The sequence below is a fragment of the Fringilla coelebs genome, assembly GCF_963513975.1.
Source record: "Fringilla coelebs genome assembly, chromosome: 5".
Taxonomy (NCBI): domain Eukaryota; kingdom Metazoa; phylum Chordata; class Aves; order Passeriformes; family Fringillidae; genus Fringilla; species Fringilla coelebs.
Genome location: NC_140033.1, coordinates 50,528,098 through 50,598,549, shown reverse-complemented (window position 1 = coordinate 50,598,549; position 70,452 = coordinate 50,528,098). Strand labels below are relative to the sequence as shown.

Sequence of the window (70,452 nt, the reverse complement as noted above, 5' to 3'; positions counted from 1 at the left end):
GAGGATGGTGGCCAGAGAGAGGCAGAAAGCAGAGGGCTGAGGGGTTGAGCCTTTCTCAAGAAGCAGATCTCCTTCCTGAGTCTCCCGAAGTGCATTTTGTCCTGTGATCCTGGATGTGTCTCCTGGTGTCCCTCAGAGATACCACTGTGCAATACCACTACAAAAACCTCGTTAAATTGAGGTGGAGCCCTTTTCTTCTGCCTCTCTCCTTTCAGTATGTCCAAGATGATTCCCAAACACATACCTATTTCCTTGGCCAGAGCAAGACCCTGAGGATACGTTATGGGGGATAGCTTCTTCTCCTTCAGCTTCTCAATGGTGTCCTTGTCATCACGGAGATCCAGCTTTGTGCCCACGAGGATGATAGGAGTGCTTGGGCAGTGGTGCCTCACCTCAGGGAACCACTGGCAAGGGAGCAAAATGCCAAAGGTGTGAGAAGAGGTCACACACATGGGCATGCACATGGGAAAACAAAGAGGCACTCCTGAAAAAAATGTCAGCGAGGCAGCTAACAGCCTGTCCTTTCTCACATCCATTGTTGGGCACTATAGCCTGGCCAAGGCCAACTCCTCTTGCTGGGTCCTCAGGCAAAATTCCTGACAGGGAACTCAAATTTTGTTGTGCAAAAGCACCAGCTGTTCTCAGCCCTTGACCCTTCCACCCAGGGAAGAACATTAACATGGTAGGAACACACTCTCGTTCTCTGTTCACGAATCTCTCCCTTCTTTCCTCACTCCCCATCTAAAACCTGTGTGTACCTGCTTCTATACCCTATGGGCCAGTCCTGTGTGTCTGTGCTTTGACAGCCTTGGCTGAAAGATGGCACCAGAATATAAGTCTGTGATCTGACAGCACAATAGCCCAGCAAGATGAATACTATCCCATTAGTAGAGTTGGCTGCCTTCTTTAACTGAACCAGAAAACGCATCTGAAGGAGGTTTCTGACTAACAGAAGAGAGGTATGACCTCTTGAACCTAGATGTCTTACTGGTACTCTCCACCCATAATCACTGTTCTTGCAAGACCACCACCAACCTCACCTCCCTCAGCCCCTGGTGGACCAGGAGAGGGTCTCACCTTAGCACGGACGTTTTCATAAGATGCCGGGCTGACAAGGGAGAAGCAGATCAGGAAGACATCCTGCAGGCAGACAACCATGGTGCAGAGTTAGGATGGGAGCATGGGATGGCATGATGAAGCAGGAAGGAGGGGGGAGGGGAGGGAAGGTCTGCGTGGGCAGCACCCTCCCTCTGCAGCAGAGGGTTGTGCTTGGGAAAGCTCTCTCTATAATATAAAAGTCCTGACTGCTGTTTCTTGCCTCCAGTAGAGAGAAAGATCTCTGCTCCCCTGAGTCATGGTAACCATAGCCACCATTATCAGAAGAGCCAAATGGTCAACTCTGAGGACGGGGTTTTTGTGGTTGGCACACTCATCCTCATGGGAAACGGCCTGACAGCTTCCTGCTCATTTCTCACGGAACACCAGAGGGCTTTCAGGCCAAAGTAATTTTGCCTACAGTTGAGACAGACCTAGTTTCAGCCTAAAAAGTATACACACAGGACTCAGAGGAGGCAGTTTTAGCTCTCCAGGTAAGCGATTCTCCTGGGCATGGTAAAACCAGAGCAAACCAAACAAAACCAAAACCATACCAGCTCATCAAGGTTATATCTACTTCATCCAGCTTCACCTAGCTGGAGCAGTGGTGCCAGACCCAGCCTATCCACTTCCATAGCTCTACAGCCATCAGAGACAAAAACCTTGGAGAAACATTCCTCCACCTACCCTTGAGATACGTGCCAGGGTGAATGCAAGCATGCTGCTGAGAAACAGACCTGCTTGCACTGACTGCAGGCAAAACCATCTTATACCAGGTGTCTGATTTTTAGGTGGCTGAACCTTGCTCAAACAAATAATTTCTAATCAATTCCTAACCTTTCTGACTGCAGTGGCAACCTTCAGACTAACGTCTGATGCAGCAAGGTCTTTTTGAGCCTGCCAAAACACTGCTTGAAACAACATTCTCCAGGGAAGGTGATCCTCAAACCTTGAAATCACTCTGTCAGTGTGGTGAAAGACTGGTGAACACAGTATCTGAGGCACCCATTTGTTCTGCTAGAGGCGCCAGCAGATCAAACACATGCCCACAAACGATATCTCTTTTAGAAGGCAGAAGTCAGGAGAGTGGGGTTCACAGAAATGTGACAAGCTCCTGCCTCAGCTCTTAAATTCCATGAACCACCTTAACTTTACAAAGGGAAGATTTTTTCCAGAGCTGTGTAAGGCACCTGCCTCACACAAAGTCAGTGTCAGCTGGGCTCAAGAGTGTCTTTGAATGTCTTGTTTTCTTGCTCAGTTACAGGAGTTTAGATAAAGGCTCCAAAATATCATTAAGGTATCTTTCAACTTTTGGTTTCAAGGCAGTTGTATATCAACAGAGATATTCTCATAAAAGGCCAGGGAGAGGCAGTAACAACCCTGTCACTGTTCTGTGGCACAGGCTGAGTTTTGCAGGGAGGGGTGGAGATGTAGCTGAGGGAGGAAGGGAGGAGGGGCATGGAGTGTGACCCACCGTCTGCGGGTAAGAGAGCGGCCTCAGCCTGTCATAATCCTCTTGTCCAGCCGTATCCCACAGTCCCAGATTTACAGGCTTGCTGTCAACCATCACGTTGGCAGAATAGTTATCAAATCTGAAATTCAGAGACGTAGGCCATGCCTCAGACAAGAGAAGAGGGAGCCCTTCCAGTAGTGTAGGTGGGGTTCACTATGTGCACCCAGGTGAGGTTCACTATGTGCACCCAGGAGCAAAGGCTGGTGATTCCTCTTCTCAGCTCACCTGGGTGACACTGATTTCCTGTTAACCTCCACTTTATGGAATTCCCACTCATCAACCTCCTCCCCATCATTCAGCTGTCCTGGACAGGTGCCTGGCTGCAGCTACACCTTTGATACCTTGCATGCAAGTCCACACATCGTTTTCTCATTTTTTTCCCCAATATCCTTCCCACAACCATGCCTGCTCTAGAGCCAAGCCCCCGTCTTTCTTCTGTGTTCTAAAACCTAGTTTTATTCTTAGAAGTGAAGAAGAATCCATGTCTCTGCAGTTTGCTGCACTCCTCAACAGCCCTGCTGGAACTGAGAACAATGCATCCCATCACTCTTTGACAACTGAGCTTGAAATATTTTAGAACAACTGTCAGGATTGCATGCTTAGAAGTAAAGTCTTGGTAGGGAAAAAAAAAGGATAATAAAGCAACAGAGAAGTTCCTGCCCTCATCCTAGAAAATTTTACTTCCTGGTCCTTTTGGTACTGTTTTTTCCCAGATTAAGGGAAACCAGTGATAGGGAGGAACCAACACAAAGGTCTTTAGAATGTGTTCATGGCATTTGCACTTTAGGAGTGACATGATTTAGTAGAGGGCTTGGCAGGGCTTGGCTAGAGGTTGGACCTAATATCTCAGAGGTCTTTTCCAACCACTCCTGTGATTCTGCTCCCTGCAGAATCTATGACTGCTCCAATGACAGCAAGTACTTTGGACAGAGAAGGAAGTGGGGTGTCATGTCCATCCACCTGCCTTCTCTTGGGTCTGGCCCAGTTGTTGTAGCCTAGTGCCTGTTTGTTTTGGCCAGCAGGATCCCATCTGCTACTTTTAAACTTAGCAAGCAGATGGACCTTGAGTTGGCTGGAGTCTCCCAAATATCCCATTTATACCAGGATTTTATAAGGTTGCTTCTCATGAAAGGCAACAGATCCAAAGTTGGTGAGACCTTCACTGGATTTTCTCTATTTGGCATGGAGATTGTGGCCCATGGAGTGCACAACAAGGGGTCACTGAGCCCCTTCACATCCTGCTTTTCATGCCTCCCACCCACTCCAGGACCTGTTTATGAATTACTCACACAGTGGGGATGTATTCTCCTGGGAAGGCATTGGTGGTATAGCTGATAAGGAGACAGGTTTTTCCCACAGCCCTGGAAGAGAAAGAAAACAATGGCAGGAATTCATGGCAGTGCAGGCAGTCTTGCTAGGGTGAGATGGAGACGGGGCAATCCTTCCACACCTCTGACCTAGCCCTGTCCAGAGACCCCTGGAAGCAGAAACACATTCACAGGGCCAGACAGTGCACAACCACAGGTTACAAACCTGGCAGGAAGAAAGACAGGGTGTCGCCCAGAACGGTTTGTTGTCTTTGAGCATGAAGGCTTGTTTCTACGGTCTAGTACAGAGATGGCTCAGGTGAAACACATCCACTCTGGGATGGGGGTGGGAGCCCATTTTGCAGAGCATGCTCACAGCCAGGACAGGTGCATTGGCTTGGTGTGCCATGACAAAGCTGCCACGCCAGCTTCAGCACTCGACTACAGGCACTCCTGCTTTGCAGCTGCCGTGGCCAGGGACTAGTAGCAACTTTTACTGACTTACCCAGTCTTTCCCATCTGCAGTAAGCTGCAGCAAGACCTGCACAGAGAGCTGTAAGGAGCCAGAAAGGTGCCTGCTCTCACGGCTGATGGAGGCTGCTGGTGGTGTCTCTGAGCTAGAAGCTTCCCCTCCCCTCAGCCTCCCCCACAGCCTGCTGCAGCAGGGTGCAGTGCAAGGTAGCAGCACGGTCCAGACTGGGTGAGAGCATTGGTGGGATAAGGAGCAGTGAGGCTATCACGGGGGGGAAGGTGTTGTGGGCAAGCTGAAGCCTGTGGTGAGGGAAAGAGCTGGAAGAAAATAAAGCAGCCAATACAGGTGTTGGAAAGAGAATCCTCTTCTGGATGCTGTTTGTGTGGCCTAGGAAAGCTTGGCCTTGTTTCAGTAGTGAACACAGGAAATGGAGGTGGGGACAGCAGCCTGCCCCAGGTAGCACAGCCCACAAGGAGGGAGAGGTCTTTCCCGGGCACAGGAACTGCTGCTGGGGACTCTCAGACCACCCCACTGTACCTGCCAAGTCCCAGCCACAGGGCTGCAGCTCTGCCTTTTTGTGTGTCCTTGATGGCACCCTGGTCACAAGGCACCTGCCTCTGTCGCTGGACGGTGGGGAGGCTGAGGAGGAAGCTGAGTTTTCAGCATGCTCTGACATTTGTTTCTTCCTCCTGCCACCCCCCTTCCTTAGATCCTCCTCTCTAAGTCCCTGCTCTGTCCCCAGGTGCCTTGCTTCCTTTTTACCATGGAGTTATCCAGGGAGGTGAAGCTCTGTGGGAAATGCTCAGGAGATCAGTGGGCCTGCCAGTGGATCAGTCATGGACGAGGGGGAGGTTCTGAACTGGCGGGGTTGAACAGAGAGCTGCCCAAAGGGTCAGGGAAGGGGGGAAGGTCACAACACAGAGCGGAGGTCAGTGGCATCTGCGGCCTCCTGTGATGAAGCCAGGGCATGTTGAGAGGTCAGATGGAGGGGACATGGGGGGAAAACAGCTATGGGACAACACGTGGGTTGAGTGATAGGAGAAGGCCCTGTGGTTGTTAGGGTTGAGCCAAGAGTGTGACATTGCTGGCACGCCGGGAGGGAGGGGAGGGGTGGAGAACCAAGAGCTCAGAGCAATGGGGGCTGAGGTGTACAGAGGTGCAGTGTACAGAGAAGCAAAATGATGAGACAGAAGGCATTTAAGAGGAATTGAGGTCCGAGGGGTTGAGAGCAGAACTGTTACTGATAACAACAGTCTGCTATTGGTAACACAGGACTGTGGTGGGGTTAACCATGATGTGAGGGGATGCTGCCTCCAGGGAAGGCTACAGAGTTGGTGCTGTGTGTGAGGGGCTGGGGAGCTGGGTAACAGATAAATGCCCAGTGGAGTTGTTTATCCAGCTCCAATTTAAAGTCTTCAGGGGACCTTTCTTAGAGGTAACAGTTTTTATTTCGGGCTCTGCTTTCCTCATCCCCTCTCCCCGCCCCCTTGCCCCAGCCCCTGAGAACATGTCTGACATGTATGTGTGCAGACATCTTCTTTCCCAGGCGAGGTCTAAAGGAGGAAGTGACTGTGGGGAGCAGCACTGCTGTAAATGTCTCTTCATCTGCCACCTTACAGCTGCCCCAGAGAAGTCTAGCCAGCTTCTAGGTGAAATTAAGCTGTTCCATTCCAAGCACAGACTCTCCTCCTTCCCTCCCTTGCATTTACTCATCCCACAGGGCAAGAAGACTGCTCTGCCCCGGGCAGGGATGACTGCTTAGCTCATTGTTGGTGTGGATCAGGCCATTTCCAGGCATCAGGGGACACAGGCAGAGAAGCCATCATGTTGTGAAGGCAAGGTTTTGTTGGCTCCCACTCCCAAAGCTCCCTATACTTGTGCCTATCTCACTGGAATGAGCTCCTTCTCCTTGTGACCACAGAGGGCCCTTGCCAGCACACCCCAGTACAGGGCTAATCTGCTGGGAAAAGCTGAATATAGACATCTTGCCAGGACCAGAGTGCCACGCCCTCTCCCAGTCATTCCCAGCGAGCACACGGCTTTCAAGGAGCCACTCACCTGCAGGAGAGCACCTGCACCTAATGGGTTTTAAATCCAGCTCCTGCCTACAAGCTGAATCCGGCAGGAGCACCATCACCATCACCTCCCGTGCATGGGACAGACCTGCTGTACTTCCCATGGAGGCAGATGGAAACGCAGATGCACGATCAGCATCTCCGTGCAGATGCCCTGCGAAATGCCCTCTTCCACGCTCTCCCAGAGGAATGTCCCTTGCCCCGGCGAGGGAGGAAGAGCATGTCTGCAGCAGAAGCAAGCTGCAGGAGGTCAGAAGCCAAGCGGGGCAGTTTCAGCAAGCATCTGGCACTCTCCGTGCCCCCGGTGACAGGCTGTCCCGCCCCGCAGCCCCGCAAACCCGCAGGTACGTACCCGTCTCCCACCACCACACACTTGATGGCTTGCATGGCTCCGGACCCGTGGCGAGGACGGTGCCCGAGGCAAAGGGAAGTCAGGCCAAGGCAAACAGCAGGGAGGGATGGGCAAATGTGGGTATCAACAGCAGGTTGCAAGGAGGGAGGAAGTGGAAGAAGGAACTTCTCTCGGTGATCACCCTCGGGTCCCTCCCCTCCACCGCAGCCGCAGCGCTGTGGCAGAGGCCGCGGGCTGAAGGCGGAGCCGCTGTGACTCCTTGGTCGGGGTGACGGCTGCTGTAATATTTCTCGTTCTCCCTGCCTGTCTCACCCACTCCCTTCCCACCTCATCCCAGTGAACAGTGGGGAGCACCAAACTGCTTTTCCAGGGAAGCTGGACAAGGGTTAGAAGCGGGGCGAGAATGTGGAAGGGTGGGTTTTCTCCTCCCTCCGTTATCATCCAAGCTTTGGAGGAGGTGTTAGCAGGGAAGGGAATCTGAGGTAGGAGTACTAGGGTGATGAGGGGTAATGAAGGTTTTTCAGGTCTTCCCAATGCCCCTAAGTGTCAAGGGTGAAACATCGCAAGGAACAATGCTCTGCGAAGGCTGAACAAGGAAATCATGCAGCCTCTCGAAAGCAGCTGTGACCAAATGGCTGCTCTGTTCCTCCTCTGCTGTGGGGATAAGGTATTGCTGCACTCACTTACCTGCCCAGACTACTAGTACATCCTTCTCTTCCTCAAGCTGAACAACCCCAACTCTCTCAGGCAGTCCTCATTGCCCTCAGAAAATAAAAGATTTTTAGAGCTAAGCATCGAGAAGAAGACAGCAATCACCCTAAGAACAAAGAGAGAAGAGCAGAATGATCCCAGGAAGCTCTACCCCTGTCTTTATTGAAATGAGGGTTTGCCTCCTCTTCCTTCTTTCTCCTCCCATGCAACATTAAGCCTTGAAACGAGTGTACGTGTGCACATCTGTGTGCTCCAGCCTGACCTCATAAGTGGATGGGTTTTATAGAAGATGGGCTATGGTGGCACAGAATTAATTAAGAATTTGGAGGCCAATTAGATCAAGAAGAGTGGTTTTGCAGCCAGGATGTTCCTGAAGGAAGGAACTCTGAGTAAAGTGTTTCTCCAAAGGCAGATGACCTTAGTGCTGCTGCTGCAGCCACAGGAGGCTGTTGTGACTGACCTGCTCTGGAGGAGGGCGCTCCCGGCTGTCCCTCAGCGCTGGCTGCAGCCCAGACACCTCCAGCCATGGAATGGTTCCAAGCCTTGCTGCTATTTCAGAAGCTCGAAGCGACCAGCTGTACGAGGTGTTCCCTCTGTGGGTGGCAGGGAAAGGGGAGGAAGGAAGCCCACTGACACCTCTGCAAGTGAGAGCAGGAATGGGACACAGGAATCCAGGTCAGAGAAGGACAAAAGAGAGAGGGACAAAGGCTTTTACAGAGGGGAGCTGGAAAGGACAGGCAGGCACAGAATATATTAACTCAGTTAGGAGGCAGCTGTATCAGGCTCTAGAGAATGCTACTGGTGGAAAGACAAAAGCCATTCTAGGACCTGGTGGCAGGGATGAACAAGGACCACTGACCTGCTGAACACCTGAACACCACTGTTTGCTTCTGTCCTGGCAGTGTGGCATATGGGCTTGTGGGACTGGCACTGTGGAAGGGACCAGTGAAGATCAGTTTAATTGGTCAGGGAAGAGGGATTGTTGTGGAGAACCCACATACAGGTGGGCCTCATGTCAAACACCATAAATCTGCATGTCCAGCAGTGAGCTATGAAGTCCTGTCAAGAGCCCATTTCTGGGAAAATTACTTTTGCAAGATAATTCTCTGCAACTGCAATGGACAGTTAGTTCTTGTCCAGTCAGAAGTCTGTGCTGTGAATCTATAAACATCCTTCCTCCACCAGTGTCTCTGCAGAGGGACAGCAGGGATCTACCTAAAAGCTTTCAGGGTGCTTCTTTCCATCACATTTAAAAATGGGATTATTTAATAATAGGATATTACACTCAAATAACACATACAGTAATCACTCTAAGAACAACTGGCACCTGCTGCATTGATACTTTTCAACTGTACATGCTGCAGGAAAAGGAAGGAACCTGCAGGAAACAGGCTCATAACCCCAGACTGAGCATATATAGATGTGTTGCAGCTGCTCTGATCTCCTCTCACACCACCAAGAGGTGCTCTTGACATGAGTTTCCTTCTGCATGTGCGGCAGGGCACACATCTGGGGTTTCTTGTTCCCTTTGCTGAGTTTGAGGGAGATGCTAATGGGAATTAACTGCTCAGTGAGACACTTTTGTTCTGGGCGGCTTTCAGGGTCCTGAGCTGGCTCAGCTCAGAGCGACCCAGATGTGCTGGGTTTGCATGGCACCCATGTGAGACTGCAGGGCAGGCATAAAATGCATGATACTGCTTTTCCCCAACAGGGATCCAAAGCAATGAGGGGCACCCATCTCTCCCTTTCTGGGGTGTTCTGCCCCCTCAAGGATGACAGAAAAAAAGTGAGGGCTCTTTCAGAAATGATGCTTGCACATCACAGCCCTGTACAGGAGGGCAGGGGCTGAGCAGGAGGCTTGTCCTTCAGCACAGACAGAATAGCAGGGAGGATTCTTTCATGGAGGCAGCACAATGCCCATTTCTTTGCATATACATGGTCACAGCATGTCTTCTCATCACCCTGGATATTTTTTGATGTGACCTCTTTCTCAGGCAGTCCCGAGTGGCCATGAGAATTTTTCTCTGTGCATTGGGTGCTCACCAGGGTAAACATTAATTTGCTTCAGCCTGCCTGGGCTGCAAACTGTCCCGACTTCCTATATTCTCCTTTTGCACCTTCCCACTTCCCCTTTGACACATCATATCATCTGTCTCCTGCTTTTAGTTCTTGCTTTGCTGCTTCTCTTTTCCAAAATTCCCACTCCTCCCCATTGCTACTTCCCCTCCCCCTGTCACTGCTGTGGTTTCTCAGACTGCCACAGTTGCTTGAAAAGCCTGTCCTGACTTAAGAGCTCAGATCCTGACTGAAGTGGTCAATGACATTCTGCAGTCCCTCTTAGAGAGGCTGTGGAGTTGTTTCATACAGGGTCTCTTTTCTGATACGGCCCTCCTCTCCAGCCTAAATTTGTTCTATAAAACAAATGCTTAGAAAAAGAATGAAGTTTCCAGACCAGCCTCACTGAAGACAAGCCACCAACATTTACATGCATCATAAGCAACTCAAGTTGCAAAAGGTGCTTACTTAATCTTGTGCCTGTCCTACTCATGGGCTGTTCTGGAACCAGCCCTACTGCAATCAGGGACAGGTGGTGCCTTCCTGACCTTGTGTTGGGGAGGTTTCTCTGTTTCTGAGTGTGACTGCTCTCAGCCTTTCCACTTTGGCCAAACACAGCGTTTCTGCTGCCATCTTCCTACCTGGAGCACTGGAAGAGGTTCACCTCCTCCACCTCCTCCTCCTCCTCCTCCTCATCTTTTCCCTTATAGATCTGGGTAAGCAGAAGAGCTGGGTAAAGAGAAGGCACAAACCTTTGGGCTTCCTGTTCTTTGTGATGGTGGTTTCATACTTGTACTCCCCTCAGTCAAGAAATTGCTCGCAGACACTTAATCATACCACAGCTTTGTGGCTTGACCTTATCTGGTTCTCTGTACTCCTGCTGGTCCCCAGCGATGCTGATGTGGGTTTTCATTCCCAGGGACATTTTACTATCAGCCAGTGACAACCCCCATCATGCTGATGATACCAGTGTGCCACTTTAATATCAATAAATACAGATCAATATCTCACTGTGCGTTTTTTCCCACAAGGTGCTTAGACAGTTGAACAACATTTTTCACCTTCTTGTTGTAGAAGGAAGGTAACAGGGACTAAAGATTATATGTGTAAATTCAAACTTGAGTGTCAGCTGCATGATGACTTGATTCCCCTCCCTGCTAGCACTCTCTGTATGTTATCAGATATTAGATACACTGTGTTTCATAAATATAGATCTCATACACATCTTTACTTGTAAGAGAGGATGTCTTCTAGGAAGGCTGCACCAGGGAAGTGAAAAGACCTAGTTTAGAGTACTAAGAAAATCTTAGTACTCTTAGCTACTCTGTTTTACAAGACTCATATTTCCTGAACCACCAAAGTAAAATCTTGTGTTTCCCTTCGACCATTTTATTCAAAGGCATAAAGCTTCAATCTTGCTGCACTTTCAAGCCCAACAACAACAAAAAAAAAATCTCTCTGGCTCTTCATTCAAGTTTATCAGCCTCTAAGTGACCCTTCTGTAATCTTTATAAGACGGTTTCTTCTTGCCTATGGCCTTTTATAATCACCATCTTTCTACCTTTAAAATAGACTGTAGTCCCTAAGCCCAAACTGAATGGCAGCCTAAGCCTCCTGAAGGGGCTGTTGAATTTGAGCAGACCTGTACATTGTTGCTCTGTGGGGACTTGTGGGAATACAGCTGATATGTTTAGCACAGAGAAATACATGGCACTTTGTCCCTGCCTTTATGCCCTTGAAAGCAGTAGGAAATATTTATATGTCCTTTTTATTTACACAAGTATTTTAAGCCTGTACCAAGCAGCAGAAAAGTGCACGCGCATTGTTAATTTGATATTTTCCATCATGACCACCAGAACTACAGATATTTCCTGCTCAAATTTAAGCTTTTGTGTGCAGTCAGGGAGCATCTGAGGAGAAAAACTGGTCCCTGGCACAGGAGGCACAGGGAGGAATGCCTGGAGTACTGATCTGCAGCAGTCTGCCTAATCTGCCCATGCTTGATGAGGTGAGAGCAGTGGACAGCCTGGATGCCCCCTTTGCACACACTGGCCTTGCTGACAACACCCCACATGCTCTGAGCCACTGGCTGTGGGCAACTCTGACCACACCACACATCATTTAAACCTCATTTTCCCTGGGATACACTTGATCCTGCATCCCAAGGGCATAATTAGTTTTCATTTGTCCTTCCTTCCTTCCTTCCTTCCTTCCTTCCTTCCTTCCTTCCTTCCTTCCTTCCTTCCTTCCTTCCTTCCTTCCTTCCTTCCTTCCTTCCTTCCTTCCTTCCTTCCTTCCTTCCTTCCTTCCTTCCTTCCTTCCTTCCTTCCTTCCTTCCTTCCTTCCTTCCTTCCTTCCTTCCTTCCTTCCTTCCTTCCTTCCTTCCTTCCTTCCTTCCTTCCTTCCTTCCTTCCTTCCTTCCTTCCTTCCTTCCTTCCTTCCTTCCTTCCTTCCTTCCTTCCTTCCTTCCTTCCTTCCTTCCTTCCTTCCTTCCTTCCTTCCTTCCTTCCTTCCTTCCTTCCTTCCTTCCTTCCTTCCTTCCTTCCTTCCTTCCTTCCTTCCTTCCTTCCTTCCTTCCTTCCTTCCTTCCTTCCTTCCTTCCTTCCTTCCTTCCTTCCTTCCTTCCTTCCCTTCCTTCCTTCCTCCTTCCTTCCTTCCTTCCTTCCTCCTCCTCCTCCTCCTCCCTCCTCCCTCCCTCCCTCCCTCACTCCCTCCCTCCCTCCCTCTCCTCCCTCCCTCCGTCACTGTCTCTCTTCCTTTGGGTGTTGTCCCCCCCCAACCTTTTTTACTTGAAATTATGAAAGTTCTGTTTTGTAGTCCATTCAAGGTCTTTTCATGCCATGACCACAGAACACGTGACACCTTAAGGGCATGTTCTGACACATTGCTGGCTGGGGTAGTGTTGGTATCCCTCTGAGTTGAGTACAGATCTGTATTGCCTGTCTGGGATGCTCAAGTAGACTGACTTCTCAACTGGTTCTAGGTTTCCTCAAGAGAGGGACTGGTTGTATTGCTCCAGGGTAAGCCTAGAACTGAAGCAGTTTGTCCACTATGAGAACTAGTGGAGCACCAGGGACCACGACAGGGAGGCATACTTTCCCTGAACTTTGGAAAGAATGGGAGATGCTCTAGGGTTAGTTTATTTACGTGCTCTTGTCTGTTGTGTACCCTCATGAGAAAACATCTCACAGGTCCTTTGTTCTCACATGACATAGACTCATGCAGTTGTTTATCAGCGCATTCCCCATTCAGGCTCCTCTGGCTGAAATAACTGAAAGCATTTAAGGTCTATCAAATGTTACAAGCAAGGCTGCCAGACCCAGAGGAATGCAAGTAGTGGAGGTGATCTCTGAACTGAAATAAGAGCAAGGTCTCCAAACACAGCATTCAGGAATCCCAGCAGACTGGAATTCCAGGTGGGAAAAGCTTTGAGAAAGAAACATCACGGAGCTAAAAGATGAAGTATGGAAGGAGAGATACAGGGCCAGGTTTTGTAGTCTGCTGGAGTGGCTGAAAGAACTTCTGCAGCGCACAGAGGGACCCACTCTGGTGTGTGCTGGTCTTTGTGGTTTGACCTGCTGACAGACGTGTGTAAGAGCCCTGATCAAGGTGTGTGTATAGGGCTCCTGCCTCTGTGGCACGCAAGGTCTTGTAGGCACACAGCTTGTGGTGATTGGGAGTGGGGCTGTGGCTGAGCCTCATCCCCAATGGGCTCCAGCTGTGAGAAAGAGGTGAGCAGCATTGAAAGCCATGAGCCATGGAGTGCCCAGGTGCACCGACCGAAGGGAACACAGGGCACACAGGTGCAATGCATGGACATGAGGGTATAAAGATCCGGCTGAAGGACAAGAAGGGTAGAGGCTTGCAGCCTTGTGGAGTGAGCTGAAGCATCTGAAATTGTATGGTGTTTCTCTGATTATCATGGCCATCTCAACTGTGACGTGTGCTGTGACAATATTACATCTTTCTAGTGAGCACTTCAGACTGACATGTCTGTGTGATGTCAGCTGCAGTACTGCTGAAACTACTTTTTTTGTAGGAAAGGGTGATGGAAGGAAGGACTGGAGGTTATACACCAGAACCAGCTCCAGTGAAGAAACTAGGGTCACTGGGCCAGATTGTGGAGTAGTGCATTCTCCTCTTAGGCAGTCCAGAATCTCAAGACAAATATTTAGAGTAAGGTATTGGCAATTTGTGACCTAGGTCACAAAGCCTCTAAGAGCTTTTAGGTTTGGACATTTTGTGTAATGAAAATCTGGGTGAAGACATGGGTGTAACAGCTGGAAATGAGTTTGCATTAATGCAGTTCACTCCCTTCCTCTTTCTTCACTCCCAAGTTTCTAACTGCTTCTTATTAAATATTTAAAGTGAATAGCTAGAAAGTGAGTCCTAAATGCACACCACCTACATGCTGTTCCTAAGGATCACAGGTTGTGACCCTACCTACAGCTGCCTGTGGAAATTAATTCTGGATTTCTGCCACTGCTTGACATGTATAAGCTGGGGATATCTCCCACTCTTCACTGGAGTTTCATCCAAAACCAGCACTGAACTTTCGCATCACCACAGCTTAGAGCAAGTACAAGACACTGGGAGGAAGGGCAATGTGTGTCTTTCTTTCTGAGGCTGAATGACCACAGAGCAAGGGACTGAATCAGGGAATAATTTTGGAAAGGTTTCATCTATTTCCCTGCACCCAATTTAATCTCAGTATGATCTGTTGTAACCATTCTATTTCAAATTTTCTGGATTTTTCAATTTAATTTTTGATTGACAATATCTCTTTTTGGGAGTGTTTGCTCAACTCTGTTCATTCCCTTTCCTGAAAGAATATGCTTCCTTTCAGGAAAGGGAATCAAATCTTGAAATTGGAGGACAAACTTGAAATTCTTCATTTCAGAAAAGGGAATGAAATCTTGTGATTTAAATGAGGATCAATTGGGCAAGCTTCAGTCCATATTCATGTGCTCCAGGTCATCCTATTGGCTTTTCTTATTTTCACCTGATATGCTATCAGTTTTATTTGGTTTTGTTTTGTTTTTTTGGGGTTTTTTTTTTTTTTGTTGTTGTTTGTTTTTTTTTTTAAATTTTCAATTTTTCTATTTCTCCTCTGTCTCATTGTTTTAAATTTTTCAAAATTTCTCATTTCATTCCTTTCCCCTTCAGGAAAGGGAATGATATCTTGCAATTTAAATGAGGATAAATTGGGCACGTTTTGGTCTGTAGTCCTGTACTTCAGGTCATCCCATTGGATTTTCTTGTTTTCACATCCTGTTGGGGGGGGGGGGGGGGTTTGGTTCGTTTGGTTCTTTTATTTTTTTTTTTAATTTCAATTTTTCTGGTTCAATTCTGTCTCTTTGTTTACCTTTCTTTCCTCAGTTTAGGGATTTCATATGGAATAATTTTGGCATGTTTTGGTCCATTTCCCTACACCCAGTTTCATCTCAGTACCGCTGGTTGTAGTCACTCCATTTCAAATTTCTGGATTTTCAATTTCATTTTGATTGACCACATCTCCTTTGTTCAAGTCTGTCCTGCAATTTCATTCCCTTTCCTGAATGGGATTTCCTTTCAGGAAAGGGAATGAAATCTTGCAAGTTCAAAGTTGAGCAAGCTTTGGTCCATGTTCCTGTACTTCTGGTGATCCCATTGGCCTTTCTTGTTTTCACATCCAAAATCAGGGGGTTTTTGCTGTTGTTTTTTTCTTAGTTTTTTTTTTTTTTTTTTAATTTCAATTTTTCTGTTTAAATTCTGTCTTTCTGTTTACCCTTCTTTCCTGATTTTAGGGATTTCGAAGGGAATCATTTTGGCATGTTTTGTTCTATTTCCCTACACCCAATTTCATCTCAGTACCATTGGTTCTAGTCCTTCCATTTCAAATTATCTGGATTTTTCAGTTTCATTTGGGTGAATTTTCTGGTATTTTCAATTTCATTTTTGATTGACCATATCTCCTTTTGGGAGTGTTTTTCAAGTCTGACCTCTGATTTCAAGACTTCCTTCCCTTTCCTGGAGGGAAGAATTTTCATTCAGGAAAGAGAAGGAAATCTTGCAATTTAAATGAGGATCAATTGGGTAGGCTTTGGTCTGTAGTCCTGCACTTCAGGTCATCCCATTAGCTTTTCTGGTTTTCACATCCTATTAGGGGGTGTTTTTTTGGGTTTGGTTGGGTTTATTTTCTATTTCAAGTCTTCTGTTTCTCTTCTGTCTCTTTTTCTCCTCTCTTTGTTTACCTTTCTTGCCTGATTTTAAGGATTTCAAATGTGCCATAATTTTGGCACATTTAGTCTATTTCCCTACACCCAATTTCATCTCAGTACCATTGGTTTTAGTCACTCCATTTCAAATTTTTTTGATTTTTCAATTTCATTTTTGACTGACAGTATCTCCTTTCTGGCATGTTTGTTCAGCTCTATCCTCCGATTTCAAGATTTCATTCTGCTCCTGAATGGCTGCTAATTCCAGCCCTCTCACCATCAGGAATATTGCTAAACCTGAGAGAGGACTGCATTTCTTCTTTGTTCACTCTATCCTTACTTACAAGTTTTCACATGAAAAACATTTTTTTTTGGGGGGGGGGGTGGGGGAAAGGAGCAAGACTCTAAGTTACACTGAGCATTGAGTGAGGCAGAAGAGTCTGACAACTTTATCCTGCCCTCCATCAACCATCCTCCAGTTCTGGAACCTTCATTCCCACCCCTGCCCCCACCCTGCTCTGCTGCTGAATTAACATAGGAAGAATCTTCCCTTTAATATGAAACCACTTCCCCAACCAGATGGGTTTTCTGAATCAAGAACTTCATTTTCCCCTCTCTCTCCTCTGAGTATCTCAGGCCAAAGCCTCTCACTGGTCATTTTAATCTCCTCAAACAAAGATTCCCAAAAAGCTGCTGGGATGGAAATGCATTTGTACATTTAAAAGTAGGCAATGAGCCCCTGTTGGCTCACTGAAACAGGCACAGAGTTTCCTGCACTGCCACAACCTTGTGACAAATGACTGGGGCGGGGGGGGGACGACAAGCAGGGGAAGGAGGAGTCACAGGGAAACCCAAACCCGCCCCAGTGCTGCTGCGGTCTTGGTCGCTTGCTCCAAGTTGTTTCAGTTCTGTGAAGCATCTGAACAAACCAAATACGAGGAGGAACACCAGTTGTGTTGAAAATACAGCGTGCTCTTCAGGATGGACCTTTGTCCTGCTGGTAAGCCTCAACCATCGTGTGTCTTTTTTGGGGTGAGGGCTCTGCGCTCAGTTTGGTGGAGAAGAGCACACCATGAAATCCCAGCAGCCAGAGTGGATGCTGTGGCTGGAGGAATGACATGCTGGAAGATCCCTGGTGGTACAATTAATTGCTGGTCAGTCTTCAGCTTTAGGCATGGGTTTCTTTTTACTTGCTCTCTTTTCCCATCAGGAGACAATTCCCCTCTGGTTTGAATGAATGGCCTTTGTGCTGGGAGTGTTAGTGCTCTGAATCCTTGGGCCAGCAATGCTGGGAGCTGACTCCTCGGTGTCAATGGCATATGTGACACCAGGGGTGAGCACTGTAGGCTTTGGCTGCTCTCATTCAACTCCGGCAAGCTCCTCCGTGGCGTTTCCCTACGGATGCCAGGAGCTGGCTTGCCTTGGTGGAGCCTCTCCTGCCGTTGGGTATCCCAGTGGGATGCCTGTGCAAGGCTTTTGGGACTGGGGCCTCCCTTGCTTTTGGCCATGTTAGAGGCAGACAACTGTATCAGGCTTCTGGAAGCTCCAAGGGATCTGCAGATGGGCCTGCCTGGCCCTGAAATAATCTCAGTGGGCAGATGTGGGTGAGGGGGAAAAGAACCGCATCTGAGGAACTGAGAGAGATCTTAGGTTTTATTTCCTGCTTTGGCAGGTGGTGGATAAAGTGGTTGGGATTCAGTAAGGAAAGGAATGCCACCAGGATGAACATTTCCAGCTTCTGGCTGAGGAAGCTCTGAGCGTGTCAGAGAGGGAGAGCTGAGTGGGAACAAAGGAAGAACAAGTATCACCTTGCAATATCTCTTCTCGTTCTGACTCTGTCCCCTCAGGCTTTTCTGTATAGGATATGGAGAGTGAAAGCAAAAAGCAGTGACCAGTTTCAACAACTGTTGTGCGCTTCTTAGCTCTGAGGTGTGTAGCCAAGGAAAGGGCATGCTCAAGCCACATACCAGCCTTGCTTGCCAGGGAAATTGGTGGTACCTGTAGGAGCATCTGACTGGTATTGAATTATTGAATGTTGGTGAAAATGGATCTCTTCTGATCACCCAGCCTCTGCTACCTGAAAGCAGCTGTGGACAAAGGGTCTGCAGGACAAACTGGGCAGGAAGAGGGATGGCTGATATTTTGCTATTTATTTTGGGGTGTGCCTTCAACAGAAACTGGGGTCTCCTGACAAGGTCTGACACAGTCATTCATCAAGTTATGTGTTACTGCATTAATTATGTCTTGAAAGTTACACATTCAAGCAAGTGTACTTTCAAGAAAGTATACACACTGCAATAGCACAGTGAGATCCCATTCAGGCACTGTGGGGGTTTGCTCAGCTCTGAGTAGAGGCAGAGCCTGGAGACAGGCAGTGCCTGGAGAGATGTGCTGGCTCTGATGTTTTTGCTCAATGCCATCCTGTTGTTCCAAAGCCGGGTGAGAAAGTGGGTTTGTTTGATGCTGAACTCCCTTGGGAGCCAAGGCTGCCACCAGAAACGGTTTTCCAGTGAGCTTTAGAGTACTGAATGCATTTGGAATTGCTCAGTTGTGGCGTGATTGTCCTGAAGGTCAGAGGTGCGTGTTCACCTTTCCCTGGGGCCGCTCCTCCTTGGAGATGTGATGGTCCTGTTAGGTGCACATCTGTTTGCAAGTAAGGCTTGATGCCTTGGGGAGGCAGCTCTCCCTGCAGTGTGTGTCCACTTCAGCTTCCTTCAGAACCCTCTCAGGACTGTCTGAGTGAGGGCACACCCAGAGCTGGTGTGCCAGGTCCTTGAGCTGGGTGTGTGACACATGGGAGAGCAGACTGGCACTGTGCTATCCTGTGCTGGGATGTGTAGTCAAAAGTCATGGAAAGCCATCCTGAAGGATGGGTGTAAGTTGTCACGTGAGATACTGGGGCCAGTGGACAACATAAATTCTTCTTCCCAGCTTTCCCCCTATAGCTGAAATGTGCTAATTAAACCTGCTGGGATTTATGTTGAATTTCTTCTCACGTGAGCTGGCAGAGAACTGTGGAGTGCTGCAGGAGGGAGATGCACATGGCTGGAGGGAATCGAGGAGTGGAGGGCTTTGTCATCTCTCTGCTGCTAGACTGGTACCTGTCTGTGGAGGTGGTGGTCTGTGCTGGAGACAACACAGCAGCCATATCAAAAAAGTAAAGGAATTTCAGGTGAAATTTTTCTACCAGGGATCTTCCTTCAGGCAGAAGCTGCCTGTCAGGCTGCTCTGCTTTTGTGCTGCCATGGGTGGAGGTGCACAAACCCTTTAGCAGCGATGCTCAAAGCCCTCCATTGCCTTGCAAATGAGCCTGATGAACCTTTGCTGTCATACCACCAGCGTGTAACACACGGGTCTGCAGCAGTGGCACAGATAGAATCATTCTTCTTAACCTTCCCCTGCTGCTTCTGCAGGTCATCCTTCCAGCCATCCTGGGTGGTCACTTCCCACTTAGCTCTGTGCTTCAAAAGCCATCTCCCTATTCCTATAGTTTTCCATGGGACTGAAAGCCTTACACCTGCGTGGTTCAGCACAGGCTTTTGCAATGGGAAATGAAACCAGCAAACACAGAACTCTCTGCTGGCCACACAAGTACCCAGATGTTTGGGCAACAGCCTGCCCTCTGGGTGGGGAGGCTGAAGGCATAAGCCACACAACTGGAATTGAAGTCTGTGTCCTGAGTGACAGCACTGAAAATCCAGTCCTGGTCAGTTTGTGAAGAACTGGCAGGTCTTTCTATGTGGGTCTGCCCTGGGGGTGGGGAAACAACCTCAGGAGCAGGTGTAAAACCCACAAATGTGATGCTGATGCACTTTCCTTTCAGCATTTGCTCTCTGAAAATAAATTCCAAACAACAACCTAATGCTCTCTCTGGAGAGGTTACTAGCCACTTTTCGTGTGTCTGAAGCGGAAAACTTCAGTGTTGGTTGGGCTGACAGCATCCTTCCGAAACCTGTGGGTGTTCTTGTGGTGTGTTCTTCATCAGGGTGAATTTCCCCCTGTGCAGAGATCCCTGACCAGGGCTATGCTTCATCTGTGTGCTGACCTAGTCCTAGAGGGAAGTAGAACTGAGGTGGTACTGAGGACTTTGACAAGGCATGGACCATTTTCTAAAGCAACCAAGAACTTAAGCTGTATAGGAAACCTGACAAAGACCCTCTCTGCAGCTCAGTCTAAATTGCCCTAAAAGTTTGATCCATCCATTTTTTCCAAACTCTGTCACCCTTTCCTACCTTTTTACCCTTTTATTCCTTCCCCTTCTCTAAGACTCCTTTTTCTCCCCTGCCCTCCCCACACACACAGTCCTCCCCACACTTTTCTCATTCTGACAAACTCGCCAGATGGGAGTTGGGGTTTTCAGATGTTCAGGAGGAAGGGGGCCTGTGTTAATTACAGCCTTGCTGGGGGTCGTGTGGGTGAGGTGGTGTCCCCTGGGAGCCTCATGACTCTTTGAGAGGCTTTAGTAGACACAGAACAACTGAAGCAAAGCAACCAGCCCCACCGCAGAGTTTGCTGATGGGGCGGGGAAGGCAGGGTTCCTCAGGGTTGTGCTCCCTTGGTGCTTTTGTGGAAAGAAATACCAAGCAAAAGGTCTTTGTTGTAATTTGTCAAGGAGTCTCCCCAGTGATTCCACAATTACAAGCCCTGATAGGAGTGAGATAGATACAGCTGGAGAGATGGAGATGCCAGCCTGATCTCCTGCAGACACCACAACTGCAGGGTACAGAAATTAAGCTGAAGGGCCTGGGTACTGCTCAGAGGCTCAGGGCTGACATTTGAAAGGAAGTCAGCTACCCACCAGACGAGTACCAGAGCCACTGCTTGTTTTTTGGTTGGTTTTCTTTGTGGTTTCTTTTCATTTGTTTGTTTTTTTGTTTGCTAACCTTCCCGCCTGCTTTGGTTTTCCCCTCACCTACAGATTTTGCTGTTGCAAGCTTTTGGATGCTTTTTTCCTTCCCTCTTGACTGGCTTCATCAATCAGACAGCTTCTCGTTGCTCTTCACAAGGGCTGCTTGCAGGGCACGTGGGTCCTTCCCAGCCTGGCTCCTTGCCCTGTGCTTTACCCCCACAGACTCCGCAGCCTCTCCCCAGGGAATGCGATGCTTGAAACCATCAGGAAGAGTGGCAGGAAAGAGGCTAAAGCCTGAGAAAAGTAACAGGAACATGCTTAGCACATGGAAACCCAACCAGCCAGGAGGATGGGGGGAGATTAGGATTGGGGAAGGCGAGTCTTTCTGAGCTGTTGAGGCCATGACGGGATAGAAGCATACAAAGATGATTGCCCTTGTTGCTTTTCCTTCTGTCTGTCGTGGCTGCTTCCTTCCCTTTTTATCTTCCACTCACATTTATAGCAGTTGTTTTGCATGTGAGCTCTGCACTAAGAGAATTTCCAGCGCAACTGGCGCCACTTCCCCTTTTTCTGGGAAGACAGAAGGCTCAGGGGATTTTGTTTTATGAAACAGTGGAGCAGGGCACCCAGTGACTTGACCTGGCTTCCCGGGGAAGCTTTATCTTGCAGTGTTTAGGTGCAGCACGGGCCCTGTCTGCAAGTTCACCAGTGATCTCCAGTGCTCTCAGCCTTCTGCAAGCTCTGCTTTTTTCTTGGGGCCTCATCCTCTGCTTTGTCTCCTCTCTAGGGCTGCAGCCTTCTCATTCTCCTTGCAGAAGATGCTGTGGTTTGCCTGGATTATATTTAGCAGCAGCACTGTCACCCCATTTTTTAGGTCTTTTGAATCATATTGTGGTTGTCTTGGCTCTGCTGCTATTTGTTTGAAGTTCCGGCGCATTACAAGGAACCCTACTCATATTTCTGCATTTTCTGCTGTTCACAGAACAACAGCCACTCAAAGACATTCCTTTTTCAGCAAGGCTTTCATCCCCTAGATCCTGCCCTCATACTTGAAAAACCTTGATTTTCTCTCTTAAGCCATTTCTGACTCTAGCTGTGGCAGATCAACTCATGAAGCCGGTGGTTTTCTTGGGAGGTTTGGATGTAGATGAAGTATTTAGGTCATAGATTTTCAGTACCTAAAGATGACTGACATAAGAACGACCAGAGAGCATTTAGTGAGACCCCTTCACCCTGCTCAGGGCGAGCAGAATTGGCTGAATAGGCAGTAGGTGTCTGCAGGGTCAGCTGAGAGGGCTGTGCAGAGCCTCTGGCTGCAAGGAGAGGGGGTATGGTCTGTGCTGCACACTCTGGGCTGAGAACTGTTTGCAAGGCAAAGGTGAGGTGCAGTGGTTGCAACAGCAGGGAGCACAGATGCTGAAACACAGAAACCAGAGTTGCTGTGGAATGACCCTAGGAGAAAGTAAGTGCTGGGAGGTTGGGGCAGCTTTTTCCATGGTATGTGGGGCCCTGTAGAGTTTTCACTGGAATCTTTATTCTTTCAGAATCAACTGACTTGAGTGGGGCTGAAGAGGCTGAAATAGAGACAATCAGGAAGCACAAACAGGAGCTTTTGGACGACATTAAGGTAAGGACCATCCTGTCCCTTGTGCCTGCCTAGCCTTCTGAAATCTGTCTTCACCAAGGAGCATCTTCGCGTAACAGTGCAGGCCGTGCAGAAGTGCTCTTGCAAAGGAGGCATTTTTCTCAGTCATGATCCAACTTCACTTTGAAACTTCAGGCTGCCCTGGCCTGTTTGCCACCAGGGTACATCCAGCCTCTGGTACTCTCTGCTGCAGGAATCATCAGCTGCCTCAATGGGATGTTTGAAAAAGGCTGGTCAGATTATGAGCAATGCTGAGCTGGGATTGCATATTTAGGAGTAAAGAAATGTCTTCACTAAATCCTACTGGCAGGCATCTGGCTCAGCATGTATGATTCTTTTTAATTACTGATTACCTGCTAATGGTATGTCAGTCCTAGTTACCTGCCAGCATCCCCCTGCGTTTATCAAACTTTTATTTGCTTTGTGGACCTCTAGCAAGTCCTCCATGAAGGATCCTGTCTCTTCAAAGAGGTCTTGTGGCAGGACCTTCCGCACTAGTTTCTGTGGCTGGAACTTGTTTTCCTTCTTTTCTTTGAGCAGACTCAACCATTTTTCCAGTAGCTCCTAAAATGTCTGAAAGCAACAGATTCAAAATCAGTCACTAAGACTGCATCACAGTCCTGCATGGTGCTGTGCCCTTTCTGTTCCGCTCTGCCTCCACCATGAAATGTGGTTTCCCATTTGAGAGAGCTTATAGCACTGAATCATTGGACTTGGACTGATTTTTTTCCACAACATGAAGCTGCCCAGATGCCTAGGGAATAGCTGCAATATTTCCTGGAATGGAGTAAAGGATTAAGCCAAACTACATGTTACTTCGTAGGCTTCCAGACCTCCTCTGTCTGCTGCAAACCAGAATGGTCTCTTGTCCCCCCTCTGCAAAACAAAATATGAATGTTCGTGCCTGGGATTTGCTTTTGTGTATTTGTTTCTCTTCAGTTTTCAGAACAGGCAATGGGCACTGTAAGAGCAGGATACTTGAACAGCATACTACTTTTTTTTTGCCTGCTGTGGACAGAGAAAGGCTGCTAGACTGCACAAACCCCTGCTTTAAAACCCAAAGCCATTAAGTAGTGGAATACACAGTGTCCAGTGGAGCAGAGTGAGTCTGGGTAAAAAGAGTGCCATAGAACAAGAGACATTTTCCCCAGGGGATTTTTTTTTCAGAATGTATCTATCAGTAGTACCCTTAAGCACAAAGACCTAGGGGCATATCTGGGGGAAGGGGAGTGGGATGAAAAGAGGATGGGTCTTGGCTTGCCAGTAACACTGCCAAAAGACAGCAGTGAATTAAATAACAAAATTGATAGTCATTTGAAAGTCACGAGCTGAGATCTGTTACATTTGTGCAACACCTAAAACTTAGTAAGGAACACTCACAGCTCTGGGGACCAATGAAGTACAACAGAAGATGGCCGGAGCAAAACTGAAAGCCAGAAGCTCTTTTAAGTTATGGAATATTGCAGAAATTCAGTTTCTCTGTCTGATTATGTTCTCCATCCACATCCTCATTCCTTGATGAGAAAGGTTATTTTACAACAGATCCTATCTTCCCTTGCCTGTTCTGGTTGGTATGGGGAAGAATTTGGGTGATTCCTAGAAGAGAGCTGTGATGCACTTTGGCTTTGAGGTGGAACATAACTGCAGGATGGAAACAAGGAGATCCAGACGCTTTCATTTCCATGGTAACACAGAATATCCAGCCAAGGCAGCCATGGTCTGTCATGGGCATAAAGGAAAGTGAATTCCACAATTGATTTTTAAAAATCTGGCAGTAATTACTTTACCTTTACTCCTCCTCTCTTTTTTCTCCACTGAGCAGAGTTATCTACTCAATGGTATTTAAATGGCAGGTACATTAAAGTGCCTGTTTCACAATACAGCCACTTTGGGTTCATATTGATCTCACAGTTGCCAGTTCCACTTCTCCTTTCCTGGGCGTGCAGCAGGGCTATGCAAAATAAAAGCTCAAAAGGAATGGGCACAGTGGAAGGATTCTTGCATCTGACATTGTTTGAGGAACTGGAATTGACAGTGGGGTGAGTTTTCTGATGCTCACCACACTGATTAAGTTTGAGTTTTCCAGTCTTGATTGGCACTAGGCATGAGAACATCCTTCTATCTCTCTTTCCAGTTGTTTTCATCTGGAATGCAGCAGGGTCATTCCAGAGCAGTGTCCATTTCATAGGCATCCTTGGCTGGTCATGACCACCTGACCTGTCCTTTTCCTGTGACTGAGGGGAGAAGTTAGATAGATACACTCTTACACTTCCTTAGGCTGTGTCTGCTGTTTTTCCCTCCATTGCCTTCATCTTCCTGATATTTCTTTTGCAGAAGCTGAAGGAGGAGATTGCTGAGGTGTTTGCAGAGATTGAGTGTTTCCAGCGTGGAGAGGAGAAGCAAGTGGCAGACGGTAATCCTGGAGAGCAGATCAGGCAAGTGGAATGAGTATTCCTTTGCTTGCAAAGTCTCTCTTTTTAAGTTGAAAAAACAAAAACACTGATGGGATTTGGTTCACAGCAACGTCAGGGAAATGGGCAGGGAAATGAGGCGCCCTTCTATCCTCTTGGATTTCTCATTATTCCTGGATAGTCAGACACTTGTCCTTGTGATATCTCACTTTGTGGGTGGAATGACATGGTCCTTTATTCTGAGTTTGACTTTTCCTTCTGTTTTGTGTTTACAGCAAGCTGTCACAGAGGGATAAAATTCTGTCCCTGGGCCGGAAGAAATTCAACATGGATCCTGAAAAGGTAGGATTTGTTCATTTCTATATGAGGGCAAAGCTGGGAGGAAGAGCCTCTGCTGGCTGCTGCTGCAGGTGCAGCCACTGGTGTCAAAGGAGCTGTGGCAGGGGACTGTGGGGATGGGTTCCTACCTCACTGAGGCCCCTGTTGGGAGCAGCCTCCACCCTGCCCTGACTGAGGTCTTCTGATATGATCAAGCTGGTTTGCCTCCCCCCATCATGGGCTTAGAGGCCATGCCATACAATGCAACCCAAACCTAGGAGAAGTAAAGGGAGCATGCTTTGACACTGCCAGCATGCCATGAGAGCTGGACTTCCTTCAGCACAGCCCTTCTTGGCTGTCAGAGGCTAGGAGCTTGCTACCATGTGATAAAGGAGGATGAGCTAAGACGGTGAGAAGTTTTGAGGTTCCTTGGCTCATTCAGAACAGAAGAGGACAGAACACCTCTGTCGTTTTGGAAACGGTTTTGGTTGAATTGTGGAGTAAACACAGCTTTTCCACTTTCTGGAGCTCTGACCAGTGGTGTCAAGACTCCATGGCCTTCAGCCCTCTGCAGAAAGCTCTAAAACCATCACGATTACGTAGAGAAGATATGAGAAAGGCAGTTCCCTCTTCCTTCCTTCCTTTTCATTAATGGAGCATTTTTTGAGCTCTTCAAGGAAAGGCACTAGCTGTGATCAAACAAGAGCTGATCATCAGCTCCCCACCACAGCCAACATCTGGGGTGGCTGCTGCTCTGCGTGACAGCTTCTCGTGCCTCCTCTGTGCCCTGCTGAGAGCCTCAAGGTGCCTTCCTCAGTGTCCACAGCCCACCTGGTGCTTGCCAGTGCCCTGGATGTCCCTCTGCCAGTGGGAGCTGTCTCAGAGCAGCAATGTCAGTACTCAGAGCCTGTGTGAGAGTTGGTCTTACTTTGCCTCTCTGTCTGACCTTGGTTTGAAGGCCCCGAGACATCTCTCTCTGCCCTGCTCTGCAGGAATGCCCTAACTAATTCTAACCCCAAAGCAGTTTAGCTTTATGAGTTCAATGCCAATCAGACTGGTCAAAATGTTATATACTCTGTGCCTGTATAATGCAGATCTCTGATTATTGCCTCCCTCTTGCTACATGCCATAGAGTGGAAGGTGCTGCAATGCAAGGAAATTTCTTTGCCCCTCCTTTCTAAGGTTAAACTCCATCCATGCAATGCTGATACTTATAAATGAGTTCCTATCTCCAAGATCCCATGGAAAGTTCCTGAGGCTAGAGGAGGTAAGCATTAGGAATCCAGCTGATAAAAAGCTCTGGGGAGAAAGCATTCTCTTCTGGAAAATGGGGCCTCATCATCACTGCAATGCTTCTCAAAATTAAATTGATCTTACTGAAAATCTGTCTGGGGAAAAAGAAAGGGAAATAGAATGGAAAAAAATCTCACAAAAATTTTGATTTCTTTGTTTAAAACTGCTTTTTCTTTGGGGCATTTTAAAAATAGTTTCATATATATTGCAAGAGAAAGTGAAATGATTCTGTTGAAGTAGAACATTTTGATGGATCTAAAACAATTTTCATTCCTTTATTGTATATTGCAAGGAAAATTGCAATGTGCTCTAGAGAACTGCAGCATTGTTAGATATTGTCAAGAATCTCTTGAAAAAAGCCTCAGCTTTTTCTCTGACTTTAAAAGTCATGAAATTCTATCTAAAATAGGATATTGACTCTTTGTACAACCCAACTCACAACCTCTGTATTCCTTAAAAAGCATATTCCATCCTTATTGTCTAGGAGGGATGGAGCTGAAAAGATTGCAGACTTCTCTGTTCTGTGGCATAGAAGAAATATCTAGGAAAAAATTGTTTCAAGTTGTCTCGAGCCCATATTTTTGTCTGAGTGCATTTTTTTTTATGCCTCCTTTTAAAAAAATTTTTTTTTAAGTTAAGTTAATTTAGAAAGAAAAAAAAGACATTTAGGAATGGAACAGTAGGGCATTTTGATTGAAAATATTAAAATTTATTATTTTGACTTTTCTTTTTTGGACTTTAAATCTACATTGCCCTATTTTGTTTGAGTTTCCATCCCAGTGAAACATTTAGCCAAATCTAGGGATGAAATGAAAATAGGACTGACAAGCCACAGTGGATGAAGAGGGATTGAATAAAGATGAGAACACGGCTGTGTGCTCCCATGAAGGGGCTGGGGAGTAAGAGAGGAGCAAATACATTTAAGCAAAGGAAGGCTGATATCAGAGTGTTGGGATCCTATTTTCTCAATAGACCACAGAGCTGCTTTACCTCCCCATCTTGCTTCTCCTTCCCAGGGGATCCAGTACCTGATAGAGCAACAGGTATTGTCTTCAGACCTTCAGGAGATTGCCAGATTCCTGCACAAGGGCGAAGGCCTGAACAAGACAGCCATTGGGGATTACCTGGGTGGGAGGTGAGCATCCCAAGGGATGAGGAGACCCCTTGGAGGCCCCGTCCTGCCTGGCCCCTCTGAGCTACCCTTTTGGATGACCTGTGGCAGACCTCATCCAGGTGCCAAGACTGAGCATATCTCCAGCCACAGTGGGCTGGGTGGGCAGGACACCCCGGGGGGGTCTTTGGGGTGTGACTAAGGCTGGCCATAATGGGATCAGTCATCCCAGAACGGGGTGTGCACCTTGGCTTCTTCTTGGGCAGAGGGGGAGTGAGCCTGGGAGGGAGCCAGGTGTGTGTTGTCCCACCGAGGGACGTCCAGGCAGAGCAGGGTCACAGCTCTTCTGCCCTTTTCCCTCTGTGCTCTCCCAGGGACCCCACGAACATTCAGATCCTGCAGGCTTTTGTGGCATGTCACCAATTTGCCAACCTCAACCTGGTGCAGGCGCTGAGGTGAGTGAGCGTGCGGGGGACGGTGCTGGAACCTGCTCAGCCGCGCTCTCAGCACGCAGGAAGGTCAGGAAGCCCTCCTGGGCTGAAGTGGGAGCTTCCCAAGGCCCTGCTGGTGTCTTGGCTCCAGGGCTGTTACTCTGTGAGGTGTCAGCACTTTCTCAGGGGGGTGGGAAACGCTTTCATGGCGCCTTGATTGGGTTGCCCATGTGCAGAAAAGTGGGTCACTGTGGTGTCAGTGTCTGGGGTGATGAAAAATGTTATTTTTGGCAGCAGGAAAGGTCTGTCCTCAGTGCCCATTACATCAACAACAAAGTGACTCTGATTTAGGGCACTTGTGGGATTTGCCTCCTGGCAAGACTCTTTCTCCTGAGGCCTCTGCTGCCCTGCAGGGCTCTCATTAGGGGAGCAGAGCCGTGATTTCTGGGAGCCTTAGATCCCCGTCCTGCATGCAGGGTGTTGGAGGCCGATGTATCCAGGCAATTTCTGGAGAGGAGCAGGGCTCCTGCTCCGTGCCCTGTGTTGTCTCCCCAGTGTGATGGGATGACTTCTGTTACCTTTGTGGTGTTGCATGGGCTGAGGGCAGGCACCCCTGTCCCTTGGAGCCGTCTGGCTGGTGCTGTGACACTCTGCTCCTGACAGACAGTTCCTCTGGAGCTTCCGGCTGCCTGGGGAGGCGCAGAAGATCGACCGGATGATGGAGGCCTTTGCCAGCTGGTACTGCAAGTGCAACCCAGGAGTGTTCCAGTCCACAGGTAGGGAAGGGAAGAAGGCTGTAAGGCTGAGCTAGGCTGTTTGCTAGGGAGAGGAGCCTTCCTTTTCCATTCACAAAGCACAGGCAGCATCACTAGGAAGTGTGTTTCCCCTCAAGCTAAAGGAGGCAGCCCAGATCCTGTGAAGATTTCCAATAAACTGAGCATCTTCAGTCCTCCTTTTGCTCCTGTGCCCCAGGCCCTCCTGATGGGCACCAGACTGAGAAGGGCTCCCAGCCTCACGTGAGGTGTTACCCCATCACAGCAGGGATTGCACTGACAGATGTAAGTCTGCAGAAACTTTCCTGAGTGCAGAGCCATCATTAGGCTGCATCTGCCCAACTTGCCCCATTGTCCTGAGGGCATAGGAAATAACTGTGTCCCTCCTTCTCCTAGCAGAGGGAACATTTCCCTTCTTCTCCTACAAATGAGAGCACGACTCTCTTCTTCAGTGACTAAAATCCAAGCCACCTGTGGTGTGGGTTATCTGCCCTCTAAGACAAGTGCCACCCACGCTGATTTTCTTTCTCATTGCTAGATACCTGTTACGTACTCTCCTTCTCTATCATCATGCTTAACACCAGCCTGCACAACCCCAATGTGAAAGACAAACCCCACTTTGAAAGGTTTGTGTCCATCAACAGAGGCATTGACAATGGAGGGGACCTGCCAGAAGAGCTTCTAAAGGTAAGAAGAATTCCCATTCTGTCATCCCCTGGGTCCACTGAGAAGCAAAGGTGCAGAGACAGGGACTGCATCCATTAGCAAAGCTACAGCTGGCATTTTCCTGAAGGCTCAGCAGGCATGGGACCTGCCCTGTGAGGTAAGGTAGAGATGGGCAGCCTGCTTAGATGTGTCTGCCTTCACCCAAGGAGCCTGGCCAGAAAAACTTCTGTCTTGTGTCAAAGGAGCTGCCTGCATCCCACACCTGGGCTTTGCTGAGCAGCTTCCCCTCAGGGTAGTGGCTTTAGATCTGTCTCCAGAGTGCTAGTTCTTTCAGCCAATTTGAGGGAAGGTGCAGGAGCCTGTAGTCTTTTTTTTTTCCTTTGGCTTGGGATTTGTGTAGTAAGCGATGGCAGATACAATGATGTGAACAACATTTCAGTATCCTCTGAAAGCAGTAACCTGCGTCCCTGTCACTGCTGTTATGAATGTCACCCTTTGTGCCCCTCAGTGCCAAAGCTTTGGCTCTGTGAAATGTGCCTCCTTGTGGCCATGTAGGTTTACATGCTGGTCTCCCGGCAGCATTTCGCACCGCCAGCCCAGGTTCTAAATGGGGCTGCATCTCTGCTGTGCTGAGATCTAGTGCCTTAATACTACCCACAGCAGCACTTGTGACATGCTGGATTTGGTCAGTGCAGCCTGTCTTGCTATGGGAGCACCATTTTGTGGCTGTGGTTTTCCAAACTGTGACTCTTTTTATGGCACAAGATGCAGAAAAGAGCTGGTGACCCCCCTGGAGACCCTGTCAGGTGCAGACTGGGGACTGTTTTACCCCCAGTGCTCATCGTGTGCTCTCCTGCCCTTCACCCAGCTTGCCTTGTAAAAACAGAGTGATGGGCCAGGTGGACCTAGGGTCGTTGTGTACAAGCTTTGTCAGAAATCGACCTTTCTCTCTCTGTCCTTCCCCACCAATGCTCTGGGGCAGAATCTGTTTGAGAGCATAAAGAACGAGCCGTTCTCCATACCAGAGGATGATGGCAACGACCTCACCCCCACTTTCTTCAACCCTAACCGTGAAGGCTGGCTGCTGAAACTAGGTAAGGGGTGGGGGGGACTCCCCTAGCTCCCCTGACCTCCCCCTTTGCCTGCCTCCCACCACAGATCTGCCCCGCGAACCTACCGTCATCTCTGCTGTCCTTCGCTCCCGTCTGCTGCGGTGGGCTGAGGCTGACACCTGCTGTTGAAACCAACTGCCTGCTCCCTTGTCCCAGCTCCTGCAGGCTCTGTCTGCTCGAAAAGGGACTCAAAAACATATCCCTCCCCATTCCCAGATCCATCAGAGCAAAATGGGCTCTGTGTGTGTGTGTCTATCACATGGCATCATGTCAGTGGTACCATGGTGTCTCCTTGGGGCTCAGCTACAGGGAGAGCTGGGAGGGTGTGACTGTGTGCATGTCAGGAGCTTGGGGGAAGGACAGAAAAATGTGTGACTAATGGCTCCTGAACCTCACCGCCTTTAGGAGGACGTGTGAAAACCTGGAAACGCCGTTGGTTCATTCTGACCGATAACTGCCTGTATTACTTTGAATATACCACGGTAAGGGCTCAGCTCGTGGCTGGGAAACTGTCCTGGGTGGTGATGAGCGTCTGAGGGGCCAGGGAGGAGCAGAGGGTAGGAGGCAAGTCTCCCCCTTTTACCCTGTGCTCCCAGACTCATCTCACACCTCCACTCTCTCCTGTGCTGTTTCTTCACCTCCTGTCTGGAGGAGGAGAGAGGCAGCTGTGAGCATCTCTTGACTAAACTCCCCGTTGTGTCAATGGAAGGGGTCTCCTCAGGCATTATTCTGCCCTTGTCACCTCCACAAAGGCCCACACAGGGGAAATCAGAGAGGTTCTAAAGAGTGGCATAAATTTGGGAAGTATGTTGGGGGTTAATTCCTGTTCCTTGCCTTCAGGACAAAGAGCCTCTGGGCATCATCCCCTTGGAGAATCTATCAGTCCGGAAGGTGGATGATCCCAAAAAGCCAGTAAGTGTCCATTGGCTGGCACTCTGCCAACACAGGCTATCAGATGGCTGGAGGGACGAGAAGATGCCCACAGGTTATTCCTACCCTACACAAATTGCTCGTGTTCTACTTGCTTCTCAGAGGGAAGGTGCTGTTGCAAACTGCCTTTGCCCCATCTAGACACAGCTGTGGTTTTAATTTGTGTTTTTGGTTTGAGTAGAGATCTATCCTTTGGCTGACTGTATTGTATGCTTTCACATGTGTGTAGGGGGGCAGAGATGAATGCACACAGCTGGCTCCCTATTTATTTTGCACCAGGAGTTGTGGGTTTAATTTCTCTCCTCGGGACTCTCCGTAATGAATTACAGCACATGTAGACCAAACAGAACTGTTGGTGTCAGGGAACTTGCCCAGGAAGTGACTCATTTCTTCTGTGTGTCTTTTGTGGATACCCACTTTTCAATGTGTCATGGCTCTGGGAAAAGTGCCTTCTATCTGTGAGGTGGTAGGCAGAAAAGAGGATGTTGCATCTACTTAAGAGGGGGAGGGATTTTCATGAGTGGAGTGGAGCGACAGATCCTAGAAGGTGTGTTTTGATAAGTGTTGATGCTCCATCTCTCCATAAAGCCTGGTTTAGTGTCCAGTTCTTCACAGGAGAGGTGTGTTTACCTAAGAAGGAAGGTCATCTAACTCACAGAGAAATTTTTGGGGTGGAGGAAGATAGGGTCTGTTGAATTTTGGAGACTCCTGCCCGTTGAAAGCTCTCTGAGCCTGTGACCCATGGTTGAAGGCAGCAGTTTTCTTGGTCCCCTGTCTAATCCTACTGCTCCATTTTGTTTCCTTTTGGACAGAACTGCTTTGAACTCTTCATTCCCAACTGCAAAGGGCAGACGATCAAAGCCTGCAAAACAGTTGGGGATGGGAAGGTGGTTGAAGGCAAGCATCAGTCCTACAAGATCTCAGCATCCACTCCAGCAGAGCGTGATGAATGGATTGAGGCAATACGGTGAGGAGAACTTGAGGCTTGAGTCGCCTTTTTTCAGCCCTAGGATCAAGTGGTCACAAAGTTTATTTGGCTATCTTTTATCAGAGCTTGAAATGGGGGGTGGAAAGAAATGTTTGCAGTATAACAACTGTGGTACCCCTTGACTTTAAAGAGTTTCGAGCTCCCTACTGGAGAATCTCTAGCCACAGCTAAATTCTCTGCTGTAAGTCTGCAGATCTGCAGTCCTACATTTTGATAAGTGGTGTCTCTGTTCAAGTACAGTTAGGTTGTCTGTGCTGCTCTCCATCATTAAATCTCTTACTTTTGCTCCCATTTCCTCTAATTTCCAGGACCAGCATCACACAGGATCCTTTCTATGATCTGGTCTCTGCCCGTAAGAAAAAGATTGCCAGCAAAAACTGAGCCATGACCTGGTCACCGGGATCAGAAAGGTGGAGGTTATTGGACAGATTCCCTCTCACACTGGGCTCTTCCAGTGAAAAAATTTGGGAGCTTTGGTTCCATCTACCTCCCTCTTGGCAGGCAGATGACTGACAGATCCGCTTGCCCTCTTTGCTCCTTCCCCTGCCAAACTGAAGGCAGAGGCGCAGGGTGCGATCCTCTGAGAACTGTCAGAACTGTGGGCAGGGGGTTGCCCATGTCTGAACATAAAGGCTCAACAGCAACTGGCCTTTGGGTTCTCCCATGTAGCCCCAGACATGTGGGACAGGATCTGAGAGGAAAAAGAAATGTCTGCACAGTGTCTCCAGCCCCTCCTGTTGTCACACCAGGCCAGGATATTTTCCTGTGAGGGACCATGTAGATTCTCTTGGAGCTGAGCATGGCCCAGTCAGTTGCAGAGCAGAAAGGCCCCAGTGGTTTCTCTCCCATGAGCAGATGTGTAGTGGTTGTGGGGTGGAGGCCAGCGATATTTAGAAACTCGCTGTAAAACCAGAAGTCGAGGTTAGATCAGAAGCCCTCAGTTCAGAAGAAATCCCTCTCTCCTCCTTCCTAAAGCCTGTAGTGAGGGCTGTAATCCTGGGAAGTCCCTGCTCTGTAACTGTCATAAAATGTCATAAATGTTAAAAAGTTAAAGTTAATTGAATCCCTATTCAACATAAGGGCTAACTGAGCACAGAGATGCTGTGGGACCAGGAAAGCAGCTCTGGGTGTTTTGTTTCTCTTTTTTGAGACTCAGGGACCACCACAGATTTCCTTAGGGAAGAAACCCAAACTCTGGCTCTCCTCCTGGCTGATGGCTCCCTGACAAAGGTTGGTTCCTTGAGCTCAGAGGCCTGGGTTTTGTGTCAGAAAGTTTTGCAGACAGATGGCATGAAGAGATGGAGGTACATCCACCTCCCCACCAGTGCACACACACAGAGGCATTCATTCCCATCCTCATACAGTGGTAACATCTGGAGTCTGGGGGATTTTGTCTCTTGTGTAAAGAGAGAAATAAAAGTGCTTAAAACAAGCCCAAAACTCAGGGTAACGTGATCATTTTCGTGATAAAGTCAGAGGATGTGAGATAAGAGTATCGTGTTCCTGTGCCCAGCAGAGCAGCCTGAGCACTGCTGCAGTCTCTTGGCTTTTTCCTTCCTGCAGAGGGCTGTATCTACCAGGCAATCTGCAGCAGGGCCAGCACAGCCCGATTTTTCATTCTGGTTCTTTTTGCCCAAGCCTCAGGAATGTTGAATTAATTTCAAGAGGCAGGGAGCATATCTCAGAGTTGAAGCATGCGCTCACCCTGGAGAAGGAGCGTGAAGGTTTTCTTTCTGCTCATGCCTGCAAATGTCTCCTGCACTGAATCTCTTTGTTGCTGATGTGACACACAGTGAGTTTGCTGCCCACTGCTCTGGAGCACACCTGCTTGCACACAAACATTCACTCCTGCTTTGGGGTCAGTGCAGAGGCAGGCTCATGTCCAGAGGTGGAAGAGAAGGCAGAATATGGCCCCTTATCTTGGCAACATCTCCCACATACATAAGAGAAATACAAATATGCATTTGGTTAGTGAGAGATGCCCCAGAGCCCGGGATTGGAGTGAGAAATGTCTGTTCTAGTGCTTCTCAGGTTAATACTCTGTGTGACAAAAGCCATCAAAATGTAGTCTGGAGTTTTTATTCTACTCATAATCTGGTGTTTGGTGTGGGAATCCAGGCTAAGCCCTCCCTACAGCTTACCTGGATCATTCCTATGACATCAGGGTCTATCCAAGCTCTTCCCCATTCCTCCTCATCCCCAGCCCTTCTAATTCTCTTCAGGCTGCATATGTCCTTTCTCTTCCCTCCTTCCCCTAGATACCCACACTGCAAAGAAAAATTACTCCCAGGGGTTACAGGGTGGGAAGTACAACTTGAGAGAGGCAAAACAATGCTCAGAGACCGGCAATTGTGTAACTTCCATCTGTCGAACTAACCACAAGAGTCAGGAAGGGCTGGACTATGTTTCATTTCTTCTAGAAACTGAGGCAGAGAGACAGTGAATTTGAGTTTCCATTGCCTTTCCTTGGCTCCAGTGGAGAAAATCCATTTCTAAAGTCCTTGCTAGGTGATGCCCTGGCCTCCTCAGTGCCATGAACACAACGGCACGTGGTGTTGCCCACCAGCAATGCAACATGTGCTCTCTCTGAGTGGTGGCCTGACCTCGTGGCTGCTGAGTACCCATGTGTCTGGTGTTGGCCTGGGTGTCCAGGGACACTGGTGTCTCTAAAACTGACCCCCCACCCAACTCCTGCCTGTGTGCTTTGACAGACTCTCTTGGAGCCTTTAGACGTTTATGAGAGGAATGACTCATGCAACTCGAATGGCATCACCAGGGAAAGTGTTGCTGACCACCCTCACACATTCTCTGTGCTGAGGGCAGCTGCAGCAGCTCACACAGGTACAGACACACAGGCACACACACACAGAGCCCCTCAGGTGCTCAGTCTGACAGATTGCTATCTGGATGGTAGAGGTATTTCTCTTTCCCATAGCCAGCATGTGTGGCTCACACAGACATACATGCAGAAGACTGACACTTATTCCCTGCCTGCCTAAGGATTCCTGCACACACCCAGCCATTCCTTTTCATAATAAATGTCCATCTATTTTCATAACAGGGCTGGGAGGAGAATAGTGCAGATGTGTGGAACAGACCACATTGCTGCATCCCTCCTTTTCCCCACTCCTTCCTGTCCAACTGTCCCCTGTTTATCAGCTCCTTTTTGGAAGGCTAATACATTTTTAAAAGGCATTCTAGAAATTGTTTGCACTGACGGAGATGGAGCAGCTGTGAGGAGAGCCAGCAGCCTCCTGCAGTACAGCTTAGGCAGAGAAAATCCCTGTGAGGTGGAGGGGTAGGGCAGAGTACAAATGGAGGCACTTTGGACTGAATTATGGAGTGAGAGTGATCAAAGGACTTCAGTTGAACCTGTCCTTTGCCAGGGGCTGAATGCTCTCGGTGATGGGGACTCAGGAGCAAATGGAGGCAAGGCTGCATCCAAGCTGGCCCGGGTGGTGTTCAGTGGCAAGGTGAGAGCACCCCTTAGAGACACTCTTCCTGTCAGGCCTGCTCAGCTGTGCATCACACAGCCTTCAGCACAACAGCAAAATCAAGGAGCTGTTTTCTGACAGCTAAACAGGGGTACAGGTACCAGGACTGCCAGCCTTTTAACTGCTTCTCTGTGAGCACTTGTACCTCACCCCTCCACAGCAGTGCAGGGATTGACACCAAGAGGGACAACAGCTCTGCCAGCTCGTACCATAAATCCATAGGATTGGAAAGGCTATTGCAATGGCCTCAGAGGGATGGGAGCCAGTCCTTTGTATGGAAAGAAGCACAGTATTGGAGCTGGTTGGAATGGTGCAGTCAGATTTGTGAGCCCAACAGGAGCAGTTCCTACCGTCTCCCACCACTTATGTTTGGTGGTTAGAAAGCAACCTGATACCTGAGGGTGGGGGACCCACTGAGGCAGGAGTACTGAGGTACTTCTTCCTTTTTAATTTTTTTGTTTTGAGTAAGCATTTCACACAGAAAGGCCAGAGCACAAAGGTAGAGAGCAGGATGGCTCTTAAAGGCACCATGGCCTCTCTGCTGCACCTTGCTCTGGATCAGTTCTGCCTCCAGCAGGGGAGCTGGAGGAAGCCCAGGCAGACAGGGGTTGAGACCTGGCCAGGATTTCTTGGAGTGTCACTGCTGTCACCTCTGCAGTGTCTCTGCTCTAAGTGCCTGTGACAGGGGCATGCAGCAGTCTCATCTTGCCGTGCCATTTCCAATCCTGCTGCCTCTCTGCAATGAAGATGGATGTTGCCTGTCCCAGGCTGTCCCGTTCCCACGTGTGTGAGCCTGTGTACAGACTGCAGTTTGCTGCTGGAGGCTGGTGCTAGTGGGCCAGGTCCAAGGAGGCTGTGCACGGCGGGGCAGAGGGGGGCGAGGAATGACTCAGGGAGGGGGCAGGAGTCTGGGTCTCTGTGGGTCATCACTGAGGAGGGGCTGGCACTGACAAGAACAGAGCTTCCACCTCAGCTCCAGAGCAGGGGCAGCACAAATGTCGGGAGGATGCAAGGTACAAACAGCCTGTGAGCAGCCTGCACCCTCTGCCACATTGCTGTGCCGCACCACAGGGGGACACCTCGTGTCTGGCAGCTGTCCCCTTCCGTGGGGACAGAGTCACGTCACTGGAGGTGCCAGCCCAACACTTCAGGGAGGCAGTGGGGATGGTGCAAGGCGGCCATCACATATGGGCCCTGAAAGGCACAGGCTGTGCAGGGACAGGCCCATATGTCCTGCCAGCACAGCGTGCTTTGCTCCTGTACCTTGCTGAAGGGACCTGGCAAAACTGTCTGGATGGGAAGAACAGAGATAACAGAGGAGCAGGGAAGGGCAATCAATCCCTGTGGGGTTGGACAGCAAGCAGAGTGTGGGGAGAGGGGGCAGGACAGACTGCAGAGATGGCTCTGGGCTCCTGACCCCTGGGGCTGCACTGGCAGGAGCAGAGCCCTTCACCTGGGGCAGAGCTGGGGAAGCACTGCTGTGTTAAGGGACGTGGCAAGGTGACTCATTTAACCTCCGTCTGAGCTACCAGGCTGACCTTAAGGGACCTTCAGAAGAGACATTTTCCTCTGCCTCTTTAACTAAAGTTGGGTGGCAGCAAGGTTCCTGGAGTTGGCTGAAGAGGTGGTGATTTGTGCAATTAACATCTAATCAGTTCTATGAATATTTATTGATAGTCAGCAAGCTTCTGAGTGACAGTGAAGCCCCATCTGATTGGGATCACATTCACAGGTAAGTCAGAGCCTCCTTTGGGGGTCACAGACCTCCCAGTGGGGCAACAGTTCACAATGGTATCACCATCCAGCAGCACATGGGAGGCACATGTGCATTGTGAACATGGAAAAGTGTATTCCACCCTTTTTTGGAGAGATGGAAAAACTGAGGTTTTAAAATTGGCTTGTTGGGGAGAGACACCTTGAAATAGTCTGAATATATTAACAAACAACACATGGCTGAGTCTGAGCCTGGGTATTTGCTTTTGGTTTCGTTGGATTTGGTTGTTTGTTTTTTTGTTTGTTGGGGTTTTTTTTGTGTGTGTGCTCTCTCATTTATCTTCTATTGCAACATGGGAGAGAAAATAAAAGGGAGAGAAATATAAACCCCTGCAATTGTGTGAAAACTCACGTAACAGTCAGGAATTTCTTGGAGCTTGTAACTGACCCTTCCTCCAAAATGGCATAAAGTGTGCAGAGAGCTAGTATTTTGTTTCCTCAAAAAATACCACTTTGGGGTGTTTCTGTCATCATCAGAAATTTTGACCATTCTCAACTTTGTCCAAATTTATGCTGCTTTCCAGAATCCTCCATCATCTTCCTTTATCTTCTCTCTTCTCTAATCCTTTCACCTCACTTCTGCACCTGGCTTCTCTTTCCCAAGGTACCTTCCACCTTCTGGGCTTTGCTGATCCCTCTCCATAAACTTTCTTAACAAATCCCTGTTTTTCCTGATGCTGCCTCTCCTGCCCTCCTGCTCCCTGGACAGACTGAGCCTGCCTTAGCAGAGCTCTGGGAAAAAATCCCTATTATCAGTGGAATGTGAACTGTTAAACCTCAGCCAAACTCTTCTGCTCCTGCTGCTCCCCTGCAGCTTGGGTTTGCACTGGAGGTGCTGCCAAAAGCCTGTTATTACCTAAATGAAAAAGACACACAGCCCTCCCTGAAAAGGAAGACAGGCAGATAACAGTGATTTGCCTGTTGCCTGCTGCCTTCTGACTGAGAAAAACACCCCAAATTCCAGCCCTCAGTGGAGGGACAGGGACAGAGACAGTTCTGCACATTTTCACTTTCTGTGTGGAAAGCATTTTGTGACTTTTTTGTGACTGGGTGGGAGAAGATCCTCAGGATTTTCATCACAGGTATCCCCTTCTTCTCGTGGTATTGTGCTTGACTTTGAGTGAATATAGGTACAACGAGAAAAAAAGCCCCGAAAGTGGGAACCAATAATAGACCCAGAATAAACTGCACAGTAACAGGGCAGGAAAGAGAAGGGAGGGGAAAAAAGGGAGGCTTGGCAAGTCTGAAGTCATTGTCATAGAGCACAGGAGCTCTGGTGTGTAGAACTCTGTTCTCCTTGCTGCATCCTTCCACTTTCCTCAGCAGTTGCACCTGGAACTATGATTTCAATATCCAGGAGATATGGCCTGCTTGGTCCCCTCTCCAGAGGGCATTCAGCAGAAGAAAGTGTGCTTTGCACAGAGAAAAGCTAGAGAGACTTCAAGGGAGGCAGCAGAAAGAGACAGAGGGGAGCAGGCAGCTCAGAGCCACGTGCTGTGGGGGAGAAGTGACATCTTCCAGGTTCCTGGGAATGCCAGCTGACCCCAAAGCCCAGACATGCACAGCTTCACATCTCACAGCGTGGTGCCCCTGCAGTGGGACCTCTACTCTGATGCAGTTAGAATTCAGACAATAGCAGGCAGCACACTGTGAGCACCAGTACTCCACCAGCCCAGACAGCCAGCATGGAGTGCTTTCCCTGTCCTGGGAGCCACCTTGATCAATGTCTTCATTAATGTCAGAGAGAGTGGCATTAAGTACAGCCTCAGCAAGTGTGGGTGACACTGAGCTGGGCGGTGCATTTGACACACCTGTGGGAAATGCATCCACAGGGCTCCTTACAGGTGGCAGATTTAAACTGAAAGGGGGCAGATTTGGACTGGGCATAAGGGAGAAACTTCTTGTGGTGAGGGTGGTGAGAGGCTGGAACAGGTTGCCCAGAGAAGCTGGGGATGCCCCATCACCAGGATTGTTCAAGGCCAGGCTAGAGGGGGCTTTCAGCAACGGGTCTAATGGAAGATGTCTCTGCCCACAGTGGCAGGGGATGGATTAGATGATCTTTAAAGGTCTCTTTCAAACCAAAACATTCTATGCACACATGCACATATGCACATATTCTTTTTCCACTACAGTACTTGTTATATCCATTTACCATTTGACCATCCTCTTTCCCAAGTTAGATTAAAGTATCATCATTTTCCACAAATATAAGACTGAACTGCTAAAAAAATCCCAAGATTTTATTTCAATGTTGCCTAGTCATATTTTGAGAGTATTTGTTTGTCTGGAGAAGAGAAAGAATCTGGCTTCCCTCTTTCCTTTTCATATTTGGTTTGAGAATTGAAATTATCTTTCATTACCCTGAAACATTCAAAACCCCAGGTGCTGGGATTTTAAGGAAATTATTAATTTTTAGGATGCTTAGGACAAAATGGTGAGAATCTGTATCATTTCCATGCACTGCTTTCATCAGACAGCTCTTCTCCTGCTGTTAGGTGTGCCCTTACATCTCCCCAAGTGTTTGCCCTCCTGTGTTCCCCTGCACCACGTGCAGCTCTGCTTAGTCCTTTGCAATCACACACAGAAATACCTTTTTGTTTTGGTCTGGTTTGTATTGTTTTTTCAAGTAAAGGTCAATGTTTATCTTGCTCCACGGTGACATTTATCTCACACCCTTCAGAGCCAGGCTTGCTGGCCTGAGCAGCCAGAACTGCAGGTGAATCCACTGGGAACCCTCTGCAAATCCAGGGGGGCGTTGCTATGAGTGGAAAAAGGAGAAGAGGGAAGCCTCTCTCTTCTAGGCAGGCTTGGGAGCTGTTGTATATTTCCCCTCCTCAGGGCAGACAGGCTGCTCCTGTGAGACAGGAATTGTGAAGAGATTGCAAACCTGTTGCTGTGAATTCCAGAGATGCCTGGCAGGGGCAGCTGGCACCATGAAGGCTCAGTGTGTTAAACCCACCATAGTAAAGCCATAATGTGATTTTGCATGCTGCTGTGACCAGAATACCCAAAAAACCAGCTCAGCGTGTCGCCTCATCAGGGATGCTCTCAATAACTTCTTGTTGCTCCAGCCCCTCTCCTAGCACCTGCAGTGCCTGTCCCAGGCGTGAGGCTTTAGAAGAATGTCTGTCTGTCTGTCCAGGAGGAAGGGGGGACTTTATCTCTTGGCACCACGCAAGTCTCATAGGTGTGCTGGCTCCTTCATCTGCTCCTTTTAGGAGTGTGCCAAGCATCATTTATAGTGGGAATGCATCATCAGCAAAGGAGAGAGGGCAGGACCACTTCCTGGGAAGAGGAGAAAGAAAGTGAGTGTCTGGGAAGGTGGGTCAGCTGTGTGTGGAAAGGACACTTGGGAAGAGAGAGGTCAAGTGTCAGGTGGGACAAGAATGAAGGGCATGGAGGAAAACTGGGAAGAGAGATTCTCCAGGGAAAGAGCTGGGAATGGTTTGGGGGAGGGATGCCTTCAGAATAAGTAGGATGTGGACAGGGATCTGGGAGGAAGGGTAGCCAGGAGATGGGGCTGTGGGAGGGCAGGAACTGGGATTGTACAAGGATTTGCAGCCAGGAGAGCACGAGGAGGGTGGTGAGCATTTAGAAGGGATATATGCACCACTTCCCACAAGGTATATTCCCTTTATAAAAATCCACTTTGTAATCTGGAATCTGGGATTTGCTCTGTTGGATCTGCCTCTCCTCTGCAAAGCATCTAAGAGAGTTCACCTTGTTAAATCTTCTGCCCTGGAAGAGGTGAGGAGGTCAAATGCCTTCTGAAGAACAAACACTTAGCAAAGCTGTTTCCCTACTGTTGCAGAGACCTTAATCCCTTGCTTCCTTCCCCTGCTCAGGCTCTAACACCTGGAGGGAAGAAAAGATGAGAAACACAGATGGATGCAAGAGTGAGCCCTCCATCCATCCCTCTTGCCTGGGACTCCAAACCTGCGTGCTACAGTCCCAGGTGGATTGTGCTGTCTGCCCAGCTCTGCAGCTGCCCTGAAGGGGTGAGGGCAGGGAAGGGCTGGGGCTCCCTCCCAGACCTGTGTCCTGACCAACTCACAGCCACCCAAGTCTCCTGGTGAGACCCAGACTTTGCACAGGGGAACACACAGGGCAAATGCCTGAGAACCCTATGCATCAGGAGAAAAATGCTAGTGCCAGGTTTTGCATGACACTAGCAAATAGACCCAAATAGCACACCTGTTTCTGCCTCACTCTCTGGGTGTTGGCTCAGAAGGCCTCAGGCATTGCTGCGGTCTCTGTCACACAGAGCTGACTTTGGGGCGCAGCTCGGGGGCAGAGGAGCCTGACTGGAAGTGAAAGAGAAGTGAGTTAGATAAAGGAAGATTTGTCAGTGGCAATAATTTAGCAATTTGGGGGTTTTAGGGTGACTACCTCTGACAGTGGATATTAGCAGAAGAAAGTTGTGAGACATTTCTTTGCACATTGTTCTTTTCTAGCCCAGAGGAAGCCAGGAAGGGATCCGAGGGCTTGCTCTTCAGCTGTGAGTAAGCTTGTGAAAAACCTGCATTACTTGGGTCACTGACAACTCGTGTGCCCCAGGGGCAATGCTCCCTGCTGGCTGGGTAACAAGGTCTTCCATCTCCAGTGCTGGCAGCGTGGCAGTCAGCCACCTGAGGAAATGATGGATCAAAGCAGAATGCAGGCAAGGAAAACCTGAGAGGGACAAGGAATCCAACTCTGTGAGGCCAGGCTGAGTCTGCTAAGCAGCAGAAGGACAGAACTCTGTTTCTTCAGCACTCTGAAGGGTGAGGCAGGAGCATGGATAAATGGGAATAAAACCTATGAGCAGGAAGGGGTCAGGGCATCATACTTACTCCTTCATTAGCCTTCCCTTCCAGCACCCAGGTCAGACAACAGTTGCCACAATTTCTGTGCCAAAAAAAAGACCCACCACAGATACAAGGGAAGAGCAGAGCAGATTAAGGGGAGTGAGTGGCAATAGCAAAGGCTGCATTGCTCTACCTCTTCCTGCTCTTTTCTTTCTCTTTTTCCTTCTGGTACCCCACATGCAGTGGTTTCCCATCTGCTCAGTGAGGAAAGGCAGGTGAATCCCTTTCTCACACCACCTCTCCACAGACAGTCTCCAAGGGCTGGGGATGACAGTGTTTTTTTGCCTGAGTTGTGCCACAGAGCAGAGAGGCAAGTCATACCTGACTGAGGATGGTGCTGCCACCAGAACGGGCTGGAAATACCCAGCAGGGCTCAGCCAGCATCCAGCCACTCCTGCCAGGGGAGACGGCTCCGTTCACAAGCTTCCTCCTTCCCTTTGAGGGATAGACACGTCTCCCTTTGTTCTTCTCAAGGGAAAGGCACCACTGGGCATAGAGGAGGGCAGCAGATCTGTTGGACAGTGGTTCCCCACCTAGAAACAGGCAGGCTGTTAGCAAACAGCACTGCACAGGATTGTCATCATGAGGTGTGGAGTCACAGGAGTAAGGTCCCTCACAAGAGGAAAGGGCAACCCTGTACTCAGCACATACAGCCTGCTGGCCCCAATTTTTCCTCTGCTCTGGGCACTGTGTGCCAGGATGAGATGCATCAGGAGAGGTACCATTTTGCTAAATCTTGAAGCTGACACTTTTAATATCCATTAGCGCTGCTACTCTGCCAGAGAGCATTAGTTAAGATACATGGACTGTTCCAGCCCTGATCCCTAGCCTCAGCCCTACTATCCCTTCTTTTGTCTTCCCAGCCCAGCCTGACTGCTCTTCCCAGTACTGACAACATCAGTCATCTCAGGTCCAACCCCCTTGTTCAACAAATCTGTCAGTTCCATCTTTTACTCTGCTCATTTTCAAGGATTTTTGTATCTTGAAGAAAGCATCTCTCTGTGCAATGCACATGGACCAATACCCAGACACATACCTAGAAAAGGACAGAAGGCAAAACTTCCTTTCTTTTGCCTCCAAGAAACAGATAGGAAACACTGAATGGAGCAAAGGAAGAAGGAAGTTTGCAATACAAATGCTGGCATTCCCTCTTGGCTGCGTTGCAGGAGTCAGCAGAATCCTCTGCCAAGATTTGGTTTTGAGGCACTGTGAAAATGAGTTGTCAAAGCCACCCCTGTCATGCCTCCACTAGCTTGGGCTACTGAGCACCCAAAAACAGGATCACAGAACTATAAAAATATAGAATGGATTGGGTTGGAAGGGAGCTTACAGATCACCTAGTTCCAACTCCTCTGCCATGGGCAGGGACATTTTCCACTAGACCTGCATGGATTGCTCAGAGTCCTTTCCAGCCCGGTCTTGAACACTGCTGGGGATGAGGCAGCCACAGCTTTCTCTGAGCAACCTGTTCCAGTGCCTCACAATGCTCACAGCAGAGGAATTCTTCCTAATATCTGATGAAGATCTGGCCTCTTTCAGTTCACCACCATTCCCCCTTGTCCCATCACTACTGCCCTTGTAAAAAGTCCCTCCAGAGCTCTCTTGCAGTCTCTGCTTTGGTGCTGAAAGGCTGCAATAAGGCATCCCTGGAGCCTTCTCTTCTGCAGGCTGAACAACAGTCCATGAAAAAGGATGGATCAGGAGCCAAGAGTAACAAAAGCATGGGTAGGGCAGTCACCTGCGGGTGGTGGCAGCAACGAGAGCTGTGAACAAACTCCAATAAACCAAGAGGATGAAGCAGACCTCAGATGCATTCAGGAGCTGCACAAGTACAGTGCTCCAGAAGTGGGTGCCTTGGCATGAGCTTAAATAGACCTCTGGGGCCTGGGAAACCACACCAGAGCAGGTAAGGTCATTAGTGCACTTAGGGCCTTGACCCTATGTGACACCACTGAATGCCTTGCCCATGGTGTTGGTTGCTGCAAGTGTCACTGGGGGTGGGTGGGCGGCAGTCACACTGTTATATTTGAGCCTGTGTTTGTGATGAAGAGATTTATACCTGCCCAATGTATCTGTGCATACTTATTTGAAGCTGTGTGACTACTGAATCCAAATGAAAAAAAAAAAATTGCAGCTGACAGAGCTGCTCAATCTACTCCCCCAGTAATCTGGTCTGCTCTTAAAAGTATGAGTGATTTATTTTTACCACTTTGATTGTCCCATTTTAAATAAATTAATGATGGGAGAATCTTTTTCAGAAAGACAAGCCTTAGCCTTTTAATTTCTTGGTCTCAACTGTTGTATTTGGCTGAGTTTGAATCAAAGCAGCTGTCCATCAGTGTACCTAGGCAAGAACTAGAATGGACAAATATGCTTGGGTGACCCCTGTTTAGAAAGATGCTGGGCAGATGGTTAAAGAGTTTGCAGCCATGCTAGGAAGTTGGAAAAGAAGACTGTTTTCTTGAACATGGGGTGATATTTTTGTCCCTTCATTAGGATATACATGAGAACTCTCTCACAGTGGGAAACAGAGAAAATAAAAATTTCCTCCCTACAGGCAGAGGACATTGTCACCTTGTCCCTATGCAGATCAGAGGTCAAAATGAAGAGAAGAAATGAATGTGTGTTAAGGTACCAAGCATGCACAGATGTCTGAAAGGATAAAAGTCACAGAAGAAGAGCTGATTGGAAGTTGCACACACGAAATAAGCAGCTAGACAAAGTCTTTCAAAGGTGTTTTTATTTAGAAATAATTCCATAGCAAAGCGCAGGTGGGAAAAATCAGTATCTCATACAGAAATTTCTTGGCAGAACAGAGAGTGCTTTGGCAGCTCCATCCCTGCCCCAACACTGTGGCAGCTCTAGGCTGTCCCTTGTCATGGATCCTAGCCTTACTTTGTGGCTCAGGCTGGGACTAAGATCCCCCCTCTGACCCACACCACAAACTTCCACCCAGCACAACTCTCTAGCAGTGTACATTTGTCTCCCCTGTTTTAAACTACTCCAACCACACCTCTAGTTTTTCTCTTTATACTTTCTCTAATGGCTTTTATCCTCTCTACAGGATGTAATGGATTTTTATAGACAAGTCTCTTAGCCATGGTCTTGGCTGTACTAAGTTCATCTTGAATGCAAAGATAGCTTTCTTAAAATATTTGAAATTGCAATTCAATGTCTTCATTCTACCCTGTCTACTGTGTTTAAAGGCAGAATCCAGCTATTTATCTTGGGAGCATGAACTACTATTTGCAATGCCTCGTATCAGCATGGTGTTCAGGCACCAAACAGAAAAACCCCTGGGACTGCAAAAATTCTGGAACTGCTTCTTCTGCATATGGGTATGTTCAAGTCCCCTGGGACAGACCAAAAATTTTCCTCTCCCAAGGTTCTTCACCCAGAGGGTGATGGGGCACTGGAACAGCTCCCCAGGGAAGGGGTCACAGCACCAAGCCTGACAGAGTTCAAGGAGCATTTGGACAATGCCCTCAGGTACACGGTGTGACTCTTGGGGGGTCCTGTGCAGGGCCAGGAGCTGGACTTGATGTTCAGGATCAGCACGTTCTGTGACTCTGTCAGTGCCTAATTCCTCTTTAGGCACTTGAATTCCCTTTGATTGGAAGGGACTGTAACTGTGAAAACTAAAGTAATTTGTCATTCCTTCACTCTGGTTTTTAAAGGCCAGAGTAGCCCAGAGACAGACAGACAGAATGAATGAATTAAGCAGCTCTGAATTAACCTCTAGTTTAGCAACATGTTCCTTTAGTCCTCGGGAAGGATTAGACAGGCAACACCTCAGAGCTGACCTCTAAGCTCTGCCTACTGCTACTCCAGACAGCCCAAGGTTGATTTGCCTTGGATTTGAAGCAACTGCTGTCAATAATATAAAACTCAAGAGGTGAATAACAGGCCCCCTCATGAGATCTTATTTTTTTCCCCAGCCACCCTCTCTGCTCCTGCAGCTTTAAACCCAATGAAGGAATGAGTAATTTTTTTCCTAATGACTGAAAAAAGGCAGATAAGAGGTAGGTCTTCAAATTAAGAATCCAAGACTTGATTGCAGCTCTTATCATATTTTTCCATTTTTTCCCCTTTTTCCCAACAGAAAATAAATTGCTTCAATAAATTATGTATTTAATCTGCATAGAGGACCAGCAGACTGGGCTCTCCTTTTAATATTTTCTATTGCGAGATAATCAACCCGTTCCTCTCACTGCATGGAACAAACTAATAGATTTTGAACAATTCCATTATTTGATGATTTCTACCATTATTATTACAAATTGTCTCTACTCGCTTTCAATTAGGGCATTTTTATTTTCTAATAAATCCCAAACAGGTTCTCTCAAACACCACCTAAATATGGAGAGATTATTGCACTTTCCGTTTAAAGAAAGAACCCGTCACATTGCACGCCTCACCTCCCTCTGCTTCTCATGCCTTTCCTTCTTCCAAACTCTTTTTCCATTTCCCCCTCCTGTCACTGTCAGCAGACCTCACTTACTTTCTTCTCCTACTGCCTTCTTCCAAATCTAATTCTATGTCTGTGGGAGGTAGTTTGCCCCACAGGCAGAGCAAAGATCCTGCAAACTACATTTTTTGTAGTTTTGATTTTTTTGTTGGGGATGGGAGGCTCTGGGGTCCGTCACTTTGGAGGGGGAAAACATCCTTTATAAAGGCCCTGAGTCACACAAATAAGACCACTGAAGTGTGTGGGAGAAGGTGCATCAGGGCATAATCACACAGTAAAAATGTAAGAATGACCCACCCTGAAAAAGCCAAAGATCTAGAATTCTGTCCTAAGGAACAAAGCTTAAGAACATGTAAATATAAAATATTATCCTCAAAATGGAATGTCATCTTTTCAGATACCAGCTGTTGTACAAACAGCTCTCTTTCTGCTATCAATCGAGTGCACTCTCTAAATGGTGCTGCTTAGAGCAGACATTCAGCTCACTTTTTAATGCAGCAACTTTTGGGGTGGAACCTGCTGCCCTGTGCGCTCCTGCAGTGCAGCAGCGTGTCAGAGTGACATGAGATGCCTGGAGAGGTAGGATTCAGTGCGGAGGACGCCTGCACTGCCAGCTTGCAGCAGTCTGGAGACCCATTCTGTACTCAACGCTGTGGTAGCACAGTTTAGCTTTCAGGAGGGGCACCACGAAATCCAACCCAGCAGCTGGACAGGACTGGTTGGGTGAGGAGCACCATGCACGCCCAGTACTGTAGCAGCTCTGCCCCAGCACGGCAGCTGGATGCTCTGAGGGAACCACCAGCCTCAGCAGGTTACCAAAAGCTTTCCAGCTGCCTTTCCCAGGAGAAAGGAACACAAACAGGCCATGGGCTTCTTCCCACAACTCGTCTTTTTTAGTGCTGCTGCCTGTCCTCCTGAGAGGTAGGAGAGTGCAAGTTGTCAGCTGCTATGGCAACCCTGTCTTGTCTGGCAAGGAGAGGGGAAGGATGAGCAGGAGGGCAGGGGTGGGAAAGGGTGTGGTGGTAGAAGATCTCCACGGCTTGGTTCAAGATAATCAATATGCATTCATCATCCTTCATCACCGCAAAACAAATGAGGCTGCAGGGCAGAAGGGGAGGAGGCTGCTGTGGGATGGACGGGCATAAGGACAGGAGAGCTGGGCTGCCGCACGGCGATGGGCTGGCCATAAACTCCACATGCACGGGTTTCATCTCCTTCTGCACTTTGCCGCGTCGTTCACGGAGTGTGCCGCACATGCTCTCCCAGCGGCTCCACTCCACCTCGCCCCTCTTGGCCTCCCAGGTGACGTGCGGCTGTCACCCATCCGCACATGTTCTCCGTGAGTGTCACTCCACAGCCCCTGCTGGACACACAGACACACCTCTGCCCCACCTGCGGGCAGGTGTGCGGTGCACAGCTGTGCAGCTGTGGTTCCTCGCCCTGGCCCAAGCCCCACCGCGCTCCTGCCGCTCTGGCGCCCCGGCCGCACGCACACGCCTGGCGGCACGCAGGAGGCACAGCCACACACAGACGCTCCCAGACTTGGCCTCTGCCACATATGTTTGCATACACTGTCACAGCCAACTTCCCCCCTCCCCTCCCAAGCAAATTCGCTTGAAGCATTCGAGTTCCCCAGCGCACACACACATCCTCCCCTCCGCCCCGCGCTCCCTCCTGCCACGCCAGCCAGCACCAGCCACCCCCGCAAAAACACACGCACGCAGCTCGGGAGCGGCGGCAGAGCCCTCAGTGAGCTGCTGGAGCAGAACAGATGGCTTAGCAACCAAAAAAACAGTCATTTGCTCCACAAGTTTCTTCCTCAACGTTCTGTTTGTTTTCAGAACACGTTCATCACCAGAATAAAATCCAGGCAAGATGGGCTGGTATAAACACCCCAGCCTTGATCCCTTGAGGTGTGAACTCCCACCTGCTTTTTGCACCCTCTTTTTTTTTCCCCACAGATTTTAACTCGCTCTTCCTGAGGCAGCCCTCCCCCTTTCCCACTTGCAAATGCCCCCCCTCCATCAACATACAGATTAATTAACTTTATCTGCCTTGGGAGACAATACCCCACAGCTTGTCTCATTCTTGTCCTCAGCTGGAAGGCACACTCCATGTATTTCAATGCTCATTTCTCCATTTCAGGTGGGCAACTGCCTCCAAAGAGCACTTTGCCTTTTGTCACACGCTGGAGTCACTTCCCTGAAAACATTTACTACAGGTTGGAGAAAGCTATGTAGTGGATTTGCCACAGTATCCATCAGGTAGCACATGCTGCTAAAAAGAATGTTTGGGGGTATGTTGCAGCTTCTTCTCCCCCGCACGGAATTCCTGTCTGGGACTTGGGAGAGCAGATAAAGGGGCACTTGTATGAGTGAGGGGAAACTGTCTCTCACCAGCAGGAAGGAAGCTGTCATAATCTTGCTATGTGCTGCATCACAGCCGAGTGGGATTTTAATCTCACACAGGTCACACGGGTCAGTTATCAGGGCTGACCTTATCCAGGACCTATGGCAAGGTGCAGGGGAAATCTTAAACCCTGCCCTGCTGCAGCTTTCTGCCATCTGTGGGGGTTGGGGGTTCCGTCCCTGCTGTACATCAGCACCTGGGCAGTTCTGTCCATCACTAGAAGCTTCTGGTCAAGCTGAGCTGCAGCAGGAGGCAAATCTGACTCTGTCCAGGGCTGTATCTGGAACTGGGTCTCAAGATAATGGGTCTGAGAACCCACTCCCCCCTAACTTTACCAAAATTCAGGGCTGGGCACTCAAGATGCAGCATCCAACCTCCCCTGCTAGCTGAAACCAAGCTATTTTTACAAGCAAGCCAATTAACAGCTCTCTGTTCATTCTCACATTTGACACTTAATGATGATGCCTCCTGGGAGAATTCACCAGATGCATGGGGTGGGCAGTGAAAGTCCCAGGAAGGCAAACAGCTGGTTCCAGTGAAGTAGGAGGACAAGAGAGCTGGGTTTGTCTGGGGTCATGCTGTGGCTTCTGGATAAATTCTCTCAAACCCCGTCTCCACGACTTCAACGGGAATCTCTGCTTTTGCAATGTCCTCCACTGTAAGGGAATTGCTCATCTCTGTTTCATCACTGAGGACAGGCCCCAAAGCCCCAGAGTACAGCCAATTAAGAGCCAGGCTGTGCACAAGCTGCCTTTGTATTTCTAGCAGTAGTTGGGGTAGTGCCCTCCCTGCACACCTCTTTCCCTACTCCCTTCCCCGTGAAGAAAAGAAAACATAAAAAGCTTCTGTGAGATGAAAAAGAATTTTTGAAAAGAAAGGCTAGATGAGGAGGTAATTGCCAAGCACAGTCAGCATGAGGAGAAGCAGTGAGATGTGTGAGGAGTCCACAGGTACGTGAAGGCAAGGAGTTGTGTCAATAATCCATAAGGAGGAAGCACTCCTGTGCTGTAAGGCTGCTGTCCTCAGCCAGTGGGGAAGGACTGACCAGGGCAGCAGGCAGGGAGGCTTCAAAAACATGCACCAGGCAGGCAGAGTTCAATGAGGTGGGGGTCTGGACAAAGGAGGGATGCAGAGGTTGAAAAGAAAAACTGATCCTTTTTGGGAGGTAAATGGGGACTAAGGAGTGCAAAGTACACAAGTGGTAACTTTAACCCTAAAGAAAAGTTGTGCTCCCACGTGATTATGCTAGGTCATGCTTAGCTCTGACTTAACCAGCCACGTTATACTTAGGGGGTCGCACTCAGAGCCCAGCTTAAACTAAACACAGCCATCCATGCTGTGTCCAGCTCGTGGGACAGAAAGTGACAGCATAGGGGCCGAGACAGGGTCTGCAAGCCTGCTGTGGATTTTTGTGCATCCCCAGGCTCTTCTGAAGGCTCGAGGCTGTGTCCTCTCTGAGACTCAGTCATGCTACCCAAAGGAGTTCTGCTCCCCCTCTACATCTAGACTGAGCTGCAAAGACTGGCTGCAGCGTGCCTTGGTCCCCTCCCGCGTGGATGGAGCCAGGGAGGGCAGCGTGCCACGGCTGCCTGCCCACCTGCACCCCTGCCCTGCCACATCAGGCACACACGGATGGCGGGGTCTCACCGCACACGGGCTCAGCACAGGACAGCTGCACATTGCACAGCGGAGCTGAGACCTGTTCTGGCGTGTTGAAGCTCAGATTTAGCCTAAAGAGCTTTTCCTTTGTCCCCAAGGGGCCTTCCAGGGGAGGAGGGCATGAGCGTCAGCCTTGCCACCACCATGAAATTGTGAGCAGTTGTGCCAGGCAGCACAGCAACAACTGTGAAATCCCGAGGGGAGCCACAAATTCATTACACTGTAACATATCTGGGTCAAAACAGGGCAGGAGAGGGGAACTGACAGCACAGGGAGATCTGAAATCCTTCCTCCCAGGCTGCCTCCACTGCGAGCAAGAACAGGCACCCACAAAGTCAAGCAGGCTGTTGTGATGGCTGCTGGAGCCATCCAGGGCTTTGGGCTTTTCCCAGAATTATTGTGTCTGTGGTCTCCAGAAACAAATGCCAATGTCATCCTTTTGCTGAGTATCCTCACCAATTGCCAGGCTGAAAGACCAGGGAGCAGTGGTGCCCTTGCAAAATCAGTGGGTGATCAACACACCAGGAGGGCTCCTGAGCCTCTCACATCGGGTTCCATGCCCAACCCTCTCATCTAGTGACAACCACAATTTCTCCTGCTTCCTGCTTATCCTGGGAGTTCTCCCCCAAACCTTCCAGCCTTGCTCCCTCCCTCCTCCATCACTGTGCAAGACACTAGCAGGCTGTGAGAGTGGGTCTGGGGGATGAAGGCTGCATTTCCTGACAAAGTCAGACAAGGTTTGGCTTCAGCAGCAGACAAACCCTTGGGCCTTCCATGTGTTTCACTCACCCTTACTCTGATGCTCTTTCTCCCAGAAAGCTCCCCCACAGAAAGCTCACCCAATGCAGAAATTTCCACCACCACAGGGTCATCTTCATTTCTGTTGCCTCTACTTCCTCAGTGCACCCATTAAAAAAAAGGGTTATCACAGAGGGCCATTATGGATAAATGGTCTTGTGACAGGTCTGTTTAGCAGGGGATGGGGAGGAAGCAGGAGCCTGGGTGTGCAGAGGTGGGGGAGGCTGGAGCTGTGCTCCCGCTGACAGCAGCATTCATCGGCAGAATGGTGCAGGACCTAATTAACGTGCAGGGATGCTGCCCCTGGCAGGTAGTGCCACGGCAGGACAGCAGCAGGGAGTGAACAGACAGGGGGGAGAGAGAGAAGAGGGTAGAGAGATGAGTGTAGGAATAGGGAGGGCAGGAGAGGTGGGAAAGGGGGAAGGCAGGCAGGGCAATGAGGGCAGCCCGCTGCTTCTCCATCGCCCTGTAGGTGTATTCTCCCTCTGGCTTCCCTAACAAATTCATAATTGCAACATCTTTTTGTTTTTCGCCTCACTGCTGTGAAGTGACAACCCTTTTTGTAATGTTAATAACATCTTCAAGCCCAGAGCATCAGCCAGAGCCCATGAGGAGCAGGGAGAAATGCAGGGGTGTGGGGCAGGGAGAGATGTGGAGCACATAAGCACTTTTTTGCTCTTTCAGATAAATTCAGGGATTGGGCTTTTGGTTGACAAGAAATAAACAACCCCATCCAGGTCTAGAGAGCCAGGTCTTCTCATCCATGGGCACACACCTGGCTGAAGGTAAGAGGATGGGGATGAGGAGTGTGGAAGGGGAACAGAGCCAAGTGCATGAGCATACAGAGGTGGCAGGAGGTTCTGCTGTGAGAGGGCCAAATCAGCACATTTCATACAGGTGAGAGAGAATATGATAGAAACCATCAAGGGGAGACAGTGTCATACCACACAAATCAGGCTTTACTCACAGTGACTGGATGGAGGGGCGGGGAACACACTTGGTGGTGTGCCCATGCACGTCTGTTCCCCGTGTGCGCAGGGCTTTGTGCTCATGCGCCCCTGTACGCTCAGAGCTCTCACCACCCGCGTGCTCAGGCTCTCTGCATGTGTCTGCCCGCGTCCCCCTTCCTTCCCCACGTGCCCAGTTGCTCGGTGTGAGCCTGTGCAAGTCCAAGAGGCAGCGTGGGTTTGTGCCTGCGAGGCGCGGGCTGCGGTTGCACAGTTGCGCGGCTGAGGCGCGTGTGTGCGCACACGTGCACACCAACATCCGCTGCACCAGCTGAGCACAGCCCGGGGAGCTGCAGGGCACGCCGCTCCGGACAGCAGCTCCGTGCTCCTGCGTGCTGGGAATGATACAGGCTGGCTGTGGCACTTCTCAGCAGCTCAGGAGAGGCCTCTTAACTCGCACAGACAGCCGGTGCTGGGGGCAGCTGGCAAGAGGCTGGAAGCCAATCTACTTTGACAGCTGCTCTGCCAGGGGTGGTTGGGGGCTTCTCTCTTCGTGTTTTCACCACAAACTGGTTACCTAGTGTGAGGCTAACAAGGCCACTGCTAAATCCGACAGAAATGGGATCTAAGGGGACAAGCACAGTGTGCATTAAGCAGAAGAGCATCAGGAAAGCAAAGCACTCGAGATGCTGCACGCTACTTGGTTCGCATGCTACTGATACACACTCATTTCATGCTTGCTGCTTTTCTCCAGGCCCCTCTTCCTGTCTGTCTTCCATTGCTCCTCCTCTTTCTCCCCACCTCCACCGCATCCTTTTCCAAAGTATCTTCCCTTTGTGACCCTACTGAGCACCCAGTCAGGATACTGGGAAAGCTGGAGCTTCCATTGTGATTAGGACTGGCTCTCTGGATATCTTTTGGCAAAAAAACCTGAGAGGCGACCACAGTCATCCTCAGCTGATGGCACTCTTTGATTGGCATGCATGGCTCTAGCCATCCTGGGAGACCCAGAGCCAGGCAGGTTGCCAGCTATCACAGAAAACTGCTGGAGCCAACAGGCTCCTGACAGCACTGGTGAGCCTCCTGCTATGAATAAGGGAGAAAACCCTAACAGCTTTGAGCCTATTGAGGAGATCCTCAAACGGGCTGTGATGTCTCAGTATAAAGTTCACCCTTGTAGATAGGTATTGGATACAGAGGGCTTGGAGCAAGCAAAGAAAAGGAGGGAGGAGGAGGGAGGGGTGGGGGGGGAAGTGCTCTGAATTATTCTTGAAAACTGTCCTGAGTCTATTCTGAGTCTTTCTGGCCCTGTCATGCCCCACACTGATCCATTCTCCATAGCCTCTCTTTCTTCCTTCAATCCACTGCAGAAAAGCTGGTTCTTTCTCCCATCTCACAAATGAGTTTGAGAGGCCAGTGAAGACCTAATTTTCTAGCTCCACAAGTATTGGGAAGGAAAGAAAAAGAGTAAAATGTGTGACTTGGCAGAGGCAGCAGCTTTGTCACACATCACCCCATAAATCTCATGCCTGACAGAGTTTCTAATGCTGGAGTCACTTAAAACCATGGCATCGTATTGGGTTAAATTGATGGATGGCACTGAGAGAGGGACAGCCTAAAGTGCTGAGCAGGGACGCTGCCTGATGGCAGGCCTCTCACTCTCCTCCACTTTCTGCTCCCTCTCTCCACTAATGGAGCCTCATCTCTCTAATCAGAAAGCAAGTGCTCTCCAGGTGACTGCCTGAGACGCTCAGAGGCACTCTGCAGGGAGACCTGCAGGCAGCAACGCTCAGCTCGTGAACTCTTCAATCAGGAGAGGACAAAAGAAGGGAAAGCACAAGGCTCTTCAGAGTGTTCATACAAGAAGGGTTGTGCTTCCTCAGCTGTCAGTGGTGTCAAAAACAGCCCGTCAAGTTGTAGGAGAAGCCCAAGGCCAAGCCAGCCTTGGCCAGAAGACTATAGAGGTTCCCAGAAAAGGCCACCTCTAAAATGAATGAAGAGAATAATGTTCACTCCTTCCAGAGAAAGGAGTGGGCTCCCGGGGCAGCACAGTGGAGATTGTGGGAGATTATCCCAAGGCAGGGCTCTGACCTCACTGCAGCCAGTGCTGGGATCAGGTTAAACCTTTCTCAGAGCCTTTCTTTGACTCCCTGTTCTCATCCCTGCTCAGCCTAATTTACTGAGAAAGGGTTTCTATAGATACCTGCCTGATTTGGTGTTATTTCCTATCCTGTGGAGATGTAAGTGCAAAACAATGTCAGAATATCCCACAATCCTGTGAACATCAATTTTTTACTTCCACTCTGGGATCAGATCCTTTGGCATTCAGACTACATTACTACCTCTGTCTGCACAGCACCAAACACAAACACTGTGAATTGCCTCACAGCCACAACCTCTGCCTTCCACTCCTCCCACCTGCCCCATCCACCTTTCCTCACAGTCCCAGAACACCATCCCCTGCTCTGCCACTGCCCCTCAAGGGCTGCCTTCCCCCTCTACCTTGCATTCCCCACCTGCTCAGATTCCCCTCCCAGGCACTGTATTTTTCCAAGTTTGCTCCCACTACATTTTTTTCCTCTTGATGTTCCCCAGGGAAATCCTCTCCTGTTCTTCACATCATTCTTCCTGCAGGTGCAGGACTCATTAGGTACCAAGTTTACTCTTTAACTGTCAAAATCTGTAAATCAAATGCCCCCTTCAGAGGTGCAGAAGTGTTTTGACTGAGGCTTTCAAAAGAAGCCCGCTGTGATTTTGGTATCCAGCTCCCAGCACGGCTGCCAGTCCTCTCTCCTTTCACCCTCAGCACCTGACTCAGCATCAGCCTTGTCCTGTGCCACAGGAGCTCTGGGGGGCCGCCCTCTCTCCCTCTTTTGCTCTCTGGGGGAAACACAGAGCTGGAGTTCAGCATCTTTACCATGTGGCTCCCACATCCACTGCCCTCTCCTGTCACTGGGATGCAAACTTGAGGGTGGAAGGGAGACTCCCCATGTGCCAGGGAGGCACTGGAATATAACCTGCACTTCAGGTGCTTCAAGGGAGGTCTGCTGGAATAAAAAGAACCTGTAAGACTCCTGGAGACCTCACAGAAGTTAGGCTAAAAAGAGCAGTGACATGTGCTGGATACCAAAAGGCCGAGGTCTGGAGGTGGGAAGGAAGTGGAAGCAGTCTGGGGAGGGCATGTGTCCTGCTTGGCTGCCGGCAGACACAGTGACATCAGTCCTCCTGTGAAGGGACCTGAGCACAAGGTAATCTCAGCTCTGGTATTTTCTAGATGCTGCCTATGTTGATGAGCAGGGCTGCTCCCATGAGCTTACCCTCTGAACAGACCGTGCATGGGGCTGGAAAGGGGAAAGTGAAGGAGAACCACAGTTTGGGACAGAAGAGGAATTGATTTTAAAACACTGCAGACTTTGATCTTCTGTGCTTGGGTGGCTGCTTTGAGAGGTGGGGGAACAGGGAGAGACCACACGTGGTCCCTGCAGGTAGTGAGATCAGCAGTTCTTTTCAGCCAAATGTCCCCCTCTCAGAGCTGGGACTGCTTCCTGAGGCAAGGGAAGCCTTTCCATCCAAGGCTAAACCATCTGTGACAAGTGTCTGTCCACAAGAAACAGGGCAGGAGCAGGGGAGAGGGCTGGATGGAGACAGATAACAAGCGGCTCCTGCTTCCCCCAGCTATCAGAGATGCTGCCACGCTTGCCCCTGCCGTGTCTGGGAACCCCTGATGCCCTTTGGCCACATGTAATCAGATGGCACAGCCTGCTTCAGCCCTCTGCCTCTCAAGGCTCTGCCTGCCCAGACTGTTCTCCACTCCAATCCCAATAAAAAGAGGAGCAGGGCAGGAAGACACCACCCCTTCCCAAAACCAAAATAATTTTTCCTGCTGACAGTGAGAGTATTTGTCTTGCACCTCCCTTCCCCCCTCTCTCCTCTCTCCTTTTCTATGTGTTACATTTTCTCTTCTAATGAGGGCAACATCTGCTTCTCAGCCTCATCTGAATCCCTGAGCATCCTCCCCCAGGGAGTGCAACAGGAGCTCGGCAAAGAGGGGCAGGTAGCCCCCACTGGAAGGTGGCTCTCACGTCAGGATGTTGGCTGCAGGGGATGAATCACTGCAGCAGCTCTCTTGGCATGGGTGGGAGCAGGGCAGACTCAGAAAACTCTGGCCCCCAATCTCTGGCTGGCTGAGATCTAATGTTCAGGTTATCATACTAATCCTCCAGAGGTTATTTCAAAGTCTGCACACTTCAAAAGCTCTGGAAGTATGGGCCTGCCCCGCCTATTCAATCTGGGGGATGCTGGAACTCAGGACATCCCTCTGGCTGTCCTGGACTGCCAAGACCCCTGCCAGGGGGCTCAGACACCCTGGCACAGAGCCCAAGATGCTTGTGGTTTTGGTTCTGACCCATGGAGCAAATTACCAACCTTATATGAAGATCTGCAAGCCACGACAGCTTAAGTAGAATGTAGTGAATTTATCACAGGGTGAAAAATAGATTTTTAGAGCTTTTAGAATGGGGGTTCAGGGGGCAAGATGGAAGAATCTGGGCATGTCCAGCCTTTCTCCTTCTTTTTCTTGGCCTCCATCTTCTGCTGTGATGTTGGCACCTTTAGATTGGTTTAGAGTAGAAGCTCACTGTCTAACATGGGTGATAGGTGTAGGGGGATACAGTATGGGAGAATGAAGGTGGTATAGAAGGTAATCTTATCCCCCAATGATTGCAGCTGGACCAATTACTAAAGATTAGAAGCAGGCCTGATCTCAACAGGCCACACCTGTAGCAATAAGAACAAGTGGTATAAAAGAGTGGATTGGTGGCATCTGGGGGAAAGAGGAGTCAGATGACTGCTGCAGGGACCAGGAACAGGCAGTGCATAGAGGAGCTGCATGGCCAGAAACTTTGAGGAGGTATGAAGCTCTGGCAAGACAAAATCCTTGCACTATAATGATGATAGAACTCGTATCTAAGATGACAGGTATTGGAAAGTAATTGTAAATATTGTACATGTAGTTTTTAGTATAAAAAGGTAACACAGCCCTGGGGGCAGGCTCTGACTGTCTTGCTGAGCAGGCCTCAGCTGGACAGGAGAAAGAATTTTATAGATAAGATACAATAAACAACCTTGAGACCGAGAACTGAAGAGCTCTGACTCCTTCTTCAAGCACTGGGCTGGGAAAAGACTTTCTAACGTATCTCAGGGTCACTCTGACCAGCTGGAGTCCTGGGAGGGGGACACAGATTTAGTAGACATGCCACATCTACACTTTTGAAGTCTCTTGGGGAAAGCCTCTGTTCTTCCAGTTGCCCAGACAGCCTGAGCAAGGGACACCAAATGTGTCACCTTGCAGCTGTGTAGGACAGACTTTTTGGGGGGAGCTGTGAACAGGGATGTGGGGGTCAGTCTGCCACCCCCCTCGGATCCTGGGCTGTGACTTGCCTGCGAGGCAGGGCCAAAGGCTGAATAGTCCTAAGAGCAGCCTCAGGTACCAGAGAGCCTGCATGTGGCTTGGCTCTGAAGCAGAAATTCCCATCTTTTCCCCGTGCAGCCTTGGATGCAGCAGCTGCCTGTGCTAATTGGGAGCACAGGGAGAGGGGCCGAGCCGTGTCAGGGGAAGATGGAGCGCCTGAAAGAGCAGGCGCCAGTGGCAGCATCGGGTACGGCCACAGGGAGAGGGAAGGATTGCACGGTGGGATGAGGAATGGGAAAGAGGCTGGGGAGAACGAGCAGCTGAGCCAAGCAGAGCATTTGGGAGAGCGGGAAATCATGCGGCAGAGCTGCAGGGACTCGGGGACAGTGTCACAGGCAAGGCTGAAATATAAATGGAAATTCTCGCTGAGCCGCATCGAAGCCATATTGGTGAATGAGAAAAAGGGAGGCTGAAGGAGGGAAGGAAAACCACAGAGCCAGGGCAGCCCATCCAGCACTTTCTGAGGCCTCCTCAGTGGCACTGCTCCACCCCATCAGTGGAAACTGCTGAGCAGAGGGCCAAGCAGTCAGTGGGGTGGGAGAGTGGCATTAAGTCATTAGCTTGTCATTATTAAAGCAACAAGGAGAGGGAACAAAGACACACAGCTTTTTGTTTCTTTCTTTCTTTCTTGCCTTTTTCCCTATCTCACATGTACACGCACACTCTTCTTCCCTGGTCCCTGCCTGGACAGACAGCTCTGGTACCCTCAGCAATCAGCTAGCCCTCCTTTTCCCACCACCTGTGCTCCCAGCCTCTGTCTCCTACAGGAGGTGCTTTGTGTGCTGGTATTTCTCATCAGGAGCCCAGGAATACCTCAAATATGTGACTTTCACTGCCCCAAGTGCTAACACATCTTATAACTCAGTAACATAGTTGCTCCTTCCCTCAGTCTGGTCCTAGAAGGCCTAGAGGGGCTTGGGCTGATGAAATGTGCTGCTCTTGGAAGAGCAGAGCAGCACCTGTCCAACAGCCATAGGCACTCCAGTTAAGGTGAGAGGGAGGTAGGGGAGCAAGGAGAATGATCTCTTAAGTCAGTGAAACTGTGGAGTCCCTTGCAGGAAAGACTGGTCTCCGACTCAAGAGCTTTCTCCCCTGTGGCTCCCACAGGACCACATTTCATTGAATTCTGTTTTCAGCTTGGCCCCAGCTCTGCACACGTACCAGCCCAAGTCCCACAGTCACCTCTGGCCCCAGTCAGATCTGCCTCTACCTGCTTCCTTTAGTCATGCTGCCTTCTACTCGGAATCTGCTGGGATTCCTTTCTCTTTATCGAACACTTCTGTTCTCCCACCTCTCTGTATAGCGAGTTTCAAGGCACTGGAGAGAAGCATTAGAAAAGTCCAGGTGGAACAGTGCAGATTAGCCCAAAGGTTTGCCTGTTCCTACCACCTGTCCTTACCCACGATTCATTCCCCTGTGTCTCAGGAAGAAAGCTTCCTCCTGAGCAAAGGGGAATGCCTTCTCAGAGAGAAATAGAAGTGCTGAGAGCTCAAGTACCACCGTGCCATTGGGGCCTGCAGGTTGATGACTCCAAGGACTGAGCTGCCAAAAACAAAAAGACAGCTGGGTGGGCCAGTGGCGTCTTTCAGTTTGGGTCTGCTGTGATTTCCTAATGCCCCAGACCTGACTCTCCTACACCAACAGCAAGATGGTGAATCTCTGCCTTTGGAAGCACAAGGAGCCTAAAAGCAAAAGGGATACCCCTGTGGGAGAAACAAGCACACCTCCCCTCAGTGGGTAAGTTCACAGAGAACTTGGCAGCTTCCTGGTGACTCCACATGGGCTACATGAACAGAGAAGCAGGCAGAAGTGTTTCCATCTGAGGAAACTGAGGCTCTCTGTGCAAACCCACATCTTCTGTCTGATGGAGCCCCAGTGTCATGGCCGTGGTTGCTTTTGTGAGCACCACTGTGCTGTGAGACACAAACAGTTCCCTCTTGTGTAAACAGCACTGAGTGAGCTCCCACAAGGCAGAGGGAAGATTCCACATCCTGCCATTTCCTCAGAGAGAGTGACTGTGAGCTCAGTGGGAGGGCAACCCTGACAAAGCCAGTTCAGTGAACACAAACCACTGCCCACATCAGAACTACTCATACAAGTGCTGAGAGGTTGCTGGTGTTCTGTGGAAGGGATGTCACCTGCATGGTGACATCTTAGCAGGCCCATGGTCACACAGTTTGGATGAGCAAGGCCTCTTGAAATGCTTGCTTCAGCACGGCGTACCAGAGACACCAAGGTGGGGCTCTGCCTGAGCACTCTCGGGCACATTGACTGAGGCTGGAGCCAGCAACATGCACATACACAGTCTGCCCCACACCCCTCAGTGCAGGCAAACCCCTACATGCTTCTAACATCTTTTCTCCTCAACTTGAAGGTCAAAACCCAGTTTTCCCTGTGAGGTCAGAGCTTAGGAAATGCATTCCAGTTTTCCTCACTTGGATCAGAATTGCCTGAGGAAGAAATTTCCCATGGGTCCCAGACACGTTCAGCAACCATATCAACCCCCCCTGGTCCGCCCTCCCATGCTGTGGAGGGAAAGAAGAACATGTCCCTGTCCCACACAGCACCCTCCCATCCCTCACCCTGCCTGCCATCGGTCCTCATGAGCATCACAGCCAGATCCTGTGCCACTGGAGCAGCTGGCTTCTCTCTTGATTTTTCACAAGTGATTATCCAAGTCAGAATTTGTCACCTACAGAATGAAAGGAAAATGAACCTTCAATCACAGATGCAGATCTACCTGCTGAAAAAGGAGCGGGTGGAGGGGCAGGGGGAGAGAGAAATGGGTAAAGGAAGAGAAAAAGAGGGAGAAGAAGGGAATGTGCAAGAGCGAGAAGAAACTATGAACAGAGTGAGCAAGAATAAATTTAGGAAGGAAACACAAAGAAAAGAAGGCAGTGAGGAGCATGAGGAGTCTGAAGTGAGGAGACTGAGGCAGAGCAACTAAAGGGTAGGTTCTCATGATAACATGAAACATGGAGGGGCAGGGCAGGAGACATCACTGTATCTGGAGATGGAGCAACAACAAGATTTCCTTGTTTTCCTTCCCATCCCATCTCCCACCCAAACCCACTACCCTCACCTTCTCTCACCCCCAGCATGACTGGCTCCTCTTTGGTTCTGTGAGGAGGATTCTGCCTGCCCTTGAGCCTTTGTAGGGGCAAGGTAACCACTGGGGTCCGGCTCTTTGAAATCCCTTGTCCCTCTCTCCACCCTAGATCATGCCCACACACACACTTGCACATAGTTATTCATGTCTCTCAGATGGCAAGACGGTTATCACATGTCCTCTTAGTCATCACTTAGCAAAGATAAACACATTTAGTGCTTAATTTTCCCTCATCAGTCAGGCCTTCCTTGGCCCCTCTATCTGCTGCACTGCCCTGATTCTTCTCCATTTTCTTTCAATTTCAGTTAATAAGCTGCCCAGCCAAGCAGAGCCCTCCAGAGAGGGGCCAGCAGCTTCCTATGCTTCTTTAAGGACAACCACTTCCCTCTCTCCACTCCCCCCTGCTCCCTCCATCTCTGCCAAATAGCAGCTCTGGATTTTGTTCTGTAATCTTCTCTACCCTTCCCCTCTCTACCACCCTTGCTAAGCCTAGCAATTTGCCTCCAGGTCTCTCACCCACTATTCCCCTTAAAGAACCACTTACTGGTGTCAGATTAAGAAAGCCCAATTTTGAGGTTTGAGAATTATGTATGAAAGTATATGTGCTTCTGTAAACTAAAAGGAAGGTTCTGGCTGAATTAAGGAGTCTGCATACAAACAAAGCTCAAAGACAAAAACCACCAAGTATTCAAAATATAATTTAAAATTCATTATGATAACCATATCTCAGTTGTATTAACCCAAAGACTTTTCATTACACCGCAGTATTTGGGTTGTCACATGCCTCCCAAGAGGTTTATCTATGCCTTCCAGTAGCTTCCAGAAATCTGGAATTTTACAGCAGTGCTACAAAACCCTTCCAGCAATCCAGGTTGTAGCCCTGAAGTACCAAAGCTGAGCAGTGCCTTCCCTATTGATTGACTGGCCACATGCCCACAACACAGTCAGATTTGGTCTTCTTGCAGCCTGAATGTGCCCACAGTGACCTGTCAGATAGGGGCAGAAGGGTGAGACAGCTCACTGTACCCCTTGCCTCCAAAGCTGTAATGGGACCAGGCTTTGTCAGGTATCCCAGAGAAATGGTAGGAAGAGCCATGGAAAGAAACTAGTTCTGCACTGCGCTGCATACAGCAATATAATGATCACTTGAAAAGCTCCAGTACACAAGCACAAATAGATGCTGGGCTGGGCAGCCACACACACATCTCCACTGGGAAGGGAGGGAGGAATCCAGGACAGGGCTGTGTCTGACAGCACTGAATAAAAGAGATGCTGCAGGTGTAATGATTGCTCGGGAGATTGCATTTGCTTGTGGATGAGGATGGACGATCTGACTGGATTTTGAATAAGTTCTGCAACAAACCGATCGAATGCCCTTTAATCAGATGAATTTAGCTTCTGTCTTTCTATAAGATGGTTCCAGGACACAATCAACCTCCTCTTTGCAGCATTAATGGGCGTCATCTAAACATAGGCATGCACCATTTCCCAAAAGGAGGAGGTATGGGATAAAACAGCAGTGTTTGAGAGAGAAAAGAAAGCAGTGTATTCTGAGAAAACAATGAAACTGCAGACAGGAAGTAAAGACCACTAGGAAAAGCCTGAAGAAAGGGGTTTGGGCAGCGAAGAAATTGCCTCCTAGTTTCAGACATACCAAAGCTGCGCTTGACAGACACACAGGGTGTCCCCAGAGAACTTCCTAGATCTCTTGTTAATATGTCTCCTTAAGGGAAAACAAAATACAGGAGCCTGAACATCAGCCAACCACTTGAATCAAAAAGATGTAACTCATTATCAGTGGAAAAGTCTGGAGCAGGGATCCTGTAATCTATGCTTTCTCACTCTAGAGTGCATCTCCCATTAGGTTCACCTCTTCTCAGCACTTAGCTAGCCCCAAGTGAGTGGCCTGGGGGAATTTCAGTCCTTTCCCTCTCACCCAAAGCAGCATGTGTGTGCCCTAGAGGTCAATGATAGCCAGGGAGCAGACACAGAGCTGCCTACACATCCATCCCTGTCTCTGGATGAGCAGAGGAAAGAGAGAAAAAGGAATGGCAGTAATATTTGAGGAGGATGGGAAGGGACTCACACAGACCCTTGCCATTTCTCTGTGCACCGACTTTCCCATCCCCTACCTCCTGCTCCGCTGCCGCCAGAGGGATGTTTTCCCTGTTGACTTCAGAAGCAGCAGGAGTCAGCCACTAATTAGGATCCAGTATGACAAAGCACAGAGTAGCCTGACACTGCTAGACCACAGTTGCCTAGAGGCAGAGGAGACAGTGCCTGCCGGAGGATCACTTTCATTAAGATGAAGAACATCAAACAGCTTTCCCTGAACTGACATCCGTCTGTCAAAGGAGCCTGCAAAGAAAGGCAGAGCTGACAGGGGCCCTAAGGAGAATCTCATTAGGATGGTTTTAGAGGGGCTCCTTGATGAGAGGGCTGTGGGGACTATCTTCCTCCTTCCATCAGCAGTGGCTTGTGCCTGTCAGTTTGTTGTCTCAGTTCTCGGAGGCTGATGGGGATGGACAGGTAATACCCATGGAGGTCACGGGCATGGGAATGTGACCAAGGAGAAGGCAGGGGACTGAAGGAAAAGTAGTGGAGCAGGACACTACAGAGCAAGTGCATAGAGGGAACATTGGAAGCACACTTTGCTTTTTGGTTCCAAGAACAGGAAGCTGCTGTGAAAGGCAGATTACTCCAGCAAGCACCACGGGCAGGGCTCGGCTGCCTGGTGGGAACCAGGGGAGCCTGGTGGGAGTGGGAACAGCATCTCACGTCCCTGTGCACACTATGCAGACTTGAATACAGACAGCCTGCTTTCTGTGCATAGGATGTGGGCATGGCTTTCACTCAGACACATCTGCACACCCCTAGAGCCTCTTCAAGTTCTCAATCCAGCCAAATTCACCCACAACCCAAACTGAGAGGTTGAGGATATTTATCTATTCGCATGGAAGCAGTGATGAAGAAAGACCCCTTCACTCCACAGACAACAGCAACATGAATGTTTGGATGAAGTGGGATAACCCCAGAGACATGGTTCTCTACATCTGAGCTACAGCCACATGGCTCTAACATAGACCAGTGATTTCCAGAAGGCTTTAAACAAGCATTTATCTAGGACTGTAACTGCCTCCCGAGGCACTCCTGCTGCTAAGCGTGTTCAGACATTTGCCCTGCAGTACAATGAGAAGGCTGTGCTCAAATTCCCCAGCCAGCTCTGATTCAGTAATCACAACAAGTGTTTATCAGTGCCTGCAGGGACATCCTACTTACTAGCAGTGGTCAGCTGGGCATTACATCGTGCTCAAGTGGTTCAGCAGTCTTTAGAGTCTGGAAGTGACCTTGCAATTTGCTGCTGCACAAATTGGTGACATCATTCAGTCTCTTTAAAGGCTCATGTGGGCAATATCATTGCCTTTTGTTAAAAGTTGTTACAGTCTCTTGATGTAGAAGGAAAGCACCGTGCTTCCATGTCTTTAGAAAGCTGATACCGATGTTCCGTCTTCTCAGCCGCCCTCAGGGCTGCCACACACGACCTCATTGTTTTGTCTAAGGCAAGGGTGAGAGTCCTAATGCCCACGGGCTGTAAATAGCCTGCAGGATTTCATGAGCCTGGGACAGACACTTGGCATTTTCAAAAGACCTGTAGCTGGGCAGCACAAGAGATGCCTCTGGTGCAGGCCAGTGCCTATGCATATGTCATCACAATCTCAATCAAAGCCCACAAAACATATTCCAAACTAGCACAGAAAGGCACTTTGGGCTATTGCTGTGCAGTGCTAAGGTATGTGGGAATGTGCAGCCAGCTGAAAGGTGCTGGGATAGCCTGCAAAGAACATGCTAAACAGCCCTGCATCAGGAGTTTGCAGTGATGACATCACCAGGGCTTTGAAGACCTCTGCTAGATGATTTCTCATGGTACCTCTAAAATCTGCAGTGCTGATGCTGTCCTGGGTTTTAAGGATTAGCACAAATTATGTCAGTGACTTGGTTTGAAAAGATAGGTGACTGCTAAGGAAGGCAGGAGCCTCTCTTGAAATGGAAAATGTAAACCCCCTCCCCACGAATTATCATAATTTTGAAATTAAGGGGGGCTCTCAGTAAAGATATGGGAGTAGGAATAACAGGTTTTTTATTAGGGAAGAAAATAAAATAAAATAAAAAGGCAGTAACACGGACAGAGTTAGAATACAACCTGTCACCCTGTGGGTCAGGGTGTTTGTAGCAGTCCAATTAAATGGTGCCTGCAGTCCTGCAGTGGCAGGTGTGGTTCTGTTGAAAGGTGATCTTGTGGAAAGGTGCAGTCTTCTTCTGGAGATCTAGTGGTGGTGTGGATGGGCCTGGTCTTCCTCTGGGAATCCAGTGGGAAAAGGCTGCCTGTGGTGTTCCAAGTCTCAGATTTTATCCAGGTAGCAATGCTTGGCTCCTCCCTCTGGACAGAGCATCTCACCATGGGCTGCTGTAATTTTATCAGTCATGCAGTGAGACTCAATGGCCCATTAACAGAAGATAACTCCCTGGAGGGAGGGTTGGTTGTGGAAGAGATAAAGTAAACTGCCCAATTAACAGAAGATAACTGCCCCACCTCTAACAGATGGGAAATAGAATACACACCCCCAAACCACATCTTACAACCCAGGACAGTCAGTCAAGGAGTGAATCTGAACACTGGTGTGTGGTGCAAGGTCACCCACCTGTCTTCAGCTTCTCCTCCAGAATATATCCCACAGGTCTTGTTTAGTACTCACCAGCACTCAGCTAATGTCTTGGATAACCCAGGTCACTAAAAATGGCTCTGGAAACCAGAATCTCCCCCTCTAGATTCCTGAGGACCTGCAGCAATAGTGTCATCTCCCATCTCCAGAGTTTTGCTGGGATGCCTTTCTTCCAGCTTGTAGTCTCTCTGAGGACAGCCACTCAAACATTCAGGCTGTTCCCAGCACCTGGCTCACACTGCCGTCTCTCCAGCTGACAGAGAGCTGAGCTGCATGAGCCCTGCATAAGCACTGCAGAAACCCTTGTTTTGCCAACACACTTGTGTTTCCCTCAGTCTTGTAGGGCTTGAAAAGGCCTGAGCCCTGAAAAAACTAGGGGGTCTTTGAGCCCTGGATGGCAAGCAGAAGCAGCAGGAGCAGGACAGCTCGTGTGTTCAAGCCAAACAGGCGCAGGGAAGAAGCACTATGTCCCCATCTTTCCAAGACTGGGAGTTTGTGGTGAGACAGGACTGGGTCTGGCCAGCTGCAGGACCTGGCTATGCTGTGCTGGCCATTTGGCTCTGTGGAGGAGCCTCCTGAGAGCAAGAGGAAAGCTGTCTGCCTCCTGCTCTTCTTTCAAATGGCACAAGCACAAAGGCAGCAGGACAGGCTGTGGGAGCAGGACAGCAGCTACCATCTGCCAGGGCATTTTTACTAGTCCTTCTTGGCTTTCCAGTGTACATGGAAGGGAAAAGGTTTATTCAACCATCTCCTTCACTTCCATCAGCAACCCTGCAGAGCAGTCAGGTGGCATTTCAGGTTCGGTGGGGATGGAGGGTAAGCACCAGAACAGGGGAGGCACTGTACAGACAGCAGGTTGTGGTGACTCCCACAGTGATGAGGTGGCATTGTTGATTTGAGCCAGAGAGGTCAGTGCATAGCTCCTGCATCTCCCCATCCTCACACGAAATGTGTCACTCCACTGCAACTCCAAGCCCCTAGAGGGGCTTCCCAGGCAGGGAGGAGGTTGGAGATGCTCCATTTTGGCTGCCCCCTCTTTGTTCCAGGCTCTCAGTCCCCACTCACACACACTCATGGGAGCTGTCTGGGGGTCTCTCCCACAGGCTGCCTCACACTCTCACAAGCACTGACATGAGCACAAAGGCTGCAGGACCCATGTCTCTCAAGCGTTGTATGGGGTCCCTTTCCCCCAGTGTCTGTTCACACATTCTCCCTCTCTCCCTCACACTTCTGCTTTCAGACATCTCTTTTTCGTCTGTCTGTTTCTTTTTGGCATTGGCGGGAGTTTCAAGGAACAAGGCTCTGTCTTATTCACTCAGTTTGCAGTATCTCACTCCCTGCTAGCCTGTACCATTTGGTTTGCTATATTACCATTTGGTTTGCTTTATTACTATTTGCTTTGCTCAGGACTCAGTTCCCTCCCCTCAAGGAGGAGCCAAACCCTTATAGCTTATCTGAAACATAAGAACATGCCCCATTTCCTAGGATCCACCAAGACATGCCTTCATTGGCAAATCCATGAGGGTTTGGCTTTAGACCCTGCTCTCTTTGGCTCTATTACCTGTCAGAAAGCGATGCTTCCAGCGTGTGACAAGTTCATGAGTCAACCTGAACACCATGCGAGCTCAATGTGAGAATAAGCCATACTGTAGCAAAGATCAGCTCTGAAAGATTAACTGTTGAACTGCAGTTCAGCTACCTGGAGGAACAGCTGATCCTCTTCTTCCTTACTGCACGTGTGGATTATCACAGTGGGTGCTCATATGCAAGGACATCATCAAACAAATCCTTAATCTTTGGTTTCCTTTTCTCCCCAGGTCACCAATGAGCGTAGGGAATGCTGCTTTTACAGCTTGGTCTTTGTGAAAATAGGAATCTATTAAAATAGGAATCTATATTTTAAGCTCAAGGCTGCTCTAAGTGTGGTGTCTGAAGATGGTAGGAGCAGCAAGGTTTGTGTGAAGGATCAGCTCGGTTCAAGCACAAATAAATGGACAGCTTGTCAGGCCCACAGGAGGAGGTAAATGCAGCAAGTCCAAAAAGGAGCTTATCCATTTTTACATTTAATTTGGCTTGTCTAAAAAAATTAATTTATCTCCCTCTATAAACCTTGCCTCACCAACACTGTTCCAACTTGGCAGGAACCAGAAATGCATGGATTCCTGCATGCAGCATCACCCCTCTGTTCTAACACACCATAAAAACACAGAGGAATTTCAGCTCCATCCTTTCCCCTGGGCACAGTACTTTCCATGACTTTCTATAAACAGTGACTTCCATGGTGACATTTACATTCCTCCCATCCTCAGGCACTTCTCCTACTCACCATGAATGTTCAAGGATTATTTGGATTGACCTTGAAATGACACCAGTCAGCTTCCAGCTTCCTCATGGGATGCATCCAGCTTCCAGCTTCCTCAATTTCCAGCTTGAAATGACACCAGTCAGCTTCCTCATGGGATGCATCCAGTCATCACTGCTGGATGCATCCCATGAGGGCCCATGGACTTACACATACCCAGTTAGCTTAAATATTTTCTGATCCTCTTCCACACAGGTTAAGTTGCTCCCTATTTTCCCCCAGTCTCTGGGCCCTGGCATTTTTGAAGTCCAGTATTGTTACTAAAGACTGAGCTGGAGAAGCCACTCAATACCTCAGGGTCTCCAATGCCCTGTCTCACCAGGGCACCTGCCCCATTTAGCAGTCAGCCAGCATCTCCCAGGCCTTCCTTTTGCCTCCCATATTTTTGTATTCTTGTGATTTTTAAGGCTCTGGACAGTCATGGGGAGCTCACCTGGAGGTTAATTCAGGGACACTCAGGACTGTGTCCCACGGGTGAGTGGTGCAGAGCGTGCCTGCCATCTGCTCGAGAGAGGACCTGCAGCCAACTGCAAACAAGGTCATTAGCAGATCTAGTATAGCCTGGCACCTCCCAGGATCAATCCCACGGTGACTTCCCTGTCTCAAGACCTATCCTGCTTCAGAAGAGGCTTTGGGTCATGAAGCCATGTGTTTCAACTTTTTCCTTGTCTATTTTCACCAATAAAATCCTGGGGTTTTTCTATCCTACCACTTCCCATACATACTCCTGTGTCAGCAATCACTGACGTCGGCTTTCTTGTCATGAAGCAAATTTTGCTGCTTAGAGGATTCCACTGCCCTGGTGCCCTCTCTCATGTCGTCTGATGTGCCTGGTCTTGGTGACAACACCTGCCTATGTGGGCACTCTGGTCCCCAAGGCAAGCATGTCTCCAGAGGTGTGCTGCTTTGTATGTTTTCATTCGACAAAAAAACAAGCTAAAAGTAGTCCCTTCTCCTGTTCATTTGTCTGATCGCTGCTGTGTACATTAAAACTTCTTTTTTCTACTCTGTACATCCCACTTGCCCTTTTGGACCACACCAAATAGTTTTGAGATCTGAATTTCATGCAGTGTTAAATTGTGTGCTGGGAGAACTGGAAACAGCAGCTGCAGAAACTCTGTTCTGAGTCTCACTGCTGCAATGCTGGGAAGTTTCGAATGCAGCTCCTTTCCCCTCAGGTCTGTCAGATGATCTTAGTATCAGGCTAACAGTTACCTGGCATGTCAGAGCATTGCAGCAGCCTGGCTGGGCAGACCTTGGCACAAGGCTGACAGAGGTTGGATAAGATGTGCAATAATGCAGAAGAACGGACGCACTGGATTGTCATGAGGGTCCATCTGTCCCAGTGCTCTCCCCCTCTCCTTAATACTGGCCAACAGCACTTCAAAGGCTTTCAGAAATTTGGTTTAAACATTTTGGTGAGGAATTTCATCAGCTATTTCTTTACTATGATCCTTTTTCTTGAATTTTCTCTTAAACTAGATGCTTAATCATTCCAGGATACTCAATGTTCTCGCTTGGGAAGGAATAGCCAGTACTTTTGCCTTGTTTGCCTTCTTCAGATCATTTGTAATTTTAGAACCTTCAGTAGAGGAGAAAATGCAGACAGCTTTGATTCATGCTGATATGGCAAATTTTCTGCTGCTTTTCCACAAAAGATTTCCTTCATTTGAAGAAAGGTCATGATTCCTGTGAAGATAAATTTGCTGCTTCTGCCTGGTGGTCACCTGGAGATGATAATACAGAGACCAGAAAACCTGTGCCTTCTTCCAGTGGGCCTTTTTCCTGCCTGAGATCCCAGCAATGGAGGAGTAAGTTGTGAGGCTGCTCTATCTGGAGGATGAGAAACCCTGATGCCATGGCTGTCTGCAGGGAATGTTTCTGGCAAGAGCCTTCTGCATGTGTGCTGCCCAAGGAACCCTGGTGCAGATCCAAGGAATCTCTTCTGTGCAGATGGCTCCAGGTGGTGACAGTAGAAGGAGCTGACCCATCAGGGGAATCCTTGCCTGTCCACCAAATCCCCTCATTTATAACAGCAGGTCGGAAGCACCTGCTCCACATCACAGAGCAGAGGGGCCCAGCTGCCTGGTC

The 70,452-nt window shown here is 49.1% G+C and overlaps 2 protein-coding genes across 2 annotated transcripts in view; one reads left to right on the top strand and one right to left on the bottom strand.

Moving 5' to 3' along the window:
* Positions 1-6,941, bottom strand: part of RAC2 (Rac family small GTPase 2) — an 8,734-nt gene extending 1,793 nt beyond the window's left edge. Inside the window, exons 1-5 of the mRNA XM_084206351.1 lie at positions 6,815-6,941; positions 3,898-3,969; positions 2,570-2,687; positions 1,078-1,140; positions 245-404 (exon numbers count right to left, since the gene is read on the bottom strand). Coding sequence (XP_084062477.1) covers positions 245-404; positions 1,078-1,140; positions 2,570-2,687; positions 3,898-3,969; positions 6,815-6,849 — 448 coding nt within the window. The 5' untranslated portion in view covers positions 6,850-6,941. The remainder of the gene's footprint in view (positions 1-244; positions 405-1,077; positions 1,141-2,569; positions 2,688-3,897; positions 3,970-6,814) is intronic.
* A 9,817-nt stretch (positions 6,942-16,758) lies between these two features.
* CYTH4 (cytohesin 4) lies at positions 16,759-32,685 on the top strand (the record flags this gene model as incomplete). The annotated part of the gene is made up of 13 exons (XM_084205618.1): positions 16,759-16,777; positions 22,171-22,253; positions 24,606-24,710; positions 24,962-25,024; positions 27,310-27,428; positions 27,779-27,859; positions 28,499-28,611; positions 29,147-29,295; positions 30,257-30,368; positions 30,792-30,868; positions 31,227-31,298; positions 32,129-32,283; positions 32,613-32,685. 13 exons carry the CDS (start codon positions 16,759-16,761, stop codon positions 32,683-32,685), a joined length of 1,221 nt encoding a protein of 406 aa, XP_084061744.1.
* Positions 32,686-70,452: the final 37,767 nt, after the last annotated feature.